Source organism: Jaculus jaculus, chromosome 1 (genome assembly GCF_020740685.1).
Source record: "Jaculus jaculus isolate mJacJac1 chromosome 1, mJacJac1.mat.Y.cur, whole genome shotgun sequence".
In the NCBI taxonomy this organism is placed as follows: domain Eukaryota; kingdom Metazoa; phylum Chordata; class Mammalia; order Rodentia; family Dipodidae; genus Jaculus; species Jaculus jaculus.
Genome location: NC_059102.1, coordinates 115,212,463 through 115,284,551, shown reverse-complemented (window position 1 = coordinate 115,284,551; position 72,089 = coordinate 115,212,463). Strand labels below are relative to the sequence as shown.

At 38.8% G+C, this 72,089-nt stretch overlaps 1 protein-coding gene across 1 annotated transcript; it reads right to left on the bottom strand.

The window, feature by feature from the left end:
* Positions 1–28,736: 28,736 nt before the first annotated feature.
* LOC101594753 lies at positions 28,737–49,272 on the bottom strand. The gene is made up of 2 exons (XM_045160635.1): positions 47,279–49,272; positions 28,737–29,685 (listed from the first exon to the last, which is right to left on the bottom strand). Exons 1-2 carry the CDS (start codon positions 49,270–49,272, stop codon positions 28,737–28,739), a joined length of 2,943 nt encoding a protein of 980 aa, XP_045016570.1.
* Between the last annotated feature and the right edge of the window lie 22,817 nt (positions 49,273–72,089).

The following is a 72,089-nucleotide window of genomic DNA, read 5'->3' as shown; positions in this document are numbered from 1 at the left end:
CCATTTTCCTGAAATTTTCATAACTTCATTTTTCTTTACTGCTGAGTAAATCTATTAACATTGTATATACTATCAGAGTATATATTTTTGTCCTTAATTCAAAATCTGTGCTTTAAATTTATCTTTGTGAATTAAAAGCCTTTGCTTGAGGAAGTGCCATTTTATACTTGTTTTTCTATTTGGAAATGTTACCAGACTAACCCTCAGTTCAAGCTAGTGGAGATTGATGGGCCCATATGTTGAATAATACACACTGATTTTTCACAAGAACAGAAACATTTGTAGAGATTGATAGAGCAATTCTTTTCAGGCAGTACACACTTTTACTTTTAGACATTCACACTGCAAACAATACCAGCAAAACAGTTAATTTTATCTTTTCATCCCTGTATTTGATTTGAGCTAAAAGGCCAACACATCTTCTGAACTTGAGTCTGTAACACAGGCATGATGGATGAAGTAAACATAAAATACCAATAAACAGAAAAATCCATGAATAAAAATTTCTTTGATTATATGCATATTCTTAAGAAAATAAGGAATGTTATTTTAAAATATTTTACTTATTTACTTATGAATTTATTTGAGAAAGAGTGAGAGAGAAAGAGGCAGATAGAGAAATAGAGAATGGGAGCACCAGGGCCTCTAGGCACTGCAAATGAACTCCAGACTCAAGTGCTACATTGTGTATCTGGCTTTCTGTGGATACTGGGGAATTGAACCTGGGTCCTTAGATGTTGCAGGCAAGTGCCTTTACCACTGGACCATCTCTCCCACCCTAATCATATTTTTTTATTTTAAAATATTTTGATAGTATTTTTATTATTATTGTGATTTTAGTTTTATGTCTCAAAGAGGCTGCATCATCTCATTATGTTTTAAAATTTTTTTTGGCAAGAATCTTATCCTGTTTCATCCATACTTGGAACACTGATATCATGATACTTCTCTTCTTAGAAATATGCAGTCTCCCCTTACCTGATGAATAACTGTGAGACACTTCACATGGCTTTCTATGACAATGTCCTCTGAAAAACTTCTTCCCTCCCACTCTGTTCTACCTCTGCTCACTACTACTGCTCAAGCAATGTTCTAGCTATCAAAGTCTTCTGCACAACAGGGATCCTTCCAGACTATACCTTTGCCAGTTATTCCTTTCCATTAAATGTTTGAGCCCTTGAAAAGCAAGAAGGACCTTTCATGCTCCTAACTAGTAGAATTAATACTGTGAAAATGGCAATTCTACCAAAAGCTATATACAGATTCAATGCTATACCAGTAAAAATCCCAGCATCATTTTCATATTGATACAAAAAATAATCTCAAAATTCAATTGCAATGGCGTAGGCCCCAGATATCTAAAAATATCTTTAGCAAAAGAAACAACTCTGGAGGTATCACCATACCCGATCTAAAGCTGAACTACAAAGCCAGAGTAACAAAAACATCATGGTACTGGCATAAAAACAAGCATGCAAACCAATGTAACAGAACAAAGACCCAGCCCTTACTTCAAGTAACTACAGCTACTTGATATTTGATAAAAGAGACACCAACATACACTGGAGAAAAAGGTAGCATCTTTAGCAAATGTAGCTGGACAACTTGGGTGCAGAAAAATAAAACTAGACTTGCTCCTCTTACCATGCACAAAAAATCAACTCCAAATAGATTAAGGACCTCAACATAAGACCTGAAACTCTTGATTGGAATTAAAAATAGAGGGACTAAAGCCGGGCATGGTGGCACATGCCTTTAATCCCAGCACTTGGGAGGCAGATGTAGGAGGATTGCTGTGAGTTCAAGGCTATCCTGGGTCTACATAGTTAATTCCAGGTTAGCCTGGGCTAGAGTGAGACCCTACCTCAAAAACAAAACAAAACAAAAATATAGAAGTGGGGAAAGACTTTCTGAACAATACCCCAGTAGCCAGGTAACTTAATCACTCAACCAGTGGGATCTCATGAAGCTTAAAAACTTTTATACAAACATACCATAAACAGAGACAACAGACTACCCACAGAATGGGAGAAGATCTTTACCAGCTATAGCACTGACAGAGGCCTAATATCTAGAATCTACCAAGAACTCAGAAAAACTAAACAATTACAATAGAATCAAACAATCTACTAAAAAAATGGGTCTGAGATCTGAATAGGGAATTCTCAAAGGAAGAAATAAAATGGTTAATTCTCACCTAAAAAATGTTCAACATCCTTAACCATCAATGAAATACAAATTAAAACAAATATGAGATTAACCTTACTCCAGTAAGGATGGCAATCATTAAAAAAATATATCGGGCTGGAGAGATGGCTTAGCGGTTAAGCGCTTGCCTGTGAAGCCTAAGGACCCCAGTTCGAGGCTCGGTTCCCCAGGTCCCACGTTAGCCAGATGCACAAGGGGGCGCACGCGTCTGGAGTTCGTTTGCAGAGGCTGGAAGCCCTGGCGTGCCCATTCTCTCTCTCTCCCTCTATCTGTCTTTCTCTCTGTGTCTGTCACTCTCAAATAAATAAATAATTAATTTAAAAAAAGAAATAACTTTAAAATATATATATATATAAATGTTTATAAGGATATGGGATAGAGGAGCCCTCATTCACTGTTGGTGGGAATGCAGACTTGTACAACCACTGTAGAAATTAATGTGGAGACTCCTGAAAAAGATGAAAATAGTGCCGCAAACTGACCCAGCTATTCCTCTCTTGAGCATCTACCCTACAGGCTCCACTCTTCAATGCAGGGATATTTGCTCAAACATGTTTATAGCTGCTCATTTCACAATAGCTAAGAATTAAAATAAGCCCAGATGCCCATCATTTGACAGATGGATAATGAAGACATGGTATGTATACACAGTGGAATTCTACTCAGGAGCAAGGAAAAATGATATAATGAAATTTGTAGTAAACTGGATAGACTTGGAACAGATTATAGTAAGTGAACTCACATAAGCACAGCAAGACAAATGCTGCATGTTCTCCCTCATCATATGGCTCCTAAACTAAAACATCTTTAGTTGCAGGTATACCTGACAAGTAATTTGAGGGACAGGTAAGAGATGTGTTTAGGGAAGAGGAATGGAAGGTTGTGGGGAGGGGAGATATACACAAAAACAAATCCAAAAAGAAGTGGTATTACAGAAATTCCCCCCCCCCCCCATATAGCAGACTAAAAGATTTAAGTCTCAATAGGAGCATGGAGAGATCTTCTGGTAAGAAGGGCCCTAGAGAGTGTGGGTGAAGCCTAATCCTAAAATACTTGGCCTTGACTTGTAATTCCCAGTACCATAACTTTGTTATAGTCCACATTGAACAGTTGATTGGAGAGACTTATGAGGTCCCCAGAACAAGACAGCCTTCTGTCAAAGCACTTGATTACCTACCTGAAGTAAAAGGGAAGACCCTATTTCTGAAGACACCATGTGCTGCTGATGTAGAACATCAAGAGATCTGGCTGTATCTAGAAGGCATCAAGTTCCTTGATAGTCTGTATATTACTGAAAAGTACTACATGAGTTATTAGGGAACATGACTAGCAATGTTGTGAGAAAGAAGAAGACCCTGTTATAGGAAAGCATCCAGCCTGACAAGTTGTCCACACCTGTTTACTAGTGACATACAGCCTAGGTGGGTAACCACTGACTCTCTTATTGGCTTAGAGAGCCACTTATTGGAAAGCAATCTATAGCTGAAACTGCAACCAAATAAGAATCCTATGGAGACCAAAATTATGGACTCCAGGGAGAAACTCCTACCAATCTTTGTCCAAATGGGAGGCTACATATATTACACTCTCTCTAAATTAACAATGCTTATCCTATAATCTATCTTGATCTCACTCTATATTAGAGAATCTGTTTTTCTTTTTCAGAAAGCAGCAAGAACCTAGGACAATCAAAATCCAGCAACAAGACAAGAATAGATAGCTGACTCCCTGTCAACAGACAAGCCACTACTAGCCCAGTAGCTGAGGCCCAGTTGAAGGTACAGAGGAGCTGTGGAGAGATGAGCAAGAGTGCTGCTTCCATGGAGAGCTTGACAACCTGTGTAAGATGATGCAGACAGACACTGGGCATACTCAAAATGCACCAAAGCAGAAGTCTGAAGATGCTGAGAGGCCAAGACTAAAGTAGACTTAAAGCACATCCACCAAGGCTCTGAGAATTTTGGGGAGGAGGGGAGAATATACGAGCCAAAAGGTGGGAAGGAATATTCAGAAGCATTGCACACCACCACTTCCATCTCAATGATTGACTGCTGCTTTCATAATTCCTAAAATACAACTCCATGGTGAATACTAGCAACCTCACTAAAGAGGGTCCTCAGTGGAATGGGGGTAGGGAGGAGGGTAAATGATGGTACTAATATATGATATATCCATACAAACCTACTTCTCAATTTAAAAAGGAAAGAAAGAAAAATGTTTGTCCTCAGATTCTCTTCCTAACAAGGAGTTTCATCCTGTACTAGTCACAGAATGAACTGCCTTTGTGAGTCCTTGTTTACCTGCTGGAAGGAGAATTTAGTTTAGTTTCTTTACTCCCTCCCATAATGCCCTCAGGTTGACTTCCATGACACTATCATAGTGTGATTTATGTGCATTTATGCCTGTGCCTTCCATTGGACTTTTTGTCTAGAGGTAAGGCATTGCTGGGAATTTCCCATTGCTGTTAGCATTCACATCAGATCTTGACTCAAAGGAAGATTGGCAGGCTATAATCAGAATCTAGCTTTGGGTGGAGGTTTGTAAAACTGACAATGGATATGATTCTGTTTGTAAGTGTGTTTATAAGTATATTTCCTTGGAGAGTGTTTCATTCTCATTGAGGAAGGGGAAAGTGGGAAGTTAGCATGCAGATCTGGGCAGGAATCAGGACCTAGTTTTGTACTTTCAAACCTTAATAAATAGATTCTCCTTGGTGTTTCCCAAGATTCTGACTAATGAAGAGCAAGCCTTCCTTAGTATAAAATATTTAAGGAAACTACTCACTAATAAGAACTAATGTGATTAAACTTTATGATGTGCCAGACATTCTTCTAAGCATTTCATGTATAATAATACCTTTAATCACCCCAACCAGCAACCCCTGTGAAATAGGGATCATTACTATCACTACTGAAAAATGAAGAATTACAGGCATAGTTCATAAAAGTTGCTTAGGTATGTATTGTGAATAAGTAGGAGAATTGTGATAGAGTTGAGTTTCAAACTCGGGTTATATGAGCTGGATCCCTACAGCTTTCTGCAAACCATGCACAAGGGTACACTGTCCTTATAGCCATTGCCTTTTTTTTTTTTTTTACTACTGATGGAGCTCAAGGTCAATTCTAATTGAACATAGCCGTTTTCTGATGTCGTTTCTTTTCAAACTCCAGGAAGCCATCAGCAAGTTCATGTGTCTGTCGGACCTTTGTGGTTGTCACTGGCATTACTCATCTCCTCAGTTACTACTGTCTTTTACTTCCTTCATTCTAGCTTACACACACTGATCTTAAAGTACATACATATGTTTCTTTTATTGCCCAGAAAGTCCTTTGATACTATCTCACTGTCTACCATGATACAAGTAAATGCTACCACATTTGCTGAGACCCAGAAGATATTTCAGAGGATGCAGTGACATGAGTACTGCTCTCACTTCTAGCCTAACAACAAAATCCAAGGAGATGGTGACAGACACTGTGGCCACTCAAAATTCATCAAAGCAGAAATCCAGAGGCTACAGAGAACTCAATGCTAAGTCATATTTCTAACATGCCTGCCAAGGCTTAGAGAATATTGAAGAAGTGGGTATGATTAGCTTCACATGATCTCATGCTGTTTTTGGTGCTGGGGACCACAATAGCAAATGGATAATTTAAAGTCAAATTTTTTGTTTAAGTATGTATATTATATATAAAAATCTCTTTTTGTTATAGAATCCAAAAGCCTTATGTTAATACCAGTGAGCCAAATAAAGGTTTCTGAAGGACCATACTCTATGGAGGCTCTAAGTAGAAAATCTGCAACTTTCCTCTCTTAATTTACAATGACTGTCTAGTTTATTATATATGTCTACCTTTGTTTTATTTTTAATTGATTGATTTTTTTAACATAGGCTGCAGTATAACCCCTCTCCTACATTGCCTATTCCCCTATGGGTCCTCCTCATTAGAGTTTTCGGTGTTCACTGTGGGGTAGTTAGGGCCTCTGTCTCTCGTGGGAGCTGTGCCTCATGGTATTGCTACCTGCTCTGTGACTCTCCAATCTTTCCACTTCCTCTTCTGCAACAATCACCAGGTTGCTGCTTTCTTTACAGTTTCCACTGGACTTTATATATAGTTGATAAAGTTGTATATAGCTGATAAAGTTGGACATAGATTAGGCACAGTAAGATATTAAAAACAATAATTAACATTAAAAAGAGAACATGACAAGTGGATAAACTGAAACCAGCCAGGACCACGTTATATGCAGTAACTGAGGAGATGGCTTCATTCTCAGACCAAAGGATCTTTGTCTTTCTGTGGCTTCTTCAAGAAGTACACTACCAGTATGTATGCACCATCTGCATGGTGACTTCATTTAAGTGGAGTTTAAAGTACACAGATTTTGGGCTGGAGAGATGGTTTAGCGGTTAAGCGCTTGCCTGTGAAGCCTAAGGACCCCGGTTCGAGGCTCGGTTCCCCAGGTCCCACGTTAGCCAGATGCACAAGGGGGCTCACGCATCTGGAGTTCGTTTGCAGAGGCTGGAAGCCCTGGCGCGCCCATTCTCTCTTTCTCTCCCTCTACCTGTCTTTCTCTCTGTGTCTGTCGCTCTCAAATAAATAAATAAATAAATTTAAAGTACACAGATTTAAAATTCCTTCCCTTGTCTCATGAGCATTTACATGTTCAGTGGACATGGATAGTGAGTGATTACCACTGGGTGGATAGACCGATGGATAGATGATGCTAGCTAGCTGGCTAGCTAGCTAGATACATAGACAGACAAACAAATGATAGATAGGTTTGAGCAAAAGTATTTTAAAATTATTAAATTCTTATTGTTCAAAAAATGATAGCAATCAGGAGGAAAAAATAAGTAAAATTATACAGAATTGAGTGTTTTAGTAGTTACATATATTAGGACAAGCAGCAACTCTTCAATTGCTAGCAATTCTTGTGCAAGAAAGCTGGATCTGGTATGTTTATATAAAACCATAAACTTTGATTTTACACCATTCAAATTCCTACTTAGAATCTAGGTTTACTTCTATGTTCTGTGGGGTCATTTCAATATGACTAAGAAATAATTTTCTGTCTCTGTTCTCTTTTTGGTGTAATCCTTGTTAATAGTAAGTCTATGGTACATCCTCGTAAATGTTTTGCAAAGCAGCACACTTCTGTGATTAAAGCTACCTGAAAGTTTATTTTATTTATTTATGTTTATTTTCTGTTATCTTTGTTTACATGACCTATGACCTTTTCTCTTTTGAATTTTGAAAGAACCATGTTTTCTTTTAGGTTGGTAGAATTAATTGTTTCTAAAATACAATAGGGACTTGAAAACCATTGTATTTTAGAGTCATCTTTATTTTGCATCATGATTGCATGTCATTTTCTACATGAATCACAATATTTGGTTCTGTACTAAATAACATTTGTAAAATCATATGAATGTTGCTTATTGATATTTTTTACAAAAATGAAACAATATAAAAGCCATTGATAATTATTGTGGTTATTGAGGAGAATTCAAAGTCAAGTTGGTAGCTAGAAGTCAGTCACAGGAATAAGCCAATGTTCTGAATATTAATAATGCTACATGTAAGAGGTAGACCTCAAAGAATACCCACATTATGATAGAGGTAAAATTAGAGGCATATGTTACTTAGGGTTATAAATGAAACAAAAACAAGAATCAAATCATGAGTAGGGCATGGTGGTACATGCCTTTTATCCCAGCACTCCAGAGGCAGAGGTAGGAGGATTACTGTGAGTTCAAGGCCACCCTGAGGCTACATAGTGAATTCCAGGTCAGGCTGGGTTCAAATGAGCAAGAATATGCCTCAAAAAAACCAACAACAAAAAAAATAAAATAAAGTAAAAAGAATCAAATCACAATACAAATAGCAAAAGTAGGAATAAAGAAGATGTATAAAGTTCCTTATTATCATAGGCATGAAAATGTTCTCTGAATGGATTAAGTCATAAAGTAGATGCCTCTTAAATTTTTTATTAGTTTTGTACTCAGTGAATACAGTCAGGTTGGTACTATTGTTAGCTTCCTCCCTGTCCTCCCCCTCCACCTGGCCCTTCCTTGTTGGGGTATATGAGTCATGCATTGTGGGGTTAGCTCTCAGTTATGGGTAGGAGGAAATGTCTCTGTGTATTATGACCCAACATGTGGTTCTGACATTCTTTCCACACCCCCTTCCCCAAATTCCCTGAGCCATGTTGGGTTCATTTTAGGTCTATTTCAGTGATGAGGTCTTGGGAACCTTTGTGCCTCTGGATATCTGATTTGGTAGGATTTAATTGTGGTCTGTGTCAATCTCCTTTACCCTTATACTGGTACCAGGTTCACCACAGCACACTTGCTTGTTTCTCTAATTATTCTTAGTTTCAGCTGAGGCCCTTTGGAGGGATGATATGGTGGTTCTCTCCTTAGGATCTGTGTCTACATGAAAAAGAGAAGCAGATTCTCCAAAAGAGAGTAAAATTAGCACCAGATAAAATGGGATAGCCATTTTTATTTTTTTAGAGAGAATTTAATAGGTGTAGGCCCTGTTGTAGCCCATAATTGGTGGTAGCTTGATAATGGAGAGTGGGCTCACTGTTGGATCTGGGTCTGACTTGTTTCCCACCTCCAACTATGGGTTCTGTTCCACTGAGTGGATCAGTTAGCTAAATCAAGGGCAATTGGTTTCCCACCATGGCTGTGAGCCACTATTGCACTTGACATGACAGGTTATTTGCTGCTAAGTAGGTTAGACCATGAATTACTTGCACAGATATTGGTCATTTTCCCCCAGTTGTCCATGTAGCACCTTCTGGCACTAGAAGTGCTAGCCATCTGCGGACTGACTCTCTTCCAGCTTCCTGCCATGTCACTCCAAGTTACGTGTCAACCACATATGGAGTCTTCAGCAGTAGGGTTTTACCACTATCCTTTGGTGGATCATCAAGTACTCTGACAGAAATCTTTTCTTTCTTTTAGGAAACCTTGTAGGTCTCTCTGATCAAAAACTCATTGTGGATGATAGCCACCTGCTTGTACTGGGAGTTACAGGTCAGTACCCACAAAGAGAAGGAAGAAAAATATAAGTAATATAAAAGAGTTACAGAGAAGAGGGAGGGAGAAAGAGAGAGAGAGAAGCAGTAGATGATTAAGATTCCACTTGTTTTTAAAAATAACTATACTAACAAGAGTTTGAGGAGACTAAAGCAGCAAAATTACATTCATTTAGTGTTGATTCATACTTTTTGAAAGTTTATTCTTTATATGTTTTGCTTTAATGGTGTAAAATTCTCAAGAAAACCACAGGAACTATCATATTGAGTATCAATAAATAACTTGATCTTCAACTTAAATTTATAGAAAAATAAGGAAACAAATGAATTTATTAGGTGTGTGCCATGCTTACTGTCCTGGAAGTATCTATATGAATTACTTCCTGTTTGTTAATGCTTCCTAATGTCCTTATCAAATAGATTTGATATGAGCCCTCTTAAAATTTAGCAACATGGAGAGAGAAGGGATATATTTCAGTAAAATGTTGTTACAGATCCTAAGGTATTATCTGTGTATATAACTAACTTTGTAAGTAATGTCAAGAGTGGAATTGCATTTCCCATTGAGAAGCCCTTCAATTTCTTTAAAAAATAGACTTAACTCTGGATGCAGAGGCAAGTATAATATTTGATCACACTTTCTTGGCCACAGGTGGGCAAACAGATTGACCTGTCCATCCAAGCTGAGTAATTCCTCACTCTTTCACTTTTTGTTTATGACTTTATTTCTTCATCCTTGGCAAGAGCAGAAAGTAAATCATGGCATTTCTTGGCTGAAAGGCAGAGTGAAACAGCTGTGACCCTTGAGATATTGTTTACTTTACTGCCTCCTGATACACATTCAGTCACTTTGGTTGGACATGCTTGATGGCAGCTGTTCGTATGGTTGGCTGTTCCTTCTGCTCCACCAATTGATGAAGAGGCAGACAGTGGCTGCTTTACACATTTGTTCGTTCATTAGCAATTTACAAGAAGCTACTGCCTTCCAGATACTGTTTCAGTATCTGGAAGGCAGATAAAGGGACGGAGAAGGTTATCCTCCTCTTAGGAAGTTAACAGTTTAGTAATAAAATGATATATATATGGATGTTAGCAATAATTATATAATAGGAATAGTACTAAAAGGATACCAAGAAAGCCACATGGATCAGTTAAAGACATAATTCTTTATCTAAGAAAAGAGGAAAAATACACTTTGCTTCAGTTAGGTTTCATAAAGTGATATTTATACTTTTGGGATAGGCATTGTACAGGAGTATAGAAGGCTTTATGATATAGTAAGAAATAAAACCTAGAAATTAGTAACTGTGGTACAGATATAGATCACAAAAGGAAGGCAGCTGAGAAGGTGTGTCAATATGTCACTCAGGTTACCCCTTTAGGGCCAAATCATTAAACCCAGATGCCAGTGGTATTTATAATATGTCCTTAAAATGATTCTTTACCCAGAAATAATATTCTTTAAAAACAACCCTTGAGTTAGTATGCTCTTATTGTTAGGCATAAAATGACTCATATAACTTACCAGTTTAGGGATTCAAAGGCTTAACTGCTTTGCCTTAGATGGAGAGGTGGTAGTTAGGATGGGAGCTGCAGAGCTCTTCATAGGTAGGAAGATGAAAATTGGTCCTTCCCATTATTAGATCCCAACCTCTTGAACCTGAAACTGCTTTACGTGAAAAACAGTCTTCACAGACATAATTAAGGGTTTTTAATCAGAATGTTATCTGCCTTTTTTTTTCTTTTTGTTTTTTTTTGAGGTGGGGTCTCACTGTAGCCCCGCCTGACCTGGAATTCACTATGTAGTCTCAAGGTCACCTCCAATTCATGATGATCTTCCTGTCTTTGCCTCCCAAGTGCTAGGATTAAAAGCTTGACCACCAGAGATAGCCTAAATTTTTAAAGATATAATCACACATGTAAATGCAGATACAGTGATGCTAGTAATACAGCCCTAAGTCCAAGAATGTCAACTACCAGCAAGGATATGGGGAAAGAGGAACCCTTATTCACTGCTGGTGGGAATGCAAACTGTTAAGCCACTATGGCAACCATTATGGAGACTCCTGACAAAGATGAAAGTTGATTTACCATCTGACGCAGCTATTCCACTCCTCAGTGTCTAAAGTTTCCACTCTGTACTTCCGAGATACTTGTTCAAACATGTTTATTACCAATCTATTCACACTATGAATTAGAATCAACCTAGATGCCCATTGACTGATAATGGATAATGAAGATTTGGTACACTTACACAAAGGAACTCCACTCAACAGTAAAGAAAAAGGAAATGATGAAATTTATAGGAAAATGGATGGCCTTGGAAAATGTTATCCTAAGTTAGATCACACAGACAAGGAAAGACAGGCATCACATATTTTCTGTCATACGTAGCTCCTAAGCTGGGCCAGCTGCAAAAGAGTGTAAAAGGTAGTAAGCATTAGATCTATGGAGGTGTAGCTAGAATGAGACCAGGAAAAGAGGAACCAGGGAAGGAAGACAGATGGGCACAGGAGACAAACCAGTAGAGGGAAAGAATACAGAGATGGGAGGGAGGTTCAGGAAACGGAGGGGAGGTAAAGGCTAAAACAGTCAGCACAATAAGAACCTTCCTCCTAGATACCAGAATACAAGATAGGAGCTCCAGTTAAGGGAGGTGGACAGGCCAGACCAGTAGAAGGGGAGCAGGCTTAATCCTTAAACCACTGGCTCTGGCTAGTAGATCCCAGGGCTAGGCCTGAAGTAACCCCCACAGTGAGCAGACAGCAAGGGTGATCTGTGAAATTCCCCCAAAATAACTCAGGCCTTTGCCAAACACCAGAGCTAAAAGGTGAGACTCTATTGCCAAAGACACCATAGCTGCCATCTTCAGAACACCGAGAGACAATGTGGGAACTGAGAGGAAAGCCAGTCCTGTCCTAGCAAATTCTCCTGGCATTGGAAAGTGTTATGGAAACCACTGAGTGATAATGGTCCCCAATAGCACGGATAAGCAGGAGACCTTGCCAGCCACATAATCCAGCAAGAACTACACACATGTGCAATAGTGGCACACAACCTGTGTGGGTAACCAGCTGCCCTCCAATTTGGACATGAGACCTGCTCAGTGGTAGAAAATTCATAACTGGTACTGGAAACCAAGTTAGCACTCCATGGTCAGGAAAATCACATTACCTAGAGAGAAGCCCCCAGTGTTATCTGTATAGCCACACCCAAAAATCTCTCAAACTCCTATGCATATTCCCTTTAATCAAACCTGCTCTCAATCTGTGTGTATAAATAGAAAGAATAGTATATGTAGCCCTTAGTACTACCTGTAGACAGGCATTCACAGGAAAGGGGCATATTTCTTGTAAAGGTCAACTTGGTCAAGAAGACATTTCTAAAGTTTGTATTTGGATTATGATATTATATGTACTTATATTATTTAAAGACTTAACTATTTTGCTTTTCCTAGTGAACATAAGAAGTCTGTCTTTAAAATCAAAGAATTTCCAGTTTGTTCTTTTTACTGTAAGTGTGTGACATACATACAAGTTGTATGCATGTGTGTGGGTAATATGTATAGTATATGCAGATGTGTGTGCAGGTATGCATGCCCTGAAGCATTCATGCAGAGGCGAAAGAACATCAGGTGTTTCCCTCTATCATTCTTCCCTGACATTTCCTTGAGACAGACTCTGTCACTGAATCTGGAGATATGGTTTTTGTCAGCCTAGCTGAGTAGGAAGTTTTCAGTCTCCTTGTTCTCAGAACTAGAGTTACAGGTATGCATGACCATGTTTAGCTTTTGCTCATGTCCTCATACCCTCATGTGGGCCTGGTCATTTCTCCAGGCTCCCCAGTTGCTCTTTATAAATAATATTTTATTTATTTATTTATTTATTTATTTATTTATTTATTTATTTATTTATTTACAGAGAGAAAAAGACAGATAGGTGAGAGACAGAAAGAGAGAGAGAGAAAAAATGAGCATGCCAGGGCCTCTAACAACTGCAAACTAACTCCAGACACACGTGCCATCTTGCGCATCTGGCTTATGTGGGTACTGGGGAATGGAACCTGAGTCCTTAGGCTTCATGAGAAAGCACCCTAACCGTTAAGATGTCTCTCCCAACCCACAGTTTCTCTTTTAACTATTTTAAATGTCTTTTTAAATGTTCTGGCATGACTCATGACCATAGCTTTCTCTTTAACTACTGACTCTTATTTGTATTCTAGATGCTCTATTTTACTGTGTTCTGGTTTTATCAAACAAAATAATATCAACTAATTTCTATATTAAAAAAATTCCTCAGGTGATTTTCTATTGAGTAACATTTTCTTAAGAATTGGAAAGCAAGTGCATGCATTCTTTTGAACGCTATTGAAGGTGTTACAGGAGTGTGAAGCATGTAGAGGACAATGATCTCTCTGGCGCAAAGGCATTCAAGAGTCATACTTTCCTGTGCTCTGAGATCACTGCTGCATGAACACTTCAGTGATAGGACTATAAGGGTTTAGTCTATGTGCTATGCTTAGGACTAGTATAATATAACTCTAGATCCACCTAAAGTGTATGGAATGTGGCTTTCATAGGAAAGTGAGATGATAAGCATGGTCTGGGATGTGGACACGAGTGACAATGATTTAGTCACTTCTAAATTAGCATTTTCCTCAAAGTATAAAGACATTTCATGCGACTGTCATGTCTTAAGGACCCTTAAGTATAGTTAAAAATTGTGTTTTTTGGGGCTGGAGAGATGGCGTAGCGGTTAAGCGCTTGCCTGTGAAGCCTAAGGACCCCGGTTCGAGGCTCGGTTCCCCAGGTCCCATGTTAGCCAGATGCACAAGGGGGCGCACGCGTCTGGAGTTCGTTTGCAGAGGCTGGAAGCCCTGGCGCGCCCATTCTCTCTCTCTCCCTCTACCTGTCTTTCTCTCTGTGTCTGTCGCTCTCAAATAAATAAATAAAAATTAAAAAAAAAAATTAAAAGAAAAATTGTGTTTTAAAGTCCATTGCTCATTTTTCCTAAGAAGGGAAATCATAGGAAGAGCTAACTTAGTAGTTAAAAGAGAAGATGCTAGAACCAGATTTCTAGGACTTGAAATTCATCTGTTAAATTCTACAGCTTGTTAAATAAGCATTTGCCTAAAGGCCTGGAAGCCTGGGAGCTGCGAGTGGTCCTCTGGGATTGTGGCTTAATTAAATGAATGTGTACTGATGATCATTAGGTTGGAGTCCCAGAGCTAGTCCCTCAGGCCAGAGAGCAGGAGATGCATTTTCCTGAGTATAAGCGCTTACAGACAGGAAAATAGTCACATAAAGATATGATTATCTGAAAAATAACACAAGTGATTACATATAAAACTGGCAACAGAAGCTAGATGAGGCACAGAAGCACAGACAGAAGGATGATTTTAGAGTCAGGGAAGATGGTACCTGCTCAAGGTACAGACTATAGACCAGCAAGTGGAATCTTTTTGGTGAGAGCTAACAGGCTATGAATCTAGACTAGGTGCTCATCCCCAGATATTCTGAAGGATTTGCTTCATGTGGAGAGATGTATGGTTTTTACTTTGGGAAATGAAACACATTCTTGGCCATGTTTTTGTTGTTGTTGTTGTTTGTTTGTTTTTGTTTTGCTTTTTGGTTTTTAGAGGTAGGGTCTCACTCTAGTCCAGGCTGGCCTGGAATTCATTATGTAATCTCAGGCTGACCTTGAACTCATGGCGATCCTCTCACTTCTGCCTCTTAAACGCTGGGATTAAAGGCGTGTGCCACCACACCTGGCTTTTTGCTGTTTTACTAGCTGAAAAACTAGCCCCTTACATTACTGCTGTTTTTTTCTGTTTATCAGGAATGGGTAGTAGTGGAAATGAAGCCCTGCTAAGAATATGCAGGAAGTGTCATAGTATTTGGCTATTAACACGTGAACATCTTCACATTTCACAGACAGAATGGGAAGGAAATGGTAAAATTTTAGTATTAAATTCACTTTAAACTGTAACATTTTCCTGTTGCAACATACTTAGGTTTCAAACTGGGAAGTGATTATCTCTGAAGACAGGAAGAAAGGGAAGATTTCATTTAAAGAGTACTGATTATTTCATATTAGATCAAATATGCACATTGTGGACAAAACAGAAAATTATTAAGGGGACTACATAGAGATCCCATATCTATGGTGAGCTGTATATGTAACATTGCAGAAGGTTTCCTTTCAATAATTTTTCCTAACTTTAGGACATTATATTTGGAGACAAGAGTCTTGTATTTTGGTAGAATTTAATGCAAATACTGAAAATATTTCTTACACTTTCTATTTCCTGTGAACTTGTTGCGCCCCTCCCGCCAGCAGGAAGAACGACAACAACAGGATTCTTCTCAAGCACACTTTATTGGGAGCTCCAAGCTGAAAGAGAGAAGGACCCCGACCCTACGGAGCGCCAAGCTTATATACTTATGGTCATGTGATTGTATAGCGTCGTCTGATTGGCTTAAGTCTCATCAGATGATTTTGCATCACCCAATCGGGATGGGTGAGCAACCATATTAGAATAACATCATGTGCTCATGCGCAGACAACTAGGATACAAAAGCAGTAAACAAGCTGACATGGCAAAGCCCGACGAAGCCAAAGATTTCATTTAAAGAGTACTGATTATTTCATATTAGATCAAATATGCACATTGTGGACAAAACAGAAAATTATTAAGGGGACTACATAGAGATCCCATATCTATGGTGAGCTGTATATGTAACATTGTAGAAGGTTTCCTTTCAATAATTTTTCCTAACTTTAGGACATTATATTTGGAGACAAGAGTCTTGTATTTTGGTAGAATTTAATGCAAATACTGAAAATATTTCTTACACTTTCTATTTCCTGTGAACTAATTGCATGGCTTCCATTGGATTTACGGAAGAGCCAACAGAACTTTCCACTTTAAATGCATTTTCTTTATTTTCCCAGTATGCTTCCTTGCTTCTTTCTTTCCTGAGCTAAGATTCTCATATTATTTTGAGTTTGTCAACTTCTACATTTGCATTCCATGTTGCCTGATTGGAATTGAAATTCTCTTTTAGTAGGAGCTTTTGTTACAATAAAACAATATTAATAACAAGATAAATAATTGATATTTAAGCTGGGACCAATTAGCTTCTTCTTGGAATATTTTGGCAATTGATGAGGGCATAAAGTGACTTTAGACCTCTATATGATATAGAAATGTATAACAACAATTGCATAAAATTAGGATCACCTTCCATTTTTAAGGTCAAGCATATGTGCATATTCAGGCCATCTCAGTGGAATATTCCCTTATGGAGAAACTAAAGAGGAAAAAGACACACAGCAATGACTTAGAAATTCAGATGTCCACAAAATAAGAGACATCTAGAAAATTTGCAAACACATTTAAAAAGTCTTCCTTAAAGTACTGATTAATACACTATTCACATTGTTGTGTTTAGGGAAACCTTAAGGATAACATTTTGAGAACACATCTGTTCTTTATTTTTGAGATTATCCTACAGAAGGTACATATTTGATTCCATAGAGCAAGTGGTTCACAACCTAGACCACACTTAAGAATTAATTCACTTGAGAATTTTCAACACAACCTACTTCAGGTTCTTAACTGAGTTAATTTAATTTAACTTGTAACAAATCACTGGCTTTTAAAAATTCTGGAGATGATTTTACTATGCAGGCAGGGTAGAAGACCCACTGTGTTAGGGTGATCTCTTTCCCTCCCACCCCCCCTCTCCCTTTACTTTGAACTCAGAAAATGCTGTGTCTCCAGGAACACAAGTCTGGAATCCAAGATACATCCCACCAATGTCCAATCCATGAACCAAGTGTTAGCAAGCACCAGGATTTCTCATGAGGCAGCAGATCCCTGCTGAAGATATGTCATGGGAGGGAGATAGATCTTGAGTTCAGTCCTGAGGTATGTTCAAAGCCATTTCAAGCTTTGGCTGTTTTCTTTTTCTCTCTGCTATGGTTGTGTGATGAAGTGAGCAAGCTTTTTCTGGGATGATGAAACTCCCCCTGGAAGCTATAAGCCTGAAATAAACCCTTTCCTCCCATAAGCTGTTTCTGCTCAGATAGATATTTGTCCCAGCAAGAAGAAAGTGACTCTAACATTGGGCAACACTAGGTTCAGAATTACTTTGTGTAAAGTAGAACAGAATAGGAAAAGAGTGGAAGCTATAGGAGTGCAGAGAAGTTAGCAAGAACACTTATGCTTTTGGAGTCAAGGGGTGTAATAGTGAAATGTCTGTTATGGGGGAAACCAACCATTCTGTAATTGGATTGGAGGCCCACTCCACAAGAGGGAATACATGCCTGATACTGAAAACCTATAATGGGGGAGGTCATGAGCTGTAGGGGTGTAACACCTGCTGGTGTATGGCTAAATGCATATATTATGCTCACCAAACTGTCCAGTAAGCAGTGCTCTTAATGTCCATACTCATGCTACTCTTTGTTCTGGTTAGAGAATCTTCTCTGTTCAGATGGAAGTGACCTATGAGATGACTCAAAGGCACTATGGTGCTAAGAAGAAGTAACAGAGGCATTTTCCGGACTGAAACATATCAATCACACTTTCCAAGGCTCAGGGTCCATTGCAAAAGAGGTAGAAAAAAGAATGTAAGAGCCAAAGGAAGGACAAGACTCCATACAATGTGGTCTTCCAGATAAAAAATGATCTAGATACTCATGACCTTGCAGTGCCTGGTACTACCTATACAAAATCCTCATAATAGGAGGAAAATATGATGACATCGAAATAAAAGAGAAACTATTTGAGTTGTCAATAAAATGTGTATATATATATATATTGGGCTGGAGAGATGGCTTAGCATAGCAATTAAGCGCTTGCCTGTGAAACCTAAGAACCCCTGTTCGAGGCCTGATTCCCCAGGACCCACATTAACCAGATGCAAAAGGGGGTGCATGCATCTGGAGTTTGTTTGCAGTGGCTGGAGGCCCTGGCATGCCCATTCTCTCTCTGTCTCTCTCTGTCTCTCTCTCTCTCTCTCCTTCTCTCTCTCTCTGTCTGTAGCTCTCAAATAAATAAGTAAAATAAACAAAAAAATTAAATATATCTATATATTAAAAGAGTGGCATAAGCTTTTCTCTACACACACATACACACACACACACACACACACACACACACACACACACACTTGAAAAAAAGAATATTATAAGTACATTTCGCCTGTTAGGGCAAAATTCTGACTTCATAGAGAAACTCTGTGAGGCTCTGTAGGCAGTGGTGACAGCAGCTGAAGTGGCCATTCAAGTCAGTGGACCTGAAGATCCAAGGATAGGGAGGAAACTCAACAGACATCCATATGTTTTCTCAGTACTTCTCAGAGCTTAGCTGAGTTGTGTCTCAGAGGGGAACACACATGGCAAGAGAGGTCAGATGTACAGGAAGTATCCTTAAGGCTGGAATGAAAATGCACAGACTTAGTGAATGATGTAATTTAAAATAAAAAAGAAAAAACTAAAACGGGTGTCTATGAGAAAAGAGCAGGAGGGAGGCACACAGCCTGCGGAGGTGGATGACAGTTCTGTAAAGGAGGGCAGATAACTATCTCTTTCTCCTTTGCCACCATGTGTATGAGTACATGCACCTCACTATGATGGCACCATGGGAAAGGAAGGAACTAGAAGAGAACATAGAACTGAATTCAATGCCACAACTGAGTGAGTGAAACTTTCTTTGAGAAGCTAAAAATGTCTGGAAGGGCTTAATATACCTGGAAGTGACGAAAGAATCTCGCTGTGGTTATGTTGAAGTAGGGCTTGAAGTAGAGGCTGGGTTTAGTAAGAGAAGAAAACACACTGGCAAACCAAACAAAGCAAACAATAACCTACCTTTTTGTCTTACATACCTACACAGCATATAAAATAATGCACATATCCATTGTCCTAGAAGAACTCATTGTGCATTAGATCTTTCCCATATTAATTAATTAATTAAATATGGTGTGTCATATACATTACAGTTGGCATCCTAAGAAGTTTCTTGAAGATAGAGTACGTTATCTTTAAATACTTCTATACCACAAAGTTTCCTAAATAGAGATCTAGTGAGGGAAGTGAGGGCCACCGCTCTTTCCACACGTGGCTCTCTTCTGTCCAGGGAAAGATGGATACTGAGCTGACCAGCAGTGAGGTATATGTAAGCTTTCAGTTAATGCAATTTTTCATACTCTCAAATTAGATTTACAAAATCAGAAATGTTACATAGTATCAGACATTATCAACAATTTTAAGCATATGGCCTTTCTAGTGGCTCTGGCAAAGCTGGGATGTCTCAGATGCCAAAGCTGTGTCCCAGGTCTTCCTTTCTGCACTGGGCACATGCTCACTGCTCCAGAGTATAAAAGCACTGTAAGATTTGTGGTTTGCTAAATCATAAAGTTGAAAGCTATGATTTAACAAGGCACTCTATTTGCATGCCATTTGCCAGAAGTCTATATTCATAAATGCATAGGTTCTAGATTTAATTTCTATAAGCAATACATAACCAGAGACATCCTGTTAAGGATGTTCACTGAAGATCTTCTTCCTAGCTAAATCATTATATTATTTGTCCACAGTTCAGTTTATCATGTTAGCATGGTTAGATAGTCACCTGCCTTGCCTGCTCAGTAAAAGGTCTGAATGGATCTCCAAACAGCTTTTTTGAGTCTTTCTCCTCAAATTCATGTTAACATGGGACAAGTCCTCTACTTTAAGAGATAATTAAATATCTTAAATGGAGATAGAAGGAAAGATTACATTTTTATAAGTCCAGGTTTATTCTGTTTTACAGATATTTCCAATTAATATTTCTTTAGTTTTGAAACACAAGCAAAATAATTCAAATCTTAAAAGTAACATCTGCTCTTTTAAAAAGGTTCAGGCAAAACAAAATATTTAGAGAAGAAAAAAATTACATTTAATTCTGTATTCCTGTGATAAAATATTATAATTTGAGGTTATCTTTCCAAAATATGTGATCTTTCCAGAGTGAGTTACCATAAATGCTGTTAAAATGGGAATTAACAACTTGTGTTTCCCTATTTTTATAATAAAATAATGTAATTACCTGAATGATTAATATATGTAATAAACATTTGAATATCTTAAAATTAAGAACTTGTGAAAAAAATAAAACTGTTGTCAATAAACTAGTTATTTGCTACATGTAGGTTATTTAAATTTAAGTCAATTAAAAAGGAATAGAGCAAGTCATTTAATTTTGTGGTTGTAATAACATTTCAAGTAATTACTTGTACCCAATGGGCACATTAGATGGAGAAGCATACCACAAAACAGTCTATAATTACAAAAATTCTCTTAATCCTTTAATTCCAGCACTGGGGAAGCAAAGGTAGGAGGGTCTCTATGACTTTGAGGCCAGCCTGACTATATAGTGAATTCCAGGTTAGCCTGAAATAGAGTGAGACCATACCTTGAAAAATAAAAACAAAAAATGTTCTTTCATGGACTGTTGATGTTGAGTTTCAGATAAGTCACACTTAAATTAATCAGTTTATTTATCAATAAGTGTTATGTTAAGCACTTTTCTAATGATTTCTATATTTTTACTTTTATACACAAAATTTTGTGGGATAAAACTTGCCATAAATACATTGCAGGTTTAAACAGACATGGAAGCTCATGGATATAAGCGATATGATTGAAAGAGTTGTAAATAAGCTGCATCCTGCTCAGGCTCCTGACATTATCAGAAGCACATCTGCACATCTGATCAGCTGAGGTACTAAGTTCATGATGCATTGACTACTGCTTTCCTGTGTTAGAGTACCAGGGTATCCAACCCTGTTGTTGTATTTATCTTCACATTGCTGGGACAAACATCCCACCAGAAGCAGATTAGGGGAGGAAAAGGTTTTTTTCAGGCTTATAGATTCCAAGACAAGCACCTTCATAGCAAATAATGCTGGCTCTTTTCAGCATCCACAGCAGAGGGGAAACTGCCAGCACTACAGCAAACATGAATAGCCTGAGCTCAAAGTGGCTCTCTGCACTCCTATTAGTAAGTTTGTAGGCTGGACTCAAAGTCTTCCTCCAGTGACATATGCCTCCTCCAGCAGAGCTCTGCCTGTTGGCGACTTAGATAGAAAGTATAATCTTAATCAAAATATCTGAGTCTGTGGGAGATATATAGTTACATTCAAAACTCTGCTCCTGTGTATTCTACACTGGAGTTGGAACCTGGAGAGAAGTGTTTTGTTTACTCAGTTCTTTCTGGTCACATTCTTTTTGTGCAATGTTTTAATTTTGCAAGGAGAGAGGGATAAAGGGAGGAAGAGGGAGGGAGAGAATGGATGTACATTCTTTAAATGACTTGTACTCTTAAATGTGACCCTTTGTTGTTCCCCTGAAGCTTTAACATAAAACCCCAGATCCTCAGTGTGGCTCACAAAGCCCATCACAATCTTTTCTAAACCTAACTTTTAAAATTTTTTGTCATGATACCCTTTCTCTATTTGCCAGTGTGTATGACATTCATATCAAATTAGAGTAGCTCAACCATTCATATGGCCTAAAGCCCCTTTGCCAGTTTCAACCTATGAAACTGTTGATGTCTTTTTATATCCCAGCTCACTTCAAGCCTCTTCCAGCATGATTCACCTTGAGCACAAATATTAGGAGCCAAGTCAGGATGCTCTCACAGTGCCCTATTCTTATCTTTTCAATAAAGTGATTTGTCAATGGGAGTTCATTGATTAACTCTCATATTTCCTTATTGAACATGCTCTCCTTGAGGACAGAATCCATATCTTAATCCATCACACAATTAGATATAGATATAAACTTTCAACTCAAATTAATTCAACAACTCTTTTGCAGACACGAGGTATCACACTATGTGGAAGATGAGAAGAAAGCAAGAATATCCTCTCTTAGGCAAATTTCCTCTCCATACATCAGAGAATGGCAATCTTTTTTTTTTTTTCTACATCTTATTCTTCCATATCTCCCAGCCCCAAAAAGGTGAGGCCAGACACACTACTTTGATGGCCCTCCTTTCAAAATTATCCAAGAATATATGTATTAGCTGCTTGTTTTAGAATATAGGAAGAAAGATGAAATGCCCACACAGAAGCACCTGAGAAAGAGAGCATAGCAGGCTTCTCTGAAAACCTGCCCTACCATGTGACTGAAAGTGGACATTTGTTTTTTATTCATGAAAGGAAGCCAGAGTTTCCTTCCAGCTCAGCTTTCAGCTATGCTGCCTGCATCTGTCTAGTTGTCCCCTCAACCCCTTGTTAACTCTCCTCTGTGCCAAAGGGAGCTGCTTGCTGTGATGCCTGACACATTGTGTCACAAGCTGACAGGCAATCACTTTGTGGTGGATTCTACGTGGCCACAAAACACACATCAGGCTGACATGCTTCCTCTCCCTGATGGAAAAGACCAATTCTTACACATCCTTAGGTATAAAAAAAAAATGGCATAAAATGTCAGGCTTCTGTAGCTGTTTCCTGTGAATAAAGACATTATAAGTACAGGGACTTTGTAATTGTTTCTCATCCCACTGGCTTTGAGATGTGTGGCACATGGCTGTGATAATCACTCACCCTCGTCTAAGGAGTTTTGATTCATTTCCCATGCATTTATTCATTCAGGTATCCTTCAGATTTGGTGGCTACTGCCTGAGATCCAGAGACTTACAGGAAGTATGGAGGTGAGCCAGAAATAAAGAAAACATGTTTTGGTCCATGCCACTAAGAACATTTCACAGAAGGAGGAGACATGGGCTTGTAAACATAATTACAGTGCTAGGGAAAATAGATCAATTGCCCAAAGGCAGAAATCTTGCCTAACAAGCACAAGGCCTTGGTGTCTATCTCAGCATCACCACCAAGAGAGATAAGACATGGAAATACACAAATGCAGACTCATCACTATAGGGCAATTTTAGGCTTTGCTGATTGGGTATTGTATAACCTAGTATGTCCATCAAAACCTACATGTAGGAATAGAGGCAGATGACAAGTACACTCATAATAAGATGATAATATATGTCTTTATATTGTCTCTTGAAGGATACAGTTAACTTCAGAAGACATGAGTTAACATGAAAGTGAGTAGTAAGCAGGGAAAGAAAGCCACTGGCCTCACACCGAGCTTAATTTGAACTGCAGCTCTATTGTTCTGTTTCTGTGCATGCAGTCATAAAGGTTCTGTCTCTGGATTTTAAAACAGGAATAAAATCCCTCAGCATAACCGAGGACTCACTGAAATCATGTGTGTAAGATGGGTAGGCCATTTCTAGGTAGTCAAATGTTGGTAGCTGTTTTCTTATATTGACCCTGGATTTTGTGTGTATATTTTATATGTAGCACCATGCTGGGTGCTCCAGAAATTTTGAAATATTTTTCACATGGCTTCTCTTAGCTTGTAAGTGCATTAGGAGTTTAAATTATTCTTTTGCAAGTATGAAACACATTAAGAGTTATCACTGGTTGGTTTTTAAGGAGACAGTAATTTGTCAGTAATATTGGCCCAGTGAAAACCAGCCTGTGTAGAAAATATTTTGAGGTGGTATGACAGATGAAGCTCAATTGCTTGAATAAGGGGACAGAAATAGGGTCACTGCTCTGACTCTTCACTAAAAATCACCACAATTTCAATAGGAGGATTCCTTAGTCATTCAGGTGAAGGAAGTCATCCAGATACTGGCCCATCAGAAAAGTAGAGATGAAACTGGTTCAACCCAAACATCAAATCCAAGACAGAATAACAACTTGAAAAATAAATATAAAGAATGTAGTGAGGCCAGATGTAGTGGTACATGCCTTAAACCTAGCACTTTTGAGGCAGAGGTAGGAGAACTGCTGTGAGTTCAAGGCCAGCCTGAGATTTATTTACTTATTAGAGAGAAACAACAGGTCTACCAGGGCCTCTACCCACTGCAAACAAACTGCAGACACATGTGCCACTTTATGTACATGGGTACTGGAGAATCGAACCTGGGTACTTAGGCTTCATAGTCAAGCGCCTTAACCACTAAGCCATCTCTCTAGCCCTCAGCCCATGCTTCCCAAGCTGGGTATCCATAAGGGCATCTCTGCCCCTGGGGCGAGCCCCTGTCCTGCAGGGAAAGAACGACCACCAGACGAAGATCCTTCTCGATCACACTTTATTGGAGATCCTCTTGGTTAACAGGAAAGTTGATGGCGAGGGGCGAGGGGCGCAGGAGTGTAGCTGCTTTTATAGGGCAGAATACTATGGGACGCCTGCTGATTGGCTGCCATAGGCTCACCCACCCACAGGAGCCACGGGATAGGCTCAGGACAAGGTGCATCAAGCGCATGCACAACCTCAAGGGAGGTTGCTGCCTAAATGAGGAAGTATTTACCTCAAGACTGGCGGGAAGCCAGCATCAACTTGTAATGGCGTCTGCATTGGCTCCCTACAGTTCCCCCTTTTTTATTAACTTATGGTATAGCTCAGAAAAATAGCCACCTTCCCGATCAGGTCCGCACCTCATGATGTGTTGACCGATCAAGGGAAGAAGTTCAACCTCCTCTTCCTCAGTGCAATGGGACAGATCCCCTGAGAGTGCAAAGGCGGCAGTCAAACGAAAGCTACCAGATCCCTGCCCATCCTCGTGCAATGGGTACTCTGAGACCCTGAGGGTGCAAGGGCCAGGGGAGCTATATGCCTTTTAAAGCTGACAGCCAAATTTGGGGGGAGGAACCACTTTCCAAGGCAGCAAGCGCTTGAGAAATGACCACCTTGTCCCTCTTGGTTTGGGTTCGCAGGCGGCAAATCAACCAGAGGCAAAGTACGCATCCTCCCAGGCACTAGGAACATTCCCGCTCCTACCCCTTCCTTAAAATGACAGATAGCAGGAAGCATTGGTGCAATTACTAAAAGAGAAGTTACTAAGAACGAACAGAAACGGTGGATGAACACACACCAGCGCAGGGGCAAAGGAAGTATTCCTCCCACAGCCATGTCCAATGTCATTAACACCCCCAGATGTATTGAGGCGCTTCCAAGACGCCCCTTCATCTTGTGTCCCTTCCTCTTCCACTTGATTCATGGATTCCAGGCACAGGAGGAAGATTATCCACAAGACCTTCATCATCTCTGCCCTGATGAACATCACTGTCTCCTGGACCCTCCTCCGGAGATCGCTTGACTGTCCTCACCAGCCGGGCTGGAACCCAATGAGGGGAATCCTGTTCCTGTGGAAAAACACAAACAGCTCCCCTGGATCTTATCACAACAAGATCCGGTCCTTTCCATTTATTATCTAAGACATCCTTCCACAACACCATCTCACTAGATGATTGAATCACATGTTGACTGTGCCTGTCAGCTGCAGATTTATTATTATTATCCAAGATTAAAAAATTAAGGGTAAAAAGGGCTAAAGACACTCTTTCCTTGGGAGTTTCATTTTCCACTATACCTCCTTTTTGTTTAAATAAAAGAGCTTTTAGACTTTTATTGGCTCTTTCTACTATACCTTGACCTTGTGGGTTGTAAGGAAGGCCAGTGGTATGTGCAACCTGCATTTGGGCACAGAAGGCTCGAAAGCCACCAGATGAGTACGCTGGGCCATTATCAGTTTTTAGGCGGTGTGGCTTTCCCCAAGCAGCCCAGGCCTCTAGGCAGTGAGTTTTTACATGAGAGACCTTCTCACCTGCCAATGGTGAGTCAAAAATAATACCTGAGCACGTGTCCACTGAGACATGTAGGTATTTTAATCTTCCAAACTCTGGAAGATGTGTCACATCCATTTGCCAAAGGTCTCCAGGACGTAGGCCTCGAGGGTTAACGCCCACATGTGGGGAGGGTAAAAAGGTGACACAAGACTGACAAGATTTTACAATGTCTCGTGCTTCATTTCTGGAAATAGAAAATTTTTTTCTCAAGGTGTTTGCAGGAACATGATATAATCTATGGAATTCAGTAGCTGAAGCTTTTGTATCTTCCAGAGAAATCATGGCGAGCCTAGTGGCCCGGTCCACGAGGTCATTAGCCTGTGATAAGGGGCCAGGCAGTAATGAATGTGCCCGAATATGAGTTACATAGAAAGGGCAAGTTCGCTGTAAAATTAAAGACTGAAGTTGTAAAAGAATATTAGACACTAGACTAGTAGAGCGAACCGAAGCGACAATCTCTAGGCCAGCAACCGCATTAGCTACATATAGGGAATCCGTGAACAAGTTAAAAGAAGTAGAGAATGTCTGAAAGACCTCCAAAACAATTAGGCATTCAACAATTTGAGGGGAATCAGGTCTAAACATTCTTACTATAGGCTCCGAGCCCTGTACCAAGTAGGCCCCACGACCAGACTTTGAACCATCAGTAAAGATGGCAGGGGCTGATGTAATAGGCTCCTGAACAGTGATTTTAGGAAAGTAAACCAGATTATTTTCAACAAAGGACAAAATAGGGCTCTTTGGATAATGATTATCTATGACATTTGGGAAAGCACACATGAGAATGCTCCAATCATCCACAGTGCCAGACAAAACTTCTACCTGTTCCTTAGTATAGGGGATGATGAGTTTGTCAGGCAGCTTTGCAAAGTGTATTAAGCAATATTTAAGCCCCAAACAAGCCTGTTGGGCTACCAGCTGCGGAAAATATTGGAGAGTGCGGGCTCCCAAAGAGTTTCCATGAAGCCATAATAGAGGCCCCTCCTGCCAGATCACTCCTGTAGGGACATCTTTAGTTTTTAGGATGCATAAAAGAAGTGGTTTAGAAGGATCAAACCGATCAAGTTGTGCTTTACTAAGTGCCTCTTCAATCTTATTAAGTGCCTCACGGGCAGGTTGTGTAAGCGTGCGAGGAGACAGAACATTGGGGTTGCCTTCAAGGATGGAGAAGAGTGGCAACAACTCTGATCGAGGCACATGAAGGAATCCTCGCAACCAATTAATATCTCCCAGTAACTTTTGAAAATCATTGAGAGTATGTAAATGAGAGGTGCGAATACACATCTTTTGTGGCCCCACAGAACAAGGGCTAATGACAGACCCCAGAAAAGTAACAGTATCTGTCTGTTGAATCTTTTCAGGGGCAATGGTCAAGCCATAGTTCTCTAAGGCCTGAATAACTCTTTGAAAAGAGGAATGTAGGGTAGCCAATATGGGGGCTGTTAACAAAATGTCATCCATATAATGAATCATGCGAAGAGAAGGGAACTCCTGGCGGACAGAGGCCAACGCGGCATCTATAAAAAGCTGACAGATAGTAGGGCTGTTAGCCATTCCTTGTGGCAACACACGCCACTGGAAACGAGCATCCGGCCTCTCATGATTAACTGAGGGAAGAGTGAAAGCAAAACGTTCCCTATCTTGAGGGCAAAGCGGTATAAAGAAAAAACAGTCCTTAACATCTAGAACTATGATAGGCCATCCCTTGGGCAGGGCAGAAAGGGCTGGGAGGCCTCTTTGAACAGGCCCCAGAATCTGCATTTGGGCATTAACTGCTCTCAAATCATGGAGCAATCTCCATTTGCCTGATTGTTTTTTAATCACAAATATTGGGGTGTTCCAGGGGGACACAGAAGGCTCTAGATGGCCAAGATTCAACTGTTCTTGGACTAAGACTCTTGCTGCTTCCAGTTTTTCCTGTGATAGGGGCCACTGAGGAACCCATATGGCTTTGTTAGTTAACCAAGGAATGGGCACCTGGACTCTCTCGGAAGCGGCGTTTTCAACAGCCCCTAGGAAAAACCCAATCCACAACGGTCCAACTTTTCTTTTGGGATAATTGGGTCTGGACGCCCCTGGAGGAATTTTCCCAGTCCCTGTTCTGGGACAAAGCCTTGAATTTTCATCATATTTTTGCTAGCCTCCGAAGAGTCATTAGTCAGACGGAGGCGCAACTGGGACTGAACATCCCTACCCCACAAGTTAATTGGGACTGCCAATACAAAAGGCTGTATTTTTCCCTTCTGCCCCTCATCGGTACACCACGTCAGTTCTTTTGCACTCATCTGGGGTGTCTCTGCATATCCCAGACCTTGTAGGGTCTGGGAAGATTTTTGAAGGGGCCAAGACTTAGGCCAAGAATTCATTTGAATTATACTTCTATCTGCACCTGTATCAACCAGGCCTGAAAATGTCTTTCCCTCTATGGTCAACTGTAAAAGTGGTCTCTGATCTAATTCTAGCGATAAACAAGCCAAGTCTATCCCAGTAGACCCAAGACATCCATCTCTCCTCTCTCTCTGCTGGGCCGGGAATGAGGAATGAGTAGAAGGCAAAATCAACAATTGAGCAATATGATCTCCTGGTGCAATAGACACAGCCCCATAAGGGGAATGACAGAGAATCTTTATTGTGCCCATATAATCAGGGTCAATGACTCCAGGGAAAACAAGCAATCCTTTTAAAGTTGATGATGAATGTCCTAAGAGGAGGCCCACGGTATCCTTTTGTACAGGTCCGCGGACATCAGTCTCTAAGGCTTGTATACCCATCTCAGGGGTCAGGACCAGTCCGGAGGCGGCACAGAGGTCCAGCCCTGCGGAGCCTGATGTGGCTCTTCTGAGTGGGAGGACGGCGGCGGGCCCAATGTTGGGACTGGCGCCTGGAGTGCCCCATAAATTTGTGGGCCCTGGGGACGGGGGCCCCTCATTCCGTTTTTTGACTCCTGAGCACGTTGAAGGGGAGGTATAGGTAGACCATTAATATCTTTCACTGACCTACACTCATTAGCCCAATGATTACCCTTCTTACATCTTGGGCAAGTACCAGGTGGTCGCTGCTTTGGTCCCTCCCTGACTAGGGGGGCAGATTCCCCGGCCTGAGGGCACTGACGCTTAAAATGCCCAAGCTGTCCACATTTAAAACATCCTTTTGAATTTTGAGTCTGTTGAGACTTTGTGGCAGCAAGAACTGCAGCGGCCAGGCCTGCATTAGACAATGGCCCGCCAATTTCGCGACATGCTTTGATCCAGGCCTCAATTCCCTTTTTTCTGACTGGGTTTATAGCTCTCTGACATTCCTTTGTGCTTTGCTCATATATCAATTGGAGCACAAAGGGCATGGTATGATCTGCAGTACCTATAGTTTTCTCAGCAGCCTCCATCAATCTGGCAGCAAAATCTGCAAAAGGTTCTGTTGAGCCTTGTATAATTTTTGTCAGGTTGCCAGCTACTTCCCCCTTATTGGGGACATCTCTCCATGCTCGATAGTGAATGCTATTAACCTGTTGATATACCTCTATAGGAAAATTTACTTGGTCAGCCATGTGAGGGCCGAGCCCCAGGAGCATGTCAGCTGTCCATCCCGGATGGCCATTCTGGATATTTTGTCTAGCCTGTGTCTGAGCATTATCTGTAACCAAAGATTTCCACTCAAGGAACTGGCCTTTTGAAAGACAAGCCTTTGCCAACTCTGTCCAATCTGTAGGAGTTAAAGGAGCTGTAATGATTCTGCGCAATAGCGCAACGGAATAATCTGCACCTGGTCCAAAATCCTTGACAGCCTGAACCAAATCCTTTAGTTGTTTATAGGGAACTGGTTCATGTCTCCTTTGTTGAGTTACTGGGTCCTCAAAAACAGGAAAAGCGGAGGCCAGCCGCGACCAGGTTTTTGTTTTAATGAAGCGACATGTGTCCCCAGGGGAGGTTTTAATGAAGCGGCATGTGTCCCCAGGGGAGTTATAGGGTGGGGGTGCGGAAGGCTCTAGGGACTGTAAAGGACTACACCCTTGGCCTTTAGGCCCCTTTGTCTGCTCCCTTTTATAACAGGTGGTGGCCTCCTTTAGTCTTTCCTCTTCCCCTTTAAATAATTCTTCTTCTTCCTCCTCTGCAGAATCGGAGCTAGCCTCCTTATCTGTGTCAAGTACATTTGCATGTGTAAGCTCCTCAATGGGAGGATAGAGCCTGTTAAAGGCTCCTCTTTCCCCCTGGGGGCGGGGGGGGGGGGCAATTATAGATTTTACCTGTTTCTCTGAGCTCATCTTGTAAACTTTTTTCTTTGTTTAATCCCTTCTTTTTTATTTTTTTTCTTTTTCTAGGCCTAGTTTTTGACTCCCATTTGAATCTGACTCAGAAAGGCTATCCTGATGCCTTGCGAGAACTTCCCGTCCCCTTCTAATAAGTTCCATGTGGTTTTCTTTACTTAAGCAAGAGTGAATCAGCCGCCAAAACGGCAGTGTACCCTTACCAATTCTGTCCTCTTGTTTTGCTGCCTCCAATTCTCTACCTAATTTCTCCCAAGTAGGGAGAGAAAGGTCCCCCAAGATCGCAAACCAGGGCGCAATTGTATCTAGGTCTTTAACAATCTTTTTAATTGTTGCAGAGGAGACCCTAATGTCCCTCTGCTTAAGCAATTCCTTTATCGGCTGGACAAAGTCAACAGTCACAAAACTCGCACCCTGAGAAATGCCCATGTTGCGCTCACAGCAAACGACAAAGACAACAAACCACACAGGAATGAAAATAAGAAGGACCAGGTAGGGATCTAAGTAAAAAAACATTATGACTGGGGATGACTTACCGACGTCTTCCTCTCCGACATCTTCCTCTCCGTGTGTCAAGTTCTGGATCCTCTTTGGCCCCTCGCCCAGTGACCACAAAACACCCGGCGTTCCCGGGTTTTGGTACCACTTTGGGGCAAGCCCCTGTCCTGCAGGGAAAGAACGACCACCAGACGAAGATCCTTCTCGATCACACTTTATTGGAGATCCTCTTGGTTAACAGGAAAGTTGATGGCGAGGGGCGCAGGAGTGTAGCTGCTTTTATAGGGCAGAATACTATGGGACGCCTGCTGATTGGCTGCCATAGGCTCACCCACCCACAGGAGCCACGGGATAGGCTCAGGACAAGGTGCATCAAGCGCATGCACAACCTCAAGGGAGGTTGCTGCCTAAATGAGGAAGTATTTACCTCAAGACTGGCGGGAAGCCAGCATCAACTTGTAATGGCGTCTGCATTGGCTCCCTACATGCCCCATCATGCGTCTTTTGTCTAATGTGTGCAATGTGACTATTTGGGATAGTGGCACTCCTAACACTCTTAATGCAAGATCTCAGCATCTATTCCATATTCTCTTTCTAAAGGATTCACAGCTGGTCTGCAGAACTAAGTATGGTGGGAAGGAATTAACAGAAGAAACTATCCTACTTTTCTTTCTTGTATATGTGTGCAACATTAAAGTCTCCATTGTAACTAAAAATAAACTCTTTGATAAACTATGGGAGGGAATACATGCCTGGTACTGAAAACCTAATCAAAAGCCTATGACAGGGGGATCATAAGTTTTAGGGGCATAAAGCCTGTTCTTGTCTGGATAAATGCATACGTTACTCTCACCAATTTGCCCTGAAAGCACTACACTTAATGTTCATACTCATATATTTATGCTACTCTCACTTCTGTCTACAGAAGCTTCTCTTTTCAGATGCCAGTGACCACTGGGATGACCCATAAAGCAACATAGTGCTGAGAAGAAGGGAGGGAGGAGCATCCAGCATGAAATATCTCACACCCTGCAAGGCTCAGGGTCCATTGTGGGAGAGGTGGCAGAAAGAATGTAAGAGCCAAAGGAAGGGTACCAATCCTTACATACTACTGTCCAGACATAATTTGGCCTCGATATCCAAGACCTTGCAGTGCCTAGCAATACCTATACAAGACCCTCATAATAGGAGAAAAAGATGATGACATCAAATTAAAAGAAAGACTAATGGAGAGGGAGGGGATATGATGGAGAGCAGAGTTATGAAGGGGAAAGTGGGGGAGGGGAGGGAAATACCATGGGTTGATGTCTTTAAGTATAGAAGTTGTAAATAAATATATATTAACAAAAATTTACCTTTTACAAATAACTATCTGGCATCTTCCTTTTTAATTCATTCACCCCGTTTATCCACAAAAATCTGAGTATAGCTACCATTTTTCAAAAATTATTTATAAGGAAATAAAGGCTCAGAGATATTGGGTAGGGTGCCCAAGCTCACACAGCCAAAAACTAATAAGCAATTAAACTAGTAAGCAATTAGGTACAAGTTTGATGCAAGTTGGCCTGACTCCAAAGTCATCCTTTTTAGTTTTTTTGTACCACACATTAGCTATAAGCACTGGTACCTTGTGATTAAAAAAAAAAAAAGTGAACTGCTTGTAACATGAACTTTTTTAATGGAGAAATTTTAAGAAATGGGATATTACCAGGGCCACACTGTCATTGTGGTTTACAGTTACCATGAACTCTTTCCAATAAACATTTCATTTAAATTTAATAATGCAGTTAATAAAGCCATAAAGGTTAATTACTAGTTAAGGGAAAAATATGAGTTCACTTTGGTGAACATGTGAAAAATGAATCAACTTCATTTTCAGTTAACCTAGGATTCTGCAGCACTAAAACATGATTATGGATTTAACATGTTAATCCCCAGTGGATTTAATAGCAGTGCTGTGAGATACATGACCAATCAGTAACCCATCTGACAAGCCTTCAGACAGCACTAATCAAGATTAAATCACTGGGCTCACATGTGGAGGCAATATATCTCTCAAGATGAGACTTCCATAAGTTTTCACGGCAGAGGTGGTGTAAATGCCTGGTGTAGGATGAGACATGGTGAAGGAAACAGTGGAGGACACAATCTGTGATCTCAATCTGACACCTCATTTTAGAAATTATTTTCTAAGAAATTACCTTTAACTTGTTTTCATAAAAGTAAGGTCCTACTCAGTGTATTATTGTTAACTTTACTGATTCATGGTTTACCTGTAATTTGTGACAGAAAGCAAAGCAACAACACCCCTTACAATAGTTTGACTTTCCAAAAATACAGCAATGGAATAGTCAGTTCTTTGTGGTTCTTCTAGTTCATTCTTCAATGTTTGTGTAAGCTTCTTTATTATGCACTTAGTTAATAAAAAAACAAAACCCCAAATAACATTACATTTTTGTTTATGTTATTTATTTAATTATTTATTTGAGAGTGACAGACAGACAAAGAGGTGAAAAGAGAGAGAGAGAGAGAGAGAGAGAGAGAGAGAGAGAGAGAGAGAGAGAAAGTGGCCTCCAGCCACTGCAAAGAAACTCCAGATGCATGCGCCACCTTTTGCATCTGGCTTACATGGGTCCTGGGGAACCGAGCCTAGAACCAGGATCCTTAGGCTTCACAGGCAAGCACTTAACTATGAAACAATTTCTCCAGCCCAAAATTATGACTTTTATCATGAATTGTACTGCCTGAGAACTACAAAAGAGTTTTCATCATGTGAAAATTAAGAACTAGAATCTGAAAACTTTGTATTATGTGGCAAATCTGGCTCACCACTTGTATTTATAAATAAAAATTGATACATAGTCAGACCACTTCATTTATATATCCACTTTGGCTGCTTTCATACCTCAACAGGAAAAATGAATAGTGGTAACAGAGACTATACTCCAACAAAGCCCAGGATATTTATTATCTGTCCCTTGAAGAAAAACTTTTCTAATTCAGAAAAAAAATTGACACATAGTCTCACTCATCTGCAACACCTAACCTGAATCTGCCCAAGATGCCTTACATACCCAGCAAGCACCTCATGGACTAGACAATAAGATGGATGGTAGGGCGGGGAGGGAATCGAAGGGTGGAAAACAGTAATCCAGACCCAAAAGGCAATGGTACCATAAAATTCTACTTTCTAAAAGACAGACCAAATGGCTGAACCTTCGCTAGACCCTTACAGGAAACACCTGAACCACAAGACACTGGAGAGGGTAGGATCAAGACTGACCCAAATCTCCTACATCTTCCCTCCCTCCCTCTACCCCTCTCCCCTCTATCTCTTTCCTCTCTAACTCTTGTATATTAGTTATGTTTTTCCTCAATTTCTTAGTGGACACTGACCTATAACCCCCACTTCCAGCTTGGGCCTACTATCCACAATGAGCTTTTAAACAGAGAAACCTACAAGGTTTCCCAAAATAATGACAGACTTCTGTCAGAGTACTTGATGACCCACCAAAGGTAAGATAGGTAAGACCCTATTGCTGAAGACTCCATACACAGCTGACGCGTAAAATGGAATGACATGGCTGGAAGCCAGGAGAGAGCCAGTCCCCAGACAGTCAGCATGTCTAGTGCCAGAAGGTGCTACATAGGCGACTGGGGGAAATGACCAAGATCTGTCCAAGCAACACATTGTTTAACCTAATTAGCAACAAATAACCGGATGTGATGCCCACACAAGTGCAATAGTGGTACATAGCCATGGTGAGGAACCAGTTGCTCTTGATTTGGCTAACTGATCCCCTCAGTGGTATGAGACCCATAGCTGGAGCTGGGAAACAAGTCAGAACCATAATAAGCCCAGTCTCCAATATCAAGCTACCATCAATCACGGGGTATAAGAGGGCCTACACCTATCAAACTGTCTATCAAAAAAGTAAGTGTTATCTCAGTTTTCCAGGTGCTAACTTACTCTCCGTTGGAGAATCTGCTTCTCTTTTCCAGATAGATGCAGATCCTAGGAAGAGAGCGGCGCCAACATACCTCAAAAGGGGCCCAACTGAAACTAAGGACAACTGGCAAAATAAGCAAGGGTGATGTTTTCCTGTGAACCAGATACCAGCACAAAGGGGAAGGAGACCAACGCAGAGAAAAATCAACTCCTACCAAATCAGAGAGCCAGAGCCTCAGAGGCCCCCAACACCTCAGCACTGAAGCAGACCAAAAATGAACCCAACATGGCTCAGGGAAATTTTGCGGAAGAGGGGGCGGAAAGAATGTCAGAGTCACATGTTGGGTCATGATTTGCAGAGACATTTATCATACCAATAACTGGGGGCTAACTCCACAATGCACGACCCATTTTCATTAACAAGGAGGGTCTAATGGGAGGGGGTAGATCACAGATGAGCCTAAATAATGGTACCAAACTGCCTGTATCTACTGAAAAGAAAACTAATAAATTGAAAAAAAAATTATTAGCATTTTTCATGATTATAAAAAAATCCCATGGTAATTCCCTCCCCCCCCCACTTTCCCCTTTGAAATTCCGTTCTCCATCATATTACCTCCCATCTCAATCATTGTACTTACATATATACAATATCAACCTATTAAGTACCCTCCTCCCTTCCTTTCTCTTCCCTTTATGTCTCCGTGTTAACTTACTGGCCTGTGCTACTAAGTATTTTCATTCTCACACAGAAGCCCAGTCATCTGTACCTAGGATCCACATATGAGAAAGACCATGTGGCGCTTGGCTTTCTGGGCCTGGGTTACCTCACTTAGTATAATCCTTTCCAGGTCCATCCATTTTTCTGCAAATTTCATAACTTCATTTCTCTTTACCTCTGAGTAGAACTCCATTGTATAAATGTGCCACATCTTCATTATCCACTCATCAGTTGAGGGACATCTAGGCTGGTTCCATTTTCCAGCTATTATAAATTGAGCAGCAATAAACATGGTTGAGCACGTACTTCTAAGGAAATGTGATGAGTCCTTCGGATATATGCCTAGGAGTGCTATAGCTGGGTCATATGGTAGAACAATCTTTAGCTGTTTTAGGAACCTCCACCCTGATTTCCCCAATGGCTGGACCAGATTGCATTCCCACCAGCAGTGTAGAAGGGTTCCTCTTTTTCCACATCCCTGCCAACATTTATGATCATTTGTTTTCATGATGGTGGCCAATCTGACAGGAGTGAGATGGAATCTCAATGTAGTTTTAATCTGCATTTCCCTGATGACTAGTGACGTAGAACATTTTTTCAGATGCTTATATGCCATTCGTATTTCTTCCTTTGAGAATGCTCTATTTAGCTCCATAGCCCATTTTTTGATTGGCTTGTTTGATTTCTTATTATTTAACTTTTTGAGTTCTTTGTATATCCTAGATATTAATTCTCTCTCAGATATATAGCTGGCAAAGATTTTTTTCCCATTCAGTAGGTTGCCTCTTTGCTTTTTTCACTGTGTCCTTTGCAGTGCAAAATCTTTGTAATTTCATGAGGTCCCAGTGATTTATCTGTGGTTTTATTGCCGGAGCAATTGGGGTTGTATTCAGAAAGTCTTTGCCCAGACCAATATGTTGGAGGGTTTCCCCTACTTTTTCCTCTAGCAGTTTCAGAGTTTCAGGTCTGATGTTAAGGTCTTTAATCCATTTGGACATAATTCTTGTGCATGGCGAGAGAGAAGAATCTATTTTCATCCTTCTGCAGATATATATCCAGTTTTCCCAACACCATTTGCTGAAGAGGCTGTCTTTTTTCCAATGAGTATTTTGGGCATTTTTATCGAATATCAGGTGGCTATAGCTACTTGGGCTTACATCTGGGTCCTCTATTCTGTTCCACTGATCTACATGTCTGTTTTTGTGCCAGTACCACGCTGTTTTTGGTTCTGTTTTTGTTCTATGGTTCTGTAGGGTAGGTTAAAATCAGGTATCTGTCCCCACTTTTATTTCATATGGTTTTGGAAGTCTTAGCCATAGCAATAAGGCAAGAGACACACATAAAAGGGATACAAATTGGAAAGGAAGAGATCAAGTTATCATTATTTGCAGATGACATGATTCTATACATAAAGGACCCTAAAGACTCTACTACCAGACTGTTAGAGCTGATCAAAACCTACAGCCATGTAGCAGGATACAAAATAAATACACAGAAATCAGTAGCCTTCATATATGCTAACAACAAACACACAGAGGATGAAATCAGAGAATCACTCCCATTCACAATTGCATCAAAAAAAAATAAAGTACCTTGGAATAAATCTAACCAAGGAAGTAAAGAATGTCCACAATGAGAACTTTAAAACACTCAAGCGAGAAATTGCAGAAGACACTAGAAAGTGGAGAAACATCCCTTGTTCCTGGATTGGAAGAATCAATATTGTGAAAATGGCAATCTTACCTAAAGAAATCTCCATATTTAATGCAATCCCTATCAAAATTCCAAAAGAATTCTTCATGGAAATAGAAAAAACAATCCAAAAATTTTAATTCTTTATTAGGAGTTTCATTCTTCCTGAATTCTAATTTAATTGTAATACAATTAAATTTTCTTTCCTGGTTTTCTAAATGCTCATACCAAATATTCTTCATTCTTCACTGCATGGTGGTAAGAATTGACTATGGTAGCATGTGCTCTAATACACAGCACATGCTGAAAAGCATAACTTTATTGCTGATTTACCAATATTTTGTTATTATTTCACATGGAAACAGTAGAGTGTAGGGTTAGAGTATGAGAACTGAAATTTACTATATAAGGTCATACTGCCATGAGGATCTAAGTTCAGATCCCCAGCACCTATGTAAAATGCTGGGCATGGTGGTGTATGTTGTAATCCCAGTGCTGTGGAGGCAGAGCCACAAGTGATTGCTAGCTAGCTAGTCTAGCTAAACTGGCCAGCTCTAGTTTTAATGTGCGACCCTTCCTCAAAAACATAAAACGGGGCTGGAGAGATGGCTTAGCATTTAAGCTTGCCTGGGAGTCCTGAGGACCCAGGTTTGATTCTCCAGTACTCATGTAAGCCAGATGCACAAAGTGGATTATGTTTCTGGAGTTCATCTGCAGTGAACAGAGGCCTTGGCCCACCCATTCTTTCATTATCTGTGTCTCTGTAAAATGAATATATAAAATATTTATTTAAAAAATAGGGTTGAAATCAACTGAGAAAAGATACCCTGAAGTTGACTTCTGATCTCCACATGCATATGTAAGCATGTGCACATATATGTGCACACATGTATACCCATGTACAAACACACATACCTGTGCACCACACATACCAAAAAAGTTAAAAGATAAGGGCTGGAGAGATGGCTCAGCAGTTAAGGTGCTTGCCTGAAATGCCTAATGACCTGGGTTTGATTTCCCAGTACCCACATAAAGTCAGATGCACAAAGTGGTACATGCATCTGAAGTTTGTTTGCAGTGGCTAGAGGCCCTGGGCAATCCATTCTCTCTCTCTCTCTATCTTTCTCTCTCCTCTCTCACTCTCTCCCTCCCTCTGTCCTTGCAATTAAATAAAATATTTTTAAAAGAAAAGATAAAATACCTATCTCATAGGGTTCTTGGTAAAATAAAAATAGGTAACTCAGTCAGAGTTGTCCTTGGTCATTGTTATAATCTTCATCATTTTCACCATTGTCTTTGAAAGAGTTTGGGTTATGCTAGGAAAAATATAGTCCCTTTCCCACAAGCTAATTTTCAAAACATGCATTTATTTAAGTAAGAGTGAGGTGTAGGATTGTCAAATCTAATTAATGTTGTATTCTAGTCAAGGTTGAGCCACTTTGTTTTGTTTATTATTTTAATACCAATTTATTTCATTTTTTTCTAGATCCAGTTTTCAAATTTGTAATATGTGCTAATAATTGAGAGCTTATAGGGAGTTGAAAATTAAGCCAGCTAATATATTTAAAGGCTGTCACCACTGTTCTGACAAATTGTATCTTTTCCTAATTGGTGCTTCTTTCTTTCTTTTTCTTTGCCTCAGTTTTCTGTAGTCTGACCCTCTTGAATGCTTCCTAAGTTTCATTCGTTCATACTCTACACTCCAATCATGTTAATCACAACACAACTGTTCATTTGTCCTCCACTTTTCCCTACCTTTTTTGTGTTGGTAAATGTCTATACCAACTTGAATGAGCTAAGGGATTCTCAGATAGCTGGCCAAAAATTTCTGAATGTCTCTATGAGAGTGTTTGTAGATGGGATTAGTATTTTCCTCAAGATAGGTACATTGTGGGCAAGCATCATGTTGTTCCCTCCTCTCTTCTAGCTGGGACACATACCATATCTTGCCCTTAGACATGGAGCTTCTGCCATTTGGACTCTGATACATACCAGCTACTAACACCATTTTCAGTCCATTTGCATGGGACTGGAAGTTACACCATCATATTCTTTTGTTCTCAGGCCTTTCAACATGCACTAAACTACTCCACTGACTTTCTCTATAAATTGATATGTATGTATAGAAACAATAAGATATATATGTATATTGTATCCTGTGATTTATATATGTATTATAATATAATATATAAAGTATATATAATTTCTAGAGAAACAGAAACAATAGGATATATATGTAATAGGACATATATATCCTGTTTCTAGAGAATATGAATATGTCTAAATCTTGTTTCTATATCAACATATAATTTCTCATCTCTCTCTCTCTGTGTGTCTGTCTGTCTGTACCTCCTTCTCTTCTTCCCTTCCTCTGTCTACCTGCTTCTATTTACTTATATATTACTATGTGACAGACACTGTCTCAAGTATTTTACATAGATTAATTCTTCATTAACCCTTTGCTTGAGCACTATTTCATAGTTGAGGAAATTGAAGAATTGAGATTTTAAATAACTTGACAAAAGTCACACAGTTAAGCATAGAGTAAACATTTAAACCCAAGTATCTTTCCCTTAGCAGATCTCTGCTTTTGGTTATTATGCTTCCCTAAATGTATTTTAAGAAACTGGTGAGTTTCTAAACATAGAAGGTATTTCTGCCTTGGTATAGGCACACATGGAGGTTTCATGTATAGTGTAACTCATCCATTTTTATGATATAATATAAAAATTATGTATAGTTTATGAATATTTTTTCTAAAGGGGAAATTATTCAAGTATTTATAATAAGAAAGACTAAGTTCTTAAATTCGGAGCTTCTGTTTATGTTATCACTGTGAACATCAATTCTTTGTTTGAACTAAAATCCTATTTATTATAGTCATCATTGTTGGCTAACACCTTATGGCAGACTTCTGTTTCAAAAATTTTAAGACTTGGGTGCAATGAACACATTGCTTGCCATGCAAGCATGAATACCTGAGTTCAAGTCCCCAGCACCCCCATAAAGCCTGACCCTATATGTGCAATATCAGCACATCTATGGCATGATGGGAGGTGGAAAGAGGGGAATCATCCAGAAGTTTGCAGGCCATCCATCTTCATAAATGGAACGATGGACAAGAGACCCTGCCTCAAACAAGGTGAAAACCAAGGATCAACATCTGAAGTTGTCCTCTGATCACACCCACACCACACTAATTTTTTTTTGAAGACCAGGAATATAACTCTGGTAGAACATTTGTCTAATATATATGAAGCCCTTGTGCCAAATGCAAGTACATCACACACACCAAAAAAAAAAAAAAAAAAATCCAAAAGGCTCTGGAGTGATGGCTTAGCAGTTAAGGCATTTGCCTGCAAAACCAAAGGTCCTAGGTTTGACTTCCCAGGACCCACGTTAGCCAGATGTACAAGGGAGCATACACATCTGGAGTTTGTTTGTAGTGGATGGAGGTCCTGGGGCACCCATTCTCTCTCTCTCTCTCTCTCTCTCTCTCTCTCTCTCTCTCTTTCTCTCTTTCTATCTCCCTATTTCTGTATCTCTCTCTTTTTCAAAGAAATAAATAAAAATTAAAAAAAAATCAAAGACAGCAGTGAAAACCTGAACTCCTAATTTCTAGCTAGAGTTGTTCTACAAGTGTTTAAAAGAATTATTTTTCAAAATAATATGCATATCTTACATGGGATGATATTATAGTGAAGATTTTGAGTTTGATTGAGTCCTATGAAATTTTTTTTGTTGTTTTTCTTTTTGGGTAGGGTCTCACTCTAGTACAAGTTGACCTAGAATTCACTATGTAGCCTCAGGGTGGCCTCAAACTTGTGGTGATCCTCCTACCTCTGCCTCCCAAGTGCCTGCTTTGATTGAGTCTTATGAATTTCGAGTAGTACACTGAAGTGTTTATAGTGATACATAGAGATTATCTAAGAACATCCCTTACTGCTCCTCTTCCTTTCCCTTGTCTGGGCTGAATTTTGTATTCTCAGGTAGAGGAGTGACTAGAATGGATCACATAGGTTGTCATGGAAGAGGCCCACCTTAAATCAACATCTCAAAACTATTCTTACAACCACCTATCTGCTCAGTTCACATCTAAGACTGTTCTGTACTCATCCTCATTTGCTCGTTCTAGTTCACTAAACATTTATCTACTTAGTAAGCTGGTCATTGCCTCCTCCTTTTTCATTTTTTGTAACAGTCTTATACATACCAGACTGACCTTAAACTTGCTATGTAGCCAAGTAGCCAAGGATGATCTTGAACTTCTTATCTTCTTGGTTTTTTTCTGGAGTGCTGAGATTACAGGCATGTATCACCATGCCCCATATTGTTTTTCTTGGTTACTGGTGATCAAACCCAGGGATTTGTGTATGATAGGCAGGTGTTCTACCAAATGAGCTGTGTCCCCCAACCAGGACCTTTGTTTTACCCTCATTCTTAAGGAGGAAAAGGGGAGAGTGGGCTTAAACACGTAAGACAAAAATGACATTGAGTACTTTTGGAATTATAATAGAAGTTTGGGGGCACAAAGAACATAGCTTTTCACTACTGAGAGCTTCATAGTTGGGGGATTATCAAGTAGACGTTCATAAGGAGGTGTTCCCTGAGTGGATTCTTGAAAGTATGCAGCTCTAAACAAGAGTACAGCTAACAACTTCTAAAGTTAAGAAGTTGGGGTGAACATGGACAATGGTCTGACTTGATGGACTAACATTCTAGTGCTGTTGAATGTTGGGGTGGGTGGGAGTTAAAAAAATAATCCAGGAGAGACTGGGAAATCATTTAACACTTCAGCAAAGGGCCACTAATCATTTTCCTGCACTGAATATGTCTATTGCAGCTGTCTGTGGCTTGTTATGACACACATATTCTGCATTTATGTAGTTTATGCTTATGAGACAATCTTATGTTAAGTTATATATGTATATATATATATTCATATTTTAAATGTTTTGTGTAATGTTAAATATATCCAATATTATCAATATTTTAGGAAGCTTAATACTTAAAAATTTGACAACTCACTAATTAGAATATTGAAATACTTGACACTGCATGCATTCTTAGTTTTTCTATCACATTAAAAACTATGTGTCAGCTGATTTTCTTTTTCAGATGGGAGTGGGACCTGAGGAGAGAAATGACCCATCACACTTCACCAGGGCCCCAGCTGAAACCATAGAGGAATTGGGGAAATGAACAAGAGTGCTGCTTTCTTGGTGAACCTGACATCAGCACAAGAGTGAAGGAGACTGAGGCTGAGGACACTCAACTGTTACCAAAGCAAAGATACAGAGGCTCTTATGAGCTCATCAGTGAAGTGGACTTAAAATGTAACCAACATGGCTCAAGGAATTTCGTGGAAGAGGGGGCTGAACGATTGTTAGAGCCACAAGTTGGGACACCATGCACAAAGACATTGCCTCTCCCCCATAACTGCTGCCCTTACAATGCATGACCCACAATCCCCATGGGTATGACTGGCACCCCAAACACATAGGGTCTTTCTGGAGGGAGAACAGGGATGAGGAAAAGGAGTGCTGTTTACATACTGAGTATGCCCATAACTAATAATTATAAAAAAACCTATGTGTCAATGAGACAAAATGGCATGTGATGCAATTGCCAAATAATGTTCTATAATTTTATTTGATATCACTTAGTAGTGTAATTAAAGTTTAACTTAAATACTTAACTTCACAACACTTTGAGGAGCTCAGTAGATATTTATATTACTATTAGTTTAATCAAAAAAAATTAAAAATTGGACTGGAGAGATGGTTTAGCAGTTAAGGCACTTGCCTACATAGACCCAGGTTTGATTCCCCAGGACCCAGATAAGCCAGATGCACAAGGTGTGCATGTTCTGGAATTTGTTTGCAGTGGCAGGAGGCACTGGCATGACCATTCTCTCTCTCTCTTTCTAATAAATAAATGAAAATAAAAATGTTTTTTAAACATCAAAACTTAAAGATTCATAGACTTTTAGAAATGGAAAATCTTTATCTAGCAGAGTGCTACCAAGTCCAAATTGTATTACAAGATAGTAAACAATTTAAAATCTATCTAGACTCCAGTAACGCATAAAGAAGGTGAAATGAGTGTGAAACCTGAATCTTTCCAGAACAGTAACATGGAGAAGGGTAAGATGTGTTCAGATGCAAAGTTTATAACATTGTTTACACAGCTTCAGATCAGCTCAAAAGTGATTGAATCAGTTTCATTTAACTGAGGTGAAAACTGAGTGCCAGAGAAGTTAATGGATTCAGATCATGCCTTTCAGTAATATCAGAATAATTAAAGGAAATATGTTTACTAACTAGCTTCCAGTACTGAAGACTCTGTTATAAATGTTGTGAGAGGAAGATATTTGTATAAGACAGGAAATTTATAATATATTCTGTTTGTGTGGCAGTATATACAGATATCATTGTGTGTATTCTTCTGCATGTCCTATGTATTATTTATCTCTAAAGAATAGAGGAATGATCATAGAAGGTCTCTCTATATAAGATATACATTATGCATGTATTATATATGTATATGTATCATTTAGTAATGAGAATGCTATGTATTTGATATTGGGGAGTTTGGGGGAGAGAAATTACATGAATAAGTTTGCATACTATAATATCAGTAGCAATGGGGATGATTATCTGGAAAGAGTCTAGAATTTGGGAAACTAGTTCACAGTACATTTGAATCATAATGGTTTTTTGAGGTCAAAAGGAATGTCTTTATTATTCAGTATCTGAGAACATTTGATAAAGTATAACTAAAAGATGCACATTAGAAAAACATATTAATACCCCATCCTTTTCTATATTCACACTTCACAATGACTCAAGTATCTTCAGATGCCTCATTTTTCTTTTCCTGCTTTTCATCAAAAATACAAAATAAACTTCAAGGAGCATCCACCCAAAGAGCATGTTTGTGTCAAGGACAGAGAACTGGCCCTGGACGTGCAAGATTTCATTTGACCCCTGTACCACAGACGGTGCTGTGTGAACTGAAGCATGTATATTGAAACTCAGTCACCAGCCTCCTCCCAGCTGGTGAGGATGAACCCTATTAGCATCAAAACAACCATTTCAAAGTGAACTTGGGAATGAAGAATTGGTTTTTATCCTTCTAAATAAATAGAAGTGAACCCTTAGCACCTTACCTTTCTTAGTGATGTTAGCATTCTGAATGTTGAATGAAAAAGTGCTCTCAGCAGCAAGGAAGGCTAGGTGATTAGGGTCATAAGTGTGTCTGTGTTAGCTTTGAAAAGCTCAGTCAACCATAATAAGCTATAGAAACAGAAAGCATGTGAACTTAGACCTACAGTCATCTCTCACTCTGTTGTTATGATATTATCTCTCTGAAACTCATTGTTTCATTGAAAACACAATCATGATTAAACCAACCTTACTTGTACTAAAAGTAAAGCGATGTAGTGTTTGCAAATGTGCTTAGTACAGGATGTGAGTTATTGATAAATAAAGTATAACATCAATTTAAAAAGCAGGTAGTGTCAAATGATGGCTTAAATCATTGACACTACAATTGGAACTATTTGCATTTAAAGTTCAACCTCAACAACATGACATACTAGCTTTATCCATAAAATGTGGATTAGAGTAATTCTTTGTAAGTGGTGTGTGTGTGTATCACTCATGCACTCTCCCAAGCTTTTCAGATTATTATCTTTTCTTACTCAGCATTCATTTGTCTACTTGAAGAGTTTCAGGTGTCCTTTTTGGTTTGCCCAACATAAATTCTCTACATATTTGAATGCAGACTCATGCTCCTAGGAATATATTTTTTTTATTAATTAGTTTTGTACTCAGCGAATACGGTCAGTTTGGTACCATTATTAGGCTCATCCATGATCTACCCCCTCCCCTTGGCCCCTCCTTGTTGAGGTCATGCTTTCTGAATTTTAACCACACTAACAGTTACATGAGCAGCTGTTCAATGGAGGTGTTCTGAACTCTGACAATTGATTCCTCACTCCAGTTTCATGACTTTAGATATTGGTGCAGTTACTTTCTCATTACTAGGACAAAACACCCAGGTCAAAATCAACTGAGGGGAGGAAAGGCTTTATTTTGGCTTATAGTCTCAAGGGGACGTTTCATCATGGCAGAGAAAGGAAGGCAACGGCTGAGCATCACATCTTTCCATAGCAGCTGGCAGAAGTGAATTGAATTCCTACTGACAAGGAAACAGGCTATAGTACTCTTAAGCTCACCCCCAGCAACACACATCCTCCAACAAGGCTCTGCCTCCCAAATTTCTACCAGCTGGTATCTAAGTACTGAAGATTGTTGGGTCTATGAAGGACATTTCGTTCAAAACATCATATATATATGAATCTTATGAATATAACATGAGAGTGGTTTAGTTCATGACTATAATAGACAGCTCAATTGACCTGATGGTATCATACACTTAAGAGAAAAAAATAGAAAGAAAATATGGTACTTATTATACGTACATATATAGTAGAACAAATTTAATATACATCCATTTCACAAGTTTTCTAAAATTTTTGTAATATGTCTTAATTATTTCAAGACTAATGAAATACTTAAAAAATAATTAATTTGTATTTGGAATTCCATGGTATATTTAGATGCTTAATAACTGCTGTAGATTCACAGAAGTTAGAATTCTAATTTGACCTCAGCATCTTTTCCCAGGATATTACTCAGTATATACTACAAGAAAAGCTCTGGAAAATTACGTATTCTAGCTTTTCTTCTACTCATTTCTTTTTCTTGGTAGCTCTTGCCAGCAAATAACAAATTCACCTGGCAAACTCTTCCACACTTTTCAAGACTATGTATGAAACTTTCAAAACTTTCCCTGAGAAGCATTGTCCCCTATCTATTCTCTTGGGGCTTCTATACTTCACACTACCTGTGAATTGTTTGTTTGCAAATGGCCGAAAAGATTTGGTTATATAAGGGAGGGAGAGGTAAAATACATTAAGTCAGAAAACTCAGGGAAGTGTTAAAGTCAAAAAATCACTTGAAGGCCTGAAAGACAGCTCAAGTCCGAATAGATCCAAGTCCTGCTTCCAAGACCCTCTACTAATGAATTATCTTCTCTATGTAAACTTTCTCTGCTTTTACCTTAAGCTGACTTTCCTCACATATTATTGACAAACAAAACTCCTGATAGTTTCTAAGCTTTATATCTTTCACCATCCACTACCAGAGAGGAAAAATAACCCCTCTTTCTCAGAACCATTTGAAAACTCTCAAGGCATGCAATAACTGGGCTCAACACTGCAATACTATGATTAATGAGTCTCAAATATAATCACCATCAACAAACCTGTATACTGAAAACATTTTACATGTCAGGAAATGAGGAGGTACAACTTTCAGGAGACGAAGCTAATGAAGGCAGTAAAACATTATATAGATGTTCATTTTTACTGATTTATTTATATGTGTCTCTACAACTAACCTTTGAAATTCCAGTTCTTGAATATCGACAGGAACCCTGTTTTATTATTATTATTTTGTAGGCACAAAACTGCACTGATGTTTGAAACAAAATATAACAATATAGATCTACCTATCATCTATTATCTATCTATCTATCTATCTATCTATCTATCTATCTATCTATGTATCATCTATCATCTATATTTAAAACAAACACATACTAAGCAGTAGCACACCCAGTATGTGTAAGTTGAGTTAAGTTAATGCTCCTATTATTAGAAATGTCTTTTCAGTATGTGGAAATTTTTGAAGCCAGCATTTCTAGTTAAATTTAAATACTAAAATATGTCATATTTTTAAAAGAATCCCATTTATTTAAAAAAATGCAGATATATTACCTACATATAAACAAGTTAATAATGCATTACTCTTCAACAGAGGGTTTGTCTTTAACCATCAAATGTTTAGTTCCAGTTACAAAGTAACACAGTAAATATTTTCAGTTTTATTTGGATTGTAATCATGCTGTTAAAGATTCCTGGTGGCTATCTAAGTATAATGATTCATGTCTTTGTGCTTTTAAACTACATCTCTTTAGGGTTTGTTTTTGACTCGATGTTTCTGATGACTTGAATCCCTTTTTGTTTTTTGGATTTGCTTCCCTTAGGAAGGTATACATTCATAAAGATTACTGGTGTGCTTTTGAGCCTTCAGTTCCCCCAATTCACCACTGTTCTCGTCTGTGGATTACGAATCTGGGCAATGCCCTTTGTTTCTTTGGTGCCTCACTGCGCTAGCTCTTCTAGCTCGACAGAACATGTTTTGTTGCTTTATCTCATGTTTACTTGGGGACCTGTGCTTCTCAACCTGGAGGCATGTGAGACTGCTCCCACGTTGTCCAGTCAGGGAATCACCTTCCTCTTTTGAGGGACAGTTGGGTGTCTTTCCAGCAGGTGAAGAAAGGTTGACATAATGGATGGGGGTCAAATATACCCTCCTGTAGTATGATTCATGGTCATGCATATTTTCCCTTGAGGGCTCACAGCAAACATTCTCAGTGAAATGTTCATTTTTGTGACTTCCTGTCAGGGAGAGATTACTTGATTCTCTGCTGATTGATCTCCTTCTGGGTCCAACACACCACGATTTGGATCTTTGTGTCCTGGAACTTAAGCATCGTTGGAGTCTTCTACTGGAATGTGAACCAACTTCTACAAACCGAAAGGGTTGGCTAGACATTGTCCTCTTTTTTCTGAAAGAACATGGTTTTTTAACCTTTGCAGTAGGAGAAAGGATATTTTCCCAAGAACAGTTGCAGGAAGGACTGCTCTCTCTGGATCTGCTCCTTGTCAAGTGTCTTTCTCTCGAAAATCTTTGAAAAACCTTTGGTAAATGTTCTTTGATTTTGCTATTTTCTACTTCTCTTTGCTGGAAATATATCTTCTGTCCAGCACTTGAAGCCCTTTTTTCTCTCAAGCTGTACTTCCATGATTGCTCCTGGTTAGAAACTGCTGGGATGCAGAAGGTGTGGGCAACTGTTTCATTCTTTTGCAGGTCTTGTACTTGACCAGGAAGTGATTTTTTCCCTTCTTTCTTTTTCTCTTGAACATTTTTATTATGGTTCAGTACATCTGGACCACTTTCCCCTGAGGCAACCCAATTCAAGAACATGTTACTAGTAGAAATTACACCCTTATGAACAACTGATTGTGGTTGGTCTTTGATACAGACATGAGTTTTGTTTGTTGCCTTATGATTGGTTAATGAGATTTTAGAAGTTTTTGAGGTAGAATTACCATTTGGAAACTGTTTCACGGCAGACTGAGGCTTCTCCTCAGTCTTATCCCATTGAACATGGATGGTTTTAGGCTGTTTTTTGTCTTGATGAGATGTCATTGCAGCTATGTTCTCAGAAAAAGGTAATAAGGGACCTGAGGGAGCTGGCTTACTGTTCACCATTATTGGAGCAGAAAGACATTGATAGATGGCTCTCTGGTCATAGGTTTCCATGTTATAATGTGAATGAACAAAACTGATAAACTCATGCAGGAAATGGTATGTATGTTGTAGGAGATAAGGCTCCAGGAGGTGAATAAAAGACTCACTGTCCAAGTCATATTTTGTCATATGATGGAGAATGGCCGCTAGAATATTCTTCACGGTGTAGCCATAATCTCCATAAACGGCTGTTAATTCCCGTTTCAGCCAGGGAACCAGCCGATGTAGGCTCTTAGGATTTGTCTTGAAATAATGAGCTGAAAGGTGTTTTTTAAGTTTGCAGCCTTGGACATATTTTACCCAGATTCCAGAGTAGTACAGTGCTCTTCTGAACTTCATGACCATATGATCTCTGAATATACCCAGCGATATGTAGTTTGGTTGGAACTTTACACTGTTTCCAAACTCATTCAGTAAGTCCTGGATAGTCAGCTCTCTCAATGGCTTCATTTTACTTTTAAAGTCTTCTGGACTCCAGGTAAGATAATTTTTTTGAAGAGACCCCACAGAACTTTTTTCCTCTGGGTGGGGAAACATGAAGTCTTCCTTCTTGTCATTCTCCATCCTGTTGGGACAACATTGAGAAAGAGTATGTTGTGTGTGACGAGACAGCATGGACTTATTGCTTGATTTTGAATAGAAGAGGCCATCACCTTTCTTATTGAAAGAGGAATTCCAATCAGATTTACTCTCAGCATCCTGGAGACAGTTAGAACACTCACAATTAGATGAGAACTTCTCTGGCATTGCCCACATTAGATTATATGTCAGAATTTAATATGAGAAAACTTGGTTCAAACAGTTTCTTATCTGGCATAAGAAGTGTCTGTTAAAAGTCTTCTACATAAATTTTATATGTTCTATTTCCATGAAATTAATAATAGAATAAAGATAAGGAATATACTATACAATTTATAATAATATGCACTGAAAATTCAATGTACATAAGGCAATACAGACATAGGCACACTGATATTCTCATTTTAAAGTAGTTTTTGCAAACTCTGAAAATTAAATTTGAGGTAAACATTAAAATTTAAGTATCGTGTTCTTTGGCCTACCTATTTTAACTGTGCAGATTTAATCTAGATGTACAAATCATGAGCACATATACTGAAATTTTTGATAGCAACAAAAAGTATAACTAGCCTAGATACGATTTAGGAGATGTGTTAAGTAAGTTTATTTATACTATTTAATATCAAGCAGCTATTCAAAAGAAGTTGGGAAAGTGGAGAAATCTTAACCCAAAAGACATGGGCCCTGGCTGGTAAATCTAAGAGCCAGAACTGGGTTATCCTCCATAGTGAGATGTTGGTCATGGAGACCCATGAGGTCCCCCCAAACAATGCAGGCTATCGTCAAAGCCTTGGCTACCTGCCACTGTGTGATTTTATTTCTGGAGATACCACTACGTGCAGTCACAAGACATTGAGAGACCATGTTGAAGGTGAAAGTGAAACCAGTTGCCTCCTAGCAAGCCCTGATAGCCTGGGAAAATACTGAGAGATAATGGTCTCCAGTAGCATGAATAAGCAGAAGATCCTGTAAGCTATGATATCAACCAACTGGGCATGAATTACACACCTATGCAATAGTGGCACACAGCCTATGTTGATAACTAACTGTTTTCAGATTGGACATGAGACCCATTCAGTGGTAGAGAACTCATACCTAGTACTGAGAACCAAGTCAGAATTTCATGAATAGAAAAATCATAGACACCAAGAGAAAAATCATGGATACCAGAGATAACCTCTACTGCTCTTTGGCTAAGAAGAGTGAGTATATGCATCACAATGTTTCTCAAGGGCTGGAGAGATTGCTTAGTAGTTAAGGTGTTTGCCTGCAAAGAGAAAGGACCCAGATTCATTTTCTGAGTACCCATTTAAAGCCAGATGCACAAGGTGGCACATGCGTCTGGAGTTTGTTTGCAGTGGCTAGAGGCTCTTGCATGCCCATTTATTATCTATCTATCTATTTATATAACTATCATCTATCTTCTATTATCTATCATCTATCTACCTCTCAGATAAATAAATAAATATAAAATATTTTAAAAGACTTTACAGACTAGAGAGATGGCTTAGTCATTAATCCACTTGCCTGTGAAGCCTAAAATCCCAGGTAGCACATGTGTCTGGAATTTTTTTTGCAGGGGCTGGAGGCCCTGGCATGCTCATATTCTCTCTCTCTCTCTCTCTCTCTCTCTTTCTCTCTCTCTCTCTTTCTCTTTCTCTCTCTCTCTCTCTCTCTCTCTCTCTCTATATATATATATATATATATATATATGTGTGTGTGTGTGTGTGTGTGTGTGTGTGTGTGTGTGTGTGTGTGTGTGTATGTATGTATATATCAAATAAATAATTTTTAATAAAGAAGACCTTAATGGCCTTTATAGAAATATGTTTCTCAAGGGACTGGATAGATGGTTTATAGTGCTTGCTTGTGAAGCCTGATGGACTAGATTTGATTGCCCTAGTATCCATATAAAGCCAGATTTACAAAGTGGTGCATGTGTCTGGAATTCATTTGCAGTAGCAAGAAGCTCTGGTAAGTTTAGTCTCTTTCTCTCTCTCTTTCCTTCTTTCCCTCATTTCCCTTTCTTTCCCCCCCTCCACTCTCTTGCAAATAATAAATAAATAAAATATGTTGTTTTTTTTTCAAAAGTATCTCTTACAACTGTGTTTGTCCCCTTTGATCCAAACTGATCTCAATCTTGGTTGGAGAACCTATTTTATTTTACAAATAACAGAGAATACTAGGAAGATCCAGTATCCATCACTACAACAAGTAAAGCTAGTCCACTGTCTACCACATTTACTGGGGCCCAAGAGTCACTGAATGGATGCAGTGATACAAGTACCACTCTCACTTCTAGCCTGACAACCAAATCCAAGAATATAGCAACACTGTGCCACTCAAAACTGATCAAAACAAAAATTCATAGGCTACTGAGAACTCAGCACTAAATCAGACTTCTAATACTGCCAAGGTTAAGGTAACATTGCAGAAGAAGGGTCAGAAATATTGGAAGATCCACACAGTGACTAAGATTATCCCCCTATGGGGGAGGGAGATGATCCACCCTCAAAGACTAACTGAAGTCTAAAGATCCCATAGTGAGTACCAAATAACCCAATTGAGGAAGGCCCTCTGTGAAATGGGGGGTGAGAGAGAGGGGATATAAGAATATAAATTTTAAAAATTAATTAAAAGCTTAGTAAAGGACATTTCAAAACCCCTCCCCCAATGTATAAGAAGATAAATGTATTGTTAAATAAGAAGCAAAAGTAAAAGATTCTTAAAGATCCAGACATAGTGATTCACACTTGCATTCATAGAACTCAGGAGGATGACACAGGAGCATCTTGAATTCAAGATCAATTTGGGATCCATAGTGAGACTCAAAAAATTCGTAGAGAGTAAATATTCATTTCTAACAGTTTTATAAATAATATACAATCAAATGATAAAATATATCTTAGGAAGGATAAAATAAGTTAATATATGCCATATATATATATATATATATATATATATATATATATATATATATATATATACAGACAGATAATCAGGGATATTATTGCACACATCTGGTGTTCTTGAGCTTCAGTTCTCATAGAACACAGAGCTGCAAATAACAACTGACAAAGAATAGAGTGTTCAAAGTTAGTTCTGGTAAAGATGGCGGCGTAGATACCACACCAAAGCAGCCTAGGGGGGAAAAAGACCCAAAAAAACTCAGCAAAATACACACTTTTACTAAAACGTGAGGTGTATAGGAAATTGAAGTGGCAGCGGAGAAGTAGAAGAGTTCCAGAGCACCCAGAGCCTGCACAGGCGGGAAAAGCGGCTCCGGCAGCTTGGCCAACCACCGCGGCTGCGGCGCACCAGAAAGCCGCCAGACTCGGCTCGAGCTGCAGGAAAAGCCAGGTACGGGAGCTTCCCCTCATACCACGCTCTCCGCAACTCGGGAAACGTGAGGGGAGAGCGGCAGCGAGCAATGGAGGAGCAGACCGTGAGGTAGAAGAACACGTGGAGCAGCAAGAGAACCAGAGCAGCTGTGGCTCCCTCCCCTCCCCCACTGCCTGAGCCCAGCTCCGGTGAACAGAGCAGTGGCCCGGGACCCGGCCACGCCAACTTGGGCTGACAGCGGGACCCAAGCAGGAGCAGAGTTCGGCAGCAACATCAGCGGCTCCAGCACCGGTAACAGCGGCCCCAGCAGCAGCAGACCCAGGAGTGGCAGCAGCGGCAGACTCGGCAGCAGCAGCTTCAGGGGGAGCAGCGGCAGTGGACACAGCAGCAGCAGCTTCAGCAGCAGTGGTGGCTCCAGCAGTAGCAGCTACAGCAGCAGCAGAGGCAGCAGCAGCAGCTCGGTTGGCCCCACAGGAAAAGCAAGAGCCCAGCTCCAGAAATCAGAACAGCAGCCCGATGACCCAGGCAGCAACTTGACTGAGACCAAAATCATCCAAGGTAACTGGGATTGCACCAGGGAAGGGTCTCACTTGGTCGCAAGCTGACTTGGATCCCTCAACAGACCAGAAATCTTAACCTCTTTGTTGATTAAGGATCTGGTCATTATAATAACTACTCTTGCATACATACTCGGGGCTGTTTTTGATTGAATGTGTACAGTGTTTAGTTAAATTTTAGAATCTACCTGTATTTTATTCCACTCAGCCTGCTTGAATACTCCTATAGCAGGGAAACTCAACCCCTAAGAAGATCTTTGTAGATACTCTGAGAGTCTCAAGAGCCACACCTAACACCTTAAGGTCCTACCTTGAAAATATATTACATCAAATCAATTGATACAGCTAAGAATACACAGCTAGCTAGAAAATCCAAGCATTAACTTAATCCAAGATGCAAAAATATATACATTATAACACAAGAAACACTAAAAAGCAAGATGATATAAATCCACCTAAAAGTATTAATGCATCAGAAATGTCCTCCAGTGAGAAAGAGTTAGAGGAAATACCTGAGAAAGAGTTCAAAAGAATGATTATAAATATGTTCAAAGAGGTCAAAGAACACATCAAAACAATCAAAGAAGAAATCAAAGAGGAAATCAAAGGAATCAAAGAAGATGCAGGACACCAATTTAATGAAATAAAGAAGGCAATACAAGACATAAATAGGGAAATAGAAATAATAAAGAAAAACCAGTCAGAATTACTAGCAATGAAGAACACAGTTAATGAAATAAAAAACTCTGTAGAAAATCTCACCAGTAGGATGGATGAGGGAGAGGACAGAATATCTAAGCTAGAAGATCAGGTGGCAGACCTAATGCAGTCCAACAAAGAGAAAGACAAACTTATAGAAAAGTATGAGTGGGAATTTCAAGATATTCGGGACACTATGAAAAGATCCAATATAAGAATTCAGGGCATAGTAGAAGGAGAAGAACTCCACTCCAGAGGCATAGTAGGCGTCTTCAACAAAATCATAGAAGAAAATTTCCCCCAAATTGGGAAAGAGGTGCAAATGCAGATACAGGAAGCCTTTAGAACCCCAGCCAGACAAAACCCAGAAAGAACCTCTCCTCGCCATATTATAATCAAACTTCCAAACACACACACCAAAGAAAAAATATTGAAAGCAGTTAGAGAGAAAAGTCAAGTTACCTACAAAAACAAGCTGAGCAGGATTACAGCAGATTATTCAACACAAACTTTTAAAGCCAGAAGGGCTTGGAGTGATATATTCCAAGTTCTGAAAGATAACAACTGTCAACCAAGGTTACTTTATCCTGCAAAGTTATCCATTCAAATAGATGGAGAAATAAAGACATTCCATGACAAAAGCAGGTTAAAGGAGTATTTAAAGACAAAACCAGCTCTACAGAAAATACTTGATAGAATCCTCCATGCTGAAGAAAAGGAAAAGCACACATATAAGGAACCTAGAAAAAACAAGCTATACTCAAATACTAGTTAACAGAAGAGAGCGCAGGTAGAACCAGAAACACACACACACACACACACACACACACACACACACACACACACACACAAATGGCAAACATAAATACACACCTTTCAATAATATCTCTTAATATCAACGGCCTCAATGCCCCAACAAAAAGACATAGATTTGCAGACTGGGTTAAAAAGCAGGATCCTACAATTTGTTGTCTCCAAGAAACTCACCTTTCTACAAAGGATAGACATTATCTTAGGGTGAAAGGTTGGAAAATGGTGTTTCAAGCAAATGGGCCTAGAAAACAAGCAGGGGTTGCTATCCTAATATCAGACAGGGTAGACTTTAGTCCGACGTTAGTCAAGAAAGATAAGGAAGGTCACTTTATATTGATTAAGGGCACACTCCAACAGGAGGACATTACAATCCTAAACATATATGCACCTAACATGGGGGCTCCAAATTCGTCAAACAAACACTATTAGAACTAAGGTCACAGATAACACCAAACACAGTGGTGGTGGGTGACTTTAACACCCCACTCTCATCAATTGACAGGTCATCCCGGGAAAGAATAAACAGAGAGGCATCTGGACTAAATGAGGTCATAGAAGAAATGGACTTAACAGATATATACAGGACATTTCATCCAAAGGCTGCAGAATATACATTCTTTTCAGCAGCACATGGAACATTCTCTAAAATAGACCATATATTAGGACACAAAGCAAATCTTAACAAATTCAGGAAAATTGAAATAATTCCTTGCATCCTATCTGACCACAATGGAATCAAACTACAAATCAGTAACAAGAAAGGCTATAGAGCATACACAAAATCATGGAAACTAAACAATACACTACTAAATGATGAATGGGTCAATGAAAAAATCAAGAAGGTAATCAAAAAATTTATAGAGTCAAATGATAATGAGAACACAACATACCAAAATCTCTGGGACACAATGAAGGCATTTCTAAGAGGTAAATTTATAGCCTTAAGTGCCTATATTAAGAAATTAGAAAGGTCTCAAGTAAACGACCTAATGCTTCGCCTTAAAGCCTTGGAAAAAGAAGAACAAGGCAAACCAAAAATCAGTAGATGGGAAGAAATAATCAAAGTTAGCTAATAGGAAGCATTTTCTTTAATCTCTGTCTCCAAATGCTTATATTCTTACCAGAATGTGAGGTAGAGTATAAGATCTTTCCAGATGAAGTTAAAAAGAGATTTTCTAACTATAAAAAAGTATGTATATTAATGAATTAAATTCAAACATTGTATTTCTAAAGGTCCCAATAGGATCATTTATTTTCAGTTTCACTCCAAGCAATTGGTAAAGGCAAATTCAAGTTCTCTGTGAAGTAACAAAACAAAAAGTCAGGTCTCCTGACAAATTTCCATGAGTAAATTTACAATTAAAAACTACTAACAAGCCAGACCTGGCTGTGCAGTACTGTAATCCAAGTTATTTGGGAGGTCAAGGCAGAAAGGTCACAAGTTCAAGGCCTGATTGTGCTAGAGTGAGTTCAAGGAAAGCCTAGGCAATTTAGTTGAAACCCTGTCTCAGAATTAAAAGTAGAGGGGTGTATAGAGTAGGCCAGACCCCTGGCCCAGGATTCCTGGGCCAAACTGTGTGCAGGCAGAGGCTGCAGTGTGGAGTGAGTAGGCCAGATTCCTGTTCCCTGGCTCCTCCTAGTCCCCTGGTCCTGGTAGGTCCCATTGCACCTTGCTTGGTCCCTGTGTGAGCTGTGGAATCAGGACTTTGGCTCTGGTATCCTGAATGGTCACTGGGTACCAACATCCCTCTTCACCTGAGTCAGAGGGTACACAGAACAAAGGACAAAAACCTGCTTCTGATGTGTAGACATCAATGCAAAAAGCCAATGAAAGTCAGAAAATTGGTAGATCTCCACCAAGGATACCTAGTCCTACAATGGATGCCTCCAATGAAATCATAGAGAAATCAATAGAAATCGATTCCCAAAATCAAAATACAATGGCAAATGAGACCCTGATTAAAAATATCACTAAACTGGAAGCAAACGATCAAAGAAAAAACAATAATATCAATGAAATTGAACAGAATCCTCTCCTAGAGCATTCAGCTTTTGACAGTATGCTTAACTTGATTGAAGAAAATGTTAGAACCCACCAAAGAAATATGAATAACTTGAAGGTGAGTCAAGCTATGGAAGATCTCAAAATCTAGTTGATTAAGCTTAATGAAGATCTGATCAAATGCAAGAATGAATGCCAAGAAACATCAAGAAATCAGAACTCAAATTGAAATAATACCTCAAAAAAGAGATGGACATGATGCAAAATAATATCACAGAAAACAAAAATCAAATAGAAATTATGACAACCGCTCTAGAACCCAAAACCAATAGAGTTACTCATGTGGAAGACTGAACCTTTGACCTAGGAGACAAGACAGACGAAACTGATTGGGAGACCAAAAACTTTGCTAAGTTCAAAAAGTCAATTGAAGAGAATATGAGGGAACTGGAGGACACCCTACAATGACCAAACATCCAGATCATGAGTATACCAGAAGGAGAGGAAATCCAGGCCAGAAGCATAGAGAACATATTCAACAAAATTATTGGAGAAAATTTTCACAATCCCTCAAGAGGCCCATCCAGATATAAGAAGCCCACAGAACACCAAACAGACAGGACTAAAGAAGAAACTCTAAGACACATCATAGTTAAAACTCTTAATGAAAACAAAGAGTGAATGTTAAAAGCAACAAGAGAGAAATCACTCACCACATACAAAGGCAATTATATCAGATTTCTCAATGGAAACCCTGAAAGCCAGAAGGGCCTGGAATAGAACATTTCAAAGTCTAAAAACCTATAGCTTTCAACCCAAGCTACTCTACCCATCAAAAGTATCCATCATAATAAATGGTGAAAAAAGTCAATGCTATGATTATATGAACACAAATCAAAACCTACAGAGAATATTTGAAGGAATACTGCACACAGAACAGTCAAACAACAAATCTCAAGAGCAAACAAGAAGATCACAATAACCAAAACATACCAGGCTCAAAATAGCACAAAACACAAGAAAGTACCAAACCCCATAAAACACCTCATCATGGCAAGGATTAATAATTCAAACCTCACAGTAATAACCTTGAATACTAATTGCCTTAACTCACCTTTCAAAAGACACAGGTTATCAGGGTGGATCAAAAAACTAGACTCTTCTATCTGCTGTCTTCAGGAAACCCACCTCACCACTAAAGATATACACTGCCTTAGGGTGAAAGGTTGGAAAATGATATTCCAAGCAAATGGAAGTAAAAATGGGTATGGCTATATTAATATCTGATAAAATGCACTCCACACCAAAACTAATCAAAAAGGACAAAGAAGGCCACTTCTTAATTTTCAAGGGAATAATCCAACATGAGCACATCACAATCATAAATATATATGAGCCAAACAAAGGTACACCACAGTTTATAAAACAAAATCTACTTGACAATAAAAGAGAAATATATACCAACACCATCATAGTTGGAGACTTCCAATACTCCATTATTATCAATAGACAGAATCATCCAAGCAGAAAATCAACAAGGAAATTAATAGAGCTCAACAATATCATATATCAACTAGACTGAATGGATATCTACAGAACTTTCAACCCAAAATCTACAGAACATACATTCTTCTCAGAAGGCCATGGAGCTTTCTCCAAAATTGACCATATATTAGACCATAATGAGTGCCTTCATAAAGTCAGGAAAATTGAAGTAACTTCCTGCGTCATGTCAGATAAAATGAGAAAATTTTTAAAAAGACACATTAAGAACTCCACCACCTCCTGGAGACTAAAATGCACACTTTAAAAAATTTTTTTTTAATTTTATTTATTTATTTATTTGAGAGTGACAGACACAGAGAGAACGACAGATAGAGGGAGAGAGAGAGAATGGGCACGCCAGGGTTTCCAGCCTTTGCAAACGAACTCCAGACACGTGCGCCCCCTTGTGCATCTGGCTAACGTGGGACCTGGGGAACTGAGCCTCGAACCGGGGTCCTTAGGCTTCACAGGCAAGCACTTAACTGCAAAGCCATCTCTCCAGCCCTAAAATGCACACTTTTAAACAATGAATGAACTGTGGAAGAAATTGTAAAATTCCTAGCCTTAATGATAATGAAAACACAACCTACCAAAATTTATGGGATAAAATGAAGGCAGTCAAAAGGGGAAAATTCATAGCCCTAAATGCCTTCATTATGAATCAGAGAGATTAGAAATTAACAACCTAAAGGCATTGGAAAAACAAGAAGAATCCAACCCAAAAGCTTCCAGATGGAAAGAAATAATCAAGATTAGAGCAGAAATTAATGAATTGGAAAATAAGAAAATAATTTTTTAAATTGATGAAATAAAGAGTTGGTTCTTTGAAAAAATAAACAAGATTGAAAAACCCCTGGCCAATTTGATCAAGAAAAGAAAAAGAGAAGTCTCAAACAAAATCAGAAATGAAAAATGAGAGGTCACAACAGACTTCAATGAAATTGGAAGAATCATCAGTGAAAACTCCCAAAACCTCTACTCCACAAGATTAAATAATCCTCAGGCTGGTAAAATGGCTTAGCAGTTAAGGTGTCTGCCTGTGAAGCCTAAGGACCCTGGTTCAGTTCCCCAGGACCCACATAGGCCAGATGCACAAGGGGCAGATGCACCTGGAGTTCGTTTGCAGTGGCTGAAGGCCCTGGCATGCCCATTCTTTCTCTCTCAAGTAAGTAAATAAAATATTTTTTTAAAAGATTAAATAATCCGGAAGAAAAGGATGAATTTCTAGATATATACCACCTACCAACTCTAAACTCAGAGCAGGTTAATCTCATAGCAAACCTATCACACCTATGAAGATTGAAAAGATAATCAAAAACATTTCCAAAAAGAAAAGTCCAGGAGCTGAATTTTATCAAACCTTCACTGAAGAACTGAAACCAATTCTTCTCAAAGTGTTTCTCATAATTGGAGACCAGGAAATACTCCCCAACTCGATTTATGAAGCTAGCATCACCCTAATACCAAAACCAGACAGATGCAACAAGGAAAGTTCTATATACCTAATGAACTTAGATGCAAAGATCCTGAACAAAACGCAAACTGAATTCAACAACACATCAAAAGCATTATCCACTTTGATCAAATAGGCTTCACCCCAGGGATGCAGGAATGGTATAACATAAGGAAATAAGTCAACTTAATATACCACATAAATAAACTTAAACATAAGAACCATGTAATCATCTCAACTGATGGTGTATTTTGTCAAAGGCCTTCTCTGCATTTCATGATCAATACACTGGAAAGAATAGGCATGGTGGGTTTACATATCAACATAATAAAGGCTATATATAAAATCACTAAGGCCCAAATAATAGATAATGGGGAAAGACTGAAGGAATTCCCACTGAGATTGGGAACAAGACAGGGATGCCCACTCTCACCATTGCTTTTCAACATAGTGCTAGAACTACTAGTCCAAGCAGTAAGAAAGGAGAAAGAAATAAAAGATATTTAAATTGGAAAGGAAGAAGTCAAGTTAGCCCTATTTCCAGATAAAATGATTCCATATATAAGTGACCCAAAAGTCTCCAACTCAAAACTTCTAAAAATGATAAATTTCTTCAGCAAAGTGGCAAGATACAAAACCAGTAGCTTTTCTATATTCAAAGGACAAATATACAGAGAAAGAAATTGGTGAGTCTATCCCATTTTCAATAGAAAATAAAAAAAAAAACCTTGGACTAACACTAACCAAAGACGTGGAAGACCTATATAATAATAAAAAAAAAAAAAAATCAAGAAAGAAATCAAAGAGGACCTGAGAAGATGGAAAGATGTCCCATGCTCCTGGATAGGTACAATTAATATTGTAAAAATGGTAATTATACCAAAACAATATATAGATTTAATGCAATACAAATAAAAATTTTGGCATCATTCTTCAGAAAGACTGAAAAAATGATTTTAATATCCATATGGAATGGCACAAGGCCTCCGATATCTAAACATATTCTCAGAAAGAATAAAAAAAAAAAACCCCACTGGAGGTATCACCATACCTGATCTAAACCTATACTACAAAGCCATAGTGACAAAAACAGTATGGTACTGGCATCAGAACAGAAAAGTAGACCAATTGAACAGAACTGAAGATACAGACCTTATGTCAAGTAACTAAAGCTGCGTGATCTTTGACAAAGGTAGCAATAAGGTAGACTAGATAAAAAACAGTATATTCAACACATGGTGTTGGACAAATTGGATGACCATATGTAGAAAAATTAAATTAGACACATTAATTACTCCATGCACAAAAAATCAAATCCAAATGGCTTAAAAACATTAATATGAGACCTGAAAGTCTTCAACTCCTGGAAGAAAAAGTAGGAGGTGTGGGCTAACTCCATAATGCATGACCCATACACTTCAACAAGGAGGAGCAAGGGAGAGAGGGTAGGACATGGACAAGCCTAACAATGGTACCAACTTGACTGTATTCACTGAGTACAAAGCTAATTAATAAAAATAAATAAATAAATAAATAAAGGCAAAAATTCTGGAAAAATAAAGTAGGAGGCATTCTCCACAACGTAGGACTGGGTAAAGACTTACTGAACAAAACCCCAGTAGTCCAGGAAATTAAACAAGCACTCAAACAATGGGATCTCATGAAGCTAAAAAGCTTTTGCACAGAAAAACATAACATAAGCAGAGCCAATAGATTACCCACTGAATGGGAGAAAATCTTTGCCAGCTATAAAAATGATAGAAGCCTAATCTCTGGAATCTACAAAGAACTCAAAAAAGTAAACAATAAAATATTCAAACAACTCACTCTAAGAGTGAGGCAGAGAACTGAAAAGGGAGTTCTCAGAGGAAGAACTACAAATGGTTAACACACACTTAAGAAAATGTTCAACATCCTTAATCATTAGAGAAATGCAAATTAAAATGATGTTCCACCTTACCCCAGTAAGAATAGCAAACATTAAAAAAGCAAGTGAAAACAAATGTTGTTGAGGATGTGGAGAAATATGAACACTCATTCACTGTTGGTGAGAATGTAAGCTGTTGCAAACACTATGGAAATCAATATGGAGACTCATGAAAAGGATGAATATAGAGTTACCAAAAGATCCTATATTTCTTTACTGGGCATTTACCCTAAAAGCTACATATCTCAGTTCAGAGATATTTGCACAACCATGTTGGTAGCTGCTCAATTCCCAATAGCTAAGAACTGGAATCAACCCAGGTACCCACCACTGGCTGAATGGATAATGAAAATGTGGTATATCTGCATGATGGAATTTTACTCAGCAGGAAGAAAAAAAAAAAGACAAAATGAAATTTGTGGAGAAATGGTCAAACTTGGAACAGATTATTCTAAGTAAACTCACACAATCACAGAAATACAATCATTGTATGGTCTCACTCATCTGTGGTTCCTTACCTGGATCAGCTGTAGTTGTTGAGATACCTGAATGGCATCCTAAGGCTTGGACAATAGGGAGGGTACAGCTTGGGGGAAGTGGAAGGGAGGGCAGGGAACACAAAACTGAACCCAAATTTAACTAGTACCATATAATGCTATATCCTGGAAATCAGACTAAAAGGTGGAACACTCAAAAGGACTGAATCAAAGGCCTCTGGAGAGAGTGAGATGAGTCCTAACATCAAATTTCTCCTGTTTTTCTTTTTTCTCTGGCTTTTTCTTTTCCCTTGGTGCTGGTCTGTAATTCCCTGCACCAGGATGTGGTTTACATCCACAGTGACCTGTTGATCAGAGAGACCTACTATATCTCCCAAAACAAACAAGACAGACTTATGTCAGAGCACTTAATTACCCGCCAGAGCTTAATGGTAAGACCCTACTGATGAAGGCACCATAGACTGTTAGCACAGACCATGGAGAGACCTGGCTGGAATCTGGAAGAGAGCTAAGAGAGCTAGTCCCAGACAATCCATCCATCTAGTGTTGGAAGATGCTACATGAGCTACAGTGTGGGGGGTGGGGGAGGAGTGGCTAACATCTGCCCAAGCAAGTCAAAGTCTAATGTACTCAGAAGCAACCAACCTGATGTGATTCTCACACAAGTGCAATAGTGGCACACAGCCATGGTAGGTAACCAACTACTCTAGGATTGGCTAACAGATCTGATCATTATGAAGGAAACCATATCTGAAACTGAGAAACAAGTCAGAATCATATCCAGATAATTTTTCTGCTTTCCATTGTCAAGCTCCCACTAATCTTGGGCTATAAGAGGGTCTACAGCCTTTAAATTCTCTCTAAATTAATAATGGTTATCCCATTTAACCAGTGCTGACTTCACTCTCTGTTGGAGAATCTGCTTCTCCTTTTCAGATGGGAGGTGGACCTGAGGAGATAAATGATCCACCACACTCCAACCTGGCCCCAGATGAAACCACAGAAGAATTGGGGAAATGAGCAAGAGTGCTGCTTTCTTAGTGAAGCAGGTATCTGCACAAGGATGAAGGAGATAGACACTGAGGACACTCAACAATTACTACTAAACCAGAGACCCAAAGGATCTCAATTGCCTACCACTCATGTAGTCTTAAAATGCACCCAAAATGGCTCAGGGAATTCCATGAAAAGGGGGCTGAAAGATTGTTAGAGCCACAAGTTGGGACATTTTGCACAGAGATATTGTCTCTCCCCCATAACTGACTACTGGCCCTATAATGCATGACCCACAATCCAGATGAGGTTGACCTGCATCCCCAATGAGGAAGGCCTCTTCAGAAAAGGTTAAGGGAGGAAGGAAAGAATTGTACCAATATGTGTTGTTTACATACTAAATATGTCCATATCTAATAATAATAATAATAATAATAATAATAATAAAATAGATTTTGCATCTCTTTTTCAGATGGATGCAGATCTGGTATAGAGAATCAGCTCATTACAATGCAACAAGTCGCCAGCTGAAGCCAAGAGTAATTGAGGAAATGAGCAAGAGTGCTACTTCTTTGGTAAACCTGGTACCAGCACAAGGGAGAACGAGACAGACATAGAGAACACTCAACTCCTACCAAAACAGATATCCAGAAACACAGACGTAGACCTAAAAGAAACCCAATATGGCTCAGGGAAATTTGTGGAAGAGGGGGTGGAAAGATTGTTAGAGCCCCATGTTGGGTCATTATGCACAGAGACATTGTTTGTTACCCATAACTGATAGCTATCCCCAGAATTCACTACCCACATTCCCCAGCAATGAGGCTCCCTTCAGAAGGGGGCAGACAGGGAGGTGGCTAACAATGGTACCAACATGACTGTGTACACACAGTGTACATAACTAATAATTATATATATATTAAAAGGAATTAAAAATACAATAAGATCTTGGAATAAAGCTTAGTGGTAGAGAACTTACCTAGCCTGGGTGAAGTTCTAGCTTCAACTTTCACTACTATAGATAGGTGATGGACAAATTGGTAGGTAGGTAGGCAGATATCTAGATAGATACATAGATAGATAGATGATAAATAGATTGATAGATAGAAAGACAGATAGATTAGATAGATATAGACAGATAGAGAGAGATAGAGAGATAGATAGATGATTGATAGATGATAGATAGATAGATAGATAGATAGATAGATAGATAGATAGATAGATAGGGCTATCATAAGAGGGATGGGGAGATGGCTTAATGGTTAAGGCACTTGCCTGCAAAGCCTGATGACTGGGGTTCAATTCCCCAGTACCCACATTAATCCAGATGTACAAAGTAACACATGCATCTGGAGTTCATATACAGCAGCTAAAGGCTCTGGTGTGTCCATTATGCCTCTGTATCTCTCTTGCAAATAAATAAATTAAAATATTTTTAAAATAAATAAAATAATTTGTTTAAAAAAGAATATGACTGCAGAACAAAATAGCAAATTTGGACCATAGTAGAATCATAAAATTTGTAATCTAGATGTATTCAAAGAGATAAAAGTATTTTGAAAGTGTTGCCCATGAAAGTATTAACTATAAACCAAAGGATGTAAAATAGACAAATCAAATTTTCAAAAATACAAATATTGGACTTTGAAAATTAATTGATGAAATCATAAAATGAATAGCTGAAAAGTTTTGTAACTATACTGTAATAAAAATTTAAACAAACAACCCAGAAAGCATCAAAGAGACATATAAAGCAGGAATTTGGAAGAAGAATAAAATTCTTAGAAATAATAGAATTAAGAAACATAGTATTAAAGAGATAAGCCTAACATCTTTAAGAATGTATAAAATACATCAATCATCAGTTATAAAATTGTTATGAGGTCCAACTGTGATAAATAAAAATAAACCTATACTAAAATACATTCAAGTGAAACATTAGTATACCAAAGACAAAGTCAATTTTCATTTGCTTTTATATAAGCCACAAGAACAAAGAATATATCTTCAAAGAATGGATGAAAGCAAATGTCATTCCTTAATTATATTGTCATTCAAAGTGGATTTCAAGAATCAGGTCAAAATCTGATAGAACCTCAAAGAAAAACATTTGAGAGAAATGAAGACCTGGAAAAGTTAAACACTCACAAGCTTCTGAAACATGTAGTTTGGGCGGAAAAACTTCAGGAGGTGGAAGATGCTGTTTTGAAGAACAGCAAAGGTGGAAATGGGCCCGTCCAAACAAATACCACATAGAGCAGTGTCCCACCGGTCAGAAAAGCTGAGTTAGCCTGAAGATAAATCTCAAGTACGGAAAATAACAGGGTGAAAAATGAAACACTTGAATAACTGACCTCAAAACATTTTCAAGCATTTGTTTGAAAATAAAGATCCTTATTATTTAGACACAGTTAAAAATGCTTGGTAAAATGTCTACTATTGCCACTGAAAGAATAGAAATGGTCTACTTCTAGGCTTCTAAGCAGAGAAATGAGACTTGAGAAAGAAAATATCAAAGAAAAACATAAAAATAAATTTAAAATATTTAAGAAATTAAAATTGTGTTATGTAAGTTTTAAATATCAAGTAGTATAATGTATAAACTTTATTATTATGAGGAAAACTATAAATAAAGAAACACAAATGACAAACTAAGAACTGAAAGTATAATTTAATTACCAGATGCTTGATAAGGGCAGAAATGATGTCAGGAAATTCTATTTTCTTATTTCATAGCGCCATAGAGATGGAATGTATCTTCAAAGAACTAATGAAACGATTAAAGCAAACTTGTCTTTCTTGAATTTTCTAGTCAACCTAAGTAGACTTTGGAAATTATGCCAAAATTTGATAAAATTTGAGAGAATTCCTTACATTTTTGTATTCTAAGACATAACTCATTCCATTTCACTGCTTACTCCATCTTGATTGTAGTAAGATTAAATATGGTTTTCCTTATCTGGAAATAAATCTTTCATGTTATTGAAAAATACTAGTCCTAACTTTGTCTTCCCCCTAATTTCACCTTCTCTACAGACATTCTAACACCTTATACTCAACTTCTGAAATGTGAGGGGTGTTCTCTTGCACTCCTCACAATAAATCCTCTCTCCTGACATTGCTCTGTAGAACTGCCTGGGGACCTCTCCACCCACGCCTTTTCTGAGCAAAGGAAGAGCAGGCGAAACCATTGTGCTCCTGTTCTCTAATGCCTGAATGAGAGTCTCTGGATACAGGTAAGGGCGTCTCCATTTGTAGCTCTCCCTCAACTCCACAAATATTAGAAGCAAGCCTAATTCTAAAACTTGCTTTTTTAAGATTAAAAATATCTGCACTCTCAAGAATTATTGATATTTTATCCACTTCCTATTATAATCCGATCACTAAATTACAAATAGTCCATGTCTATATCCCAATAAGTAACTTACTACTTGATACTTTTAAACAAACATAGCTTGTTGCTTAACTTTCATTCCTCTGTTGAGCTTTCAATTCATTATTTCCAGAGGTAATTGCTCTTAGTAAGTCTTCATCTTAAACAGCAAAAAAAAATTTTTTTAAGTGTTATTTGGCTGGAGAGATGGCTTAGCAGTTAAGTGCTTGCCTGTGAAACCTAAGGACCCCGGTTCAAGGCTTGATTCCCCTGGACCCACATTAGCCAGATGCACAAGGGGGCGCATGAATCTGGAATTCGTCTGCAGTGGCTGGAAGCCCTGGCTCGCCCATTCTCTCTCTCTCTTCCTCTTTCTCTGTCTGTCGCTCTCAAATAAATAAATAAAAATAAACCAAAAACTTTTTTAAAGAAAGTGTTATTTAGCAAATGTACCTACCAGAGGCTTTGGAAGTACCTGTATTCATTTGAGCCTTAGTCTCTGGATTAGTTTACTATGGTGCGTAGACTCTGTTGTGTTTGCCTTGGAGACAGAATTTAGAACTCTGGGCAAGTTCTGTAACAGACTGCCGGAAGAGAGAAAGCATCCTGAAGCTTGCCATCTTAAACTTCCCATCAGCTTCTCAAGTAAAGTTAAGGCTCGGCAGCTGAACAAGATGGGACCCAGATCCTTGATTTGATGGAGGCCAAAACTCCCTCATCTGCTAGCAGACCAATCAAAGCTAACATTTGGCCCAGTAGACATTAGATGTAATAAGCTTTTCTTAATGCTTGACATCCCCAAAATAAAAGTAGCTGTCATAGTATGAATACTTGGATTTAAATTATTTAATCAGAAGACTATCACTTTCCATTTAAATAAGATATGAATAAGTTATTCATATGTAAGGGAGGTTAATAAACATATTGGCTGTATGTGCACCAACTTTTTAAAACCCCAAATTATAATACTAAAAAAAAAATCTATGACTCTTTTCAGGCCTTTAACTCATTTGTAGCTAAGTAGCAAATTGTACAAACACAATTGAAAGGTTAATTCTCTACTGATTTTCTGTTTTGCTTCCTTAAGTTTACAAAGACATCCAGGTTATTCAACTTCTTGGATTGAGGATGGAACAAATAAGATCACAGGACACAGGGAGGATAGGCTACCGTGGGAGTGCTTGGTATCTACTGGCCCTTAGTAGAGCTGGCATTTTTGTGGTACTTTGAGTGGGTTTCATTAACAATGACTAATACAATCAGTTACATTTTAAAAAATATACTTTGTGATTCTAGAACTCCAAGTAGATGCAAGTTCTGATCACTGAGCTACATTATTACATTAATCTTCATACATATACCAGTACAAAACAAAAGAACGAATCAGCTTTTGAAATATTAAGTTGGGCAAATTTGTCTATACTCCTGAAGTCCATCTGTGTAATAATTATAGAAAGGCTCAAGTGAGATAATAGATGGTAGTAATTTATACAACATAATTCATGATAGTGAATATCTTTCAGAAGATACCTATATACACAGCATTGAACACAGAAAAACCTAGTAAATATCTTTTGAAAGAAGGAGATAAACAGAGCTAAAGATTGGAGGAAGAGAAAAGGGAGAAAATAAAATTTAAGAAGCTTCCCTTTCAGCTGTTTATATTTGAGCCCATCTCTATTTTTCGTCCATCATTTTCTTCTCTTTTTCATTTGCTCAGTTCCTATATTTTAAAAACTCAGAACAGCTTAGAGGGGGGAAAGGCTATTGGAGGAGGTGCATTGATATCAAAAGTGACAATACATGAGGTTAAAGAAGATCTTGAAGAAACAATGGCAGGATAATAATAAGCAACTAACCAGATCACTGGTGGCTAAGGGAATAAAGCCATTATTTTCAAACCTGAGTCCTGGGCTCACTCTTGGAGAGCCTGGCTCTTCTTGTATATTCCATGGCTTTGGAGCAGTTTCTCTGAGTCAGGCCAGGTAATTATTTAGTATAAGAGCAGATTATGTTGTAGACTATATTGTCTCTAGTACTATCACTATTCTGTGTCTGATGGAAACCTGGGTCACCCTGATCCAAACAACTATCTATTTACTGGACTATGAAAGGTTTCTTAATGACACTTATCATCACCTCTGTGTGTGTGTGTGTGTGTGTGTGTTTCTTCTATGTCCTTACAATAATATAAGCTCTATGACTAAAGGATTAGCTTTTTGATTTACATAACCCTGGGTCCCCATTACTTTAGAACAAGACAGACCAATAAGAAAATCTTGTATACATTTATTCAATAGTATTCTTTTTTAAGGAATTAGATATTTTCTATAAATAGCATAGTGTTCAATACTAGTGAGCATCAACAATTGTATTTACTATCAACTCACATTATATGAGGCACATTATATAACACAAATACTGAATAAATACTGAACCATTCCTAGGAGAAATACAGGGTTAGGTTTCTTAAAACCTCTGGCAACCATTTCATCAGTGAAAGACTACATAACATTGTTTTTCCTCTGTTTGCTTAAAGGCAGTTTACTTAATATATACACTAATTTACTAACGTGGAAATCATAGCCAGCTGGTCTATCATGCATGGCTGGGTTCACCTAATACATGTATTTTTCTTATAAGACACATCATGGTTATCCTGTGCTTAGGAAAACTAAACAGCATGTAAGCACTATGCTTGAAGAAAACGTTAAGTAACAAAATCACCAACAAGAAGCACAAAATATAAAATTAGTAGATTAAATAAGGGAGTGGACAGATATTTCAGTGGTTAAAGGCACTGGTTGCAAAGCCGGACAGCTCAGGTTCAATTCTTCTGCCACCCATAAAGCTGGGCCAGCATTCATTTGCAGTGTCATGTACACACATGTGTGCATGTGTGTGTGCACATGTGTGCATGAAAATGAAATATTTAAACAGTGAATAAGCCAAAAAGAGGATAATGTTCACAGTATAAGAGCTTCAACAAGAACATGAAATGTTGGCTTATTTTACCTCAGCTGCAAATGTAGCTGGGTGACTCAAGTATCTCACTATTCTGCATAAAATGGTATGATTATTACTTTTCTGGTTACAAACAAGTTTTAGAAAGTGAGAAGATTAGTAAGTACAGATGTCATAAAAATGAAGATCAATTATATTTACATTGAATTCTTGATGATTTAATTCTGATGGAGAAAAACTACATCCCAACCTTAGTATATTACCTTGTATATGCCACAATAGTATGTAACTTCCCTTCCCAGTTCTCACCCCAAGATAACCCTTTGCTATGTTTTAGATACGGCCAGAATGTCTTCTGTCAAAAGGCCATCATGTTCGAGGCTTGGTCTCAGGTGGTGGCATTGAAGGACCTTTATGAAGTGGAGCTTAGTGAGACATTCTTCAGTTATTGGAGGTATACTCGAAATGAATTGTGAAGCTCCAGCCTTTTCTTCATCTTCCTCTTCCTTCCCCTCCCTGTCTTCTTCGATCTCTTTCTCTTACTCCCCCTTTTCCTCTTCTTTGTTCTTCTTTCTTCTTGCATTAAGTTGTGGCCACATGCACCCACTGAAATTTTTACCTCCAAAACTATGAACTAAACAAGCTGTTTTCTTTATATGGTAGATGCCTCATATTTCTTTGGAATAACATGAAGCTGATATGCTCTTCACCACCACACAAAATATGTAACAGTGACTGCAGCTTCTCAACTGAATGCAGTGCAGCAGTTCTGTGTACCTTGTGGTTTTTCTTCTCCACACATTTGGGGATTTTAAAATCATCTTTCTATTGTTTCTAGTTTTCATTGTGATCTGAGACCATACTTTCTTGGATATCTGTCCTTTGTATTCATCAAGGTATATTTTATGGGCCAAAATGTTGTCAGCCTTAGACAGTATTCCATGTTAGCTTGAAAAGAATATGCAATTTGGTCTTTTAAGCAGACTGTACTATAATTTCCAAAAGGACCTAGTTGATGGATAGGGGCGCTCACATCAGATATATCCTTACTGATTGTGATTGTATGTCTGTTTGATCTACCAATTACTCTAAGGGGGAGATATTGATGTCTTAAGCTATAATTGTTCATTAGTCTTTTTCTACTTGCAGTTCCATCAGTGTAAACATCATTTACCTTGATGCTCCATTGTTAGGTGGGTATGTTCCTTAGAGAACTGAGAACTGTGTGGTTACATCATGTCCTTCTTTATCTCTGATAATTTTCTTGAATCTGATGTTTTATTTTTTATTCAAATTAATATAACTATTTAGGTTTATTTTGATTGGTCTTAGCATGGTATGTCATTTACCATCCTTTTAGTTTTAATTTAAGATTTCATTTTTAAACTGGATTCCTTATAGACATCATATTTTACCTTATCAATATCTACTTTTAACATATTTAAAATTTTTATTTTATACATATTATAATAGGCTATATTCTTTTATCCCCTTGCTCTGGCTCCTGTTACCTTGGGAACCCTCATCCTTAGGGTAATAGTATTCACTGTGGGGTCATAAAGGCCACCATAAGTCCCTATGGGATAGTGAAGGGAGCATGCCTTAGGGTATTTCTACCAACTCTGTGGCTCTTACAATATTTCTGCCACCTCTTCTGCAATGTTACCTGAGCTGTGGCAGGCCTATTGGCAGTCTGATTAAGTGTTGAGTTCTTTGTAGCCTCTGAATTTTTGCTTTGACAGGTTTTGATTAATCATCATGCTGTCACAATAACCCTGGTTAGCAGTAAGAGCAGAGCTCATGTCAATGCTTTCTCTGAAATTTCTCCTGGGCACTGGCAGATGCATTAGAGGTAGCACATCTCATGGTAGGCAGTCAGTTATCATCTGCCTTAGCAATGGATCTTGCTACTTCGCTGTTTTCTCTGCCAACTATAAAATAAAACAGATTTTCTAACCAAGAGTGAGAGTAGGTTGGGTTAAAGGGGATATGCAAAATTCTTTGAGGAACCCTTTGGTTTGCAAGCCCACTCTTCTTCTCCAGAGAGCAGTGGGGGCTTCTCTCTGAAGTCTATGAGTTTCCTGACCATGGTATTCTGACGTGGTTTCCTAGTACCAGTGATGAGTTCTCTCCCAGTGAGTGGGCCTCATATCTAATCAGAGACAAGTTGGCAACCTGCCACTATTGCACAAATGTATACTTTTTGTCCACTGGTTGATTTTTGTAGTGTGCAGGTTCCCTGCTTATTCATGCTTTTGATGACTGTTGGCTTCCAGAAGCTCCCACAAGCCTTTCTAGCATTATAATGGCTAACCAGGAGGGAGCTAGTTTCCTTTTGGTTCCAGCATGGCACGGTCTTATCTATCTTAATTGGCCCAGTTAGACCCTTCACATTTAAAGTGATTGTTGATATAGTTGAGTTCATACCTACCATGTTTTAGCTATTTCATATTTATTTTACTATTCCTTTCTTTTTTGGTGCTTCAGTTGCTTTTCACATACACTCCATGCAGAAAATATCCTGCATTAATTCCCATTTAAAGATTAAGAAACTACAGATGAAAACAAACAAATACTCTCTCTCTCTCTCTCTCTGTGTGTGTGTGTGTGTGTGTGTGTGTGTGTAAAACAAGAAATAACAAGAGAACAAAAACCTTTTAAAAAGCAACCAAGGTCATAAAAATAAAACGAACTTAATTAATCTAGATTGGTTAAAAATTACAGGGCCAGAATTTGAAAGTTGTTGATTTTCTTTACACCAGTATACTATCTCTTATGTACTAAAGCATTTCAGCAACAAAACTTTGATACATCCTCTAC

Coding starts and splice junctions, on each gene's coding strand:
- LOC101594753 (XM_045160635.1), bottom strand. CDS start 49,272: ATGCCAGAGAAGTTCTCATCTAATTGTGAGTGTTCTAACTGTCTCCAG. Junction 29,686..47,278: donor AAAGGGCATTGCCCAGATTC/GTAATCCACAGA, acceptor GCTATTGCGCAG/AATCATTACAGCTCCTTTAA.